Source organism: Triticum urartu, chromosome 5A (genome assembly GCF_056163025.1).
Source record: "Triticum urartu cultivar PI428250 chromosome 5A, HENAU_Tu73, whole genome shotgun sequence".
In the NCBI taxonomy this organism is placed as follows: Eukaryota; Viridiplantae; Streptophyta; class Magnoliopsida; order Poales; family Poaceae; genus Triticum; species Triticum urartu.
The window spans coordinates 171,071,633-171,143,721 of NC_141877.1; positions in this window are offsets into that span (position 1 = coordinate 171,071,633).

Sequence of the window (72,089 nt, forward strand, 5' to 3'; positions counted from 1 at the left end):
GATGGGAACGTAAGGCTCTTTTTACTCCTTTACCTTATGCCTTCTGATCCGAGTCACCCTCATCTCTTCTACGGGGATTAAGAACTAGGCTTCTCTCCTATCTATTAGGATGATGTGTTACTAATCCATAGACTTATAGAATTGATAGTTTCAAGCCTCAGTTCTGTTCCTACTACTTCCGTATGTTGACAGTTGATCTCGGAACCTTGATATTGTGTTGTTGAGTGGTTATGCCACCATTTTGCAGGATGTCTCAAATCTTTTGAGCATTTACAGCTGTTATGCTGTCCGAGTCATCCCAGGTCTCTAACTAGTCTGATGCATTTGTAAATCCCTTCTTCCCGTTTCCGATGTCCTTTTGGGCCAGATTATGCACACTAACGGTCTGTTGAGGTACTCTACTACCTCGACATATATGTTGGAGCTATTATTATGACCCTAGGTGTTTTAGGGAGTCACCTAGTAACCTAGCCATGTTTTGTGTTCCCGGTGTGATGATTCTGGACACCATTCTCGAAAGCGTCTCATGATGTTATTAGTTAGTAGGTATTCTTTCCTGGGTTCTTGAACCCAAGATTCACTCTACTTAATTCGTGTAGATAGTGTTGCTCGTTCCTTTAGGATATTAGTAACCTTTGCGATAGTCCTCGAGGTCCATGGTACATCGATCTTGCAGAAGTTCCTCGTTGAACCGAAAGATCACAACTAGAGTGCTCTTGGCGAGTTCTCGATTCTGTGTTGTTAGTCTGCCAGTCCTTCCTTTTCTGCATGGGTTTTAACCGGAAGAAACATGTTAAACTTGGTTCGACATGCTAATCCATGAATCCACAACTCAAAAAAATCAGATGTTCTTTGAGTTGTCCCCTTTCAGTTATATTCCGACCTTCATCTATCAATTGATAGTTAGGAATAGTTGTGCATTCGTGTTCATCGATGCCTATTATTCTTGTGGTCCGTCGAGCCGTTCTATTTCAGAATGACTAGGAGAAACAAACTCCAGTACCTCATCCATATCTAGGATTGGGTCAAAGCAGTTGTATTCCGCAGATCAAAATGCCAATCCAGCTTTTGATTTTGTTCTACCCTGAAGTATTGCCCTCTTCATGTCAGGATTTTCATGAGAATTGCACCATCTCTCATGAATTCTTGATGAAGTGATACTTCTTGCCATCATGTTTCATTCCTCGGTGTCGTGTTGTCACAACCGAAATGCCGACAAGGGAATCATGGTGTGTGAAATCAATACTCCTAGCAACTGTATTGCTTGGTAGTTCATGGACATTAATATCATTCTTAGTGTGTTGGTTATCGAATCACTATACTAGGATTGGTCGTGTTACCTTGTCCTCATTTCTGGTACACTCTTCGATCAAGAGTTAGGATTGTATCAATCCCTTTCTTATTTAGCTATATCATCTTGCCCTCAAAAGCAAGATTGTTCTCGAGCTTAGAGACATGTCGATGGTTCGTGATGTTCCGAATATCCTCTCGGAAGTATTACCAGGTTGTTCCCTGACCGCTATGTTGAGTTCGTGATCATGTTGGCTTTTCGCTAAACCAGCCATCCAAGAATCTGTGTTGGATATCCCTGAGCTAGTTGGTTGAGCCAGACAACAACTTCGAGGGTTGGAAGATGAAAGCTTGTTCCGCTTAGTTCATCTCCAAAGGGATATCTTTGTGTTTGTGTGTGTTGAAGAAAGATGATATCTCCATCAACTGGTCCTCGTATCAGTTGTTGGATCTATTGTCTTGTCCAAACTTTGATTTGAGTATGGGCAATCATCAAATTAAATTAGAACCAACGATATTCGTAATGTTTTCTTACTCGCGGTTCATCCCTCGAGCATACACCATTACATCATTTGGTCTGACCAATGCTATCACCGTGTTCACATGACGGTGGAAGTCCAGTGATATGGAAATTCCGATGAGTTGCTGTTGAGCCCATCAGCAGCATCTTGTCTCCCCCATGGTCCGTGTTAAACATTAATCTAGTGTTGGAAACTTTGTAACAATGCCTTCATGTTTCGTTCATGAAGCATATGTTTGGATGGAAGTAGTGACTTCCTCTAATTCATGTGCATCTGATGCAAGTTGCCGCTGTGGATTCGAGAAAGTCGATGTTGCTTCTTTTGGAATCATCCCAAATCGGTCATGCATACATGCAAGTATTCTGTGGTTCGGAGACTTGCAACCTTCGTTCTATATGTGTCCCTAGCACACCAAGCCACTGATTGATTTGTTCAAGGAAAAGGAGTTGTTGTGAAAATCCTAGGTCATGCACAAGACTTCGTTACCGTAGTTGATGGTTCCCCACCTGAACTCGGTAGTGTTTTATCATAAGACTACCATGTGGTCATGCTTGTCTGGGAGAGCGTGTTCACATGTGTTTAGCAGAACCGACTCATGTTTTGGAGCTTGCTATCTTAGTTCATTCCTCGAGAATCTCGCAACGCCATCTCGTCGAATTGTGTTGCAAATTTTCTTCTAGACTCGCTGAATCTGGAATATCCTGTTACCAACCAGATCTGAATCTCAAGCAGATATGATGGTTGGAATGTCTTCCAAGAGCTATAATATTGGTCCCTCTGTAACCCGGTAAAGTGGATGTCGTGACTGACACACCCAGCCGGAAGACCTATTATTGTAGTATCTTGATTGAAGAAGTTGGCCACCTCCCCATAAGGATTTCGTAGGGTTTACTCCAATAGTTGTTCCTTATGGATTTTTGTGCTCCCAAAGTCCGACCTTTTACTTGATGTCCTAGGTACCAAACCATTTTAATAAATGAGTTGCGCTAGCACATCAAGGAGAACATTAGAAGCGGAGTGCTAAATGTCTCTCGGTCGATTATCCAGATTTTGTCCCCTTGGCCTCGCTAAGGTGAAATATGAGAAAGTGTTATCTTCCTTTGCATCCGCATCCTCCACCATGGTGGTATGTTGTGTTGCCAGGATCCTTGTCATGGATATTGGTAAAACCTTGATGAATATGGAAATGCTCAAGTTCTTGAGAGCACGTGCAAGCACTAGGATTTATCGTCGACACTAATTGGGATCCGCTCTTAGTTTCTTCGGTTATGCCATAACTTTTCTAACGATGGAATCACTCTCTTTTGTTGAGTTTCTCCCAGTTACTAGAATCATTCCCATCATTAGCATTTTGTTCATAGCTTGCACCGCCATTGTGCCATTCAACCATGGACTACCCTCCTCGGTAATTTCTGGTCAGATCATCTTCAGAAGTGGTCCTACCATGGGTTCCATCCATTTCCAATGATAAGCAAAAGGTTCATCCATTGGGTTGTCTTCAACAAGGTAGTCCACATCATCCATCCTAGTTTGAGTATGCCATTCTTCCGAACTCCCTCAAACGATCGATTGTGATTTTCCTTAGGCTGGTATAAAGAGTTTCAATGATATAGATATCAAAAGTAATTCCTTTTGCCACTTAAGGGAATAATCCTACGAGTGACCTCCCCCGAGGTGTCCTGTAATGGGATCATGGCAGTTTCTCCTTGCTACTTTGAAACCCTCGTCAATTGTTTCTTCCATCCTTTTTAAGGTTTGTTTTGTGTCTCAGCTCAAGAGATGTTCAACGTCTCATTCCGTGAGTTGCTCGGTCTTTAAGAAGATCGATTCCTATAGAGTTACCTTGCTCTTTTGTCCTCGTGTTGGGTGAAGATCTCGCAAGAAAAGATGCCAAGATCAATATGACGCAAGGAGTCAACATCTTTAAGAAGGGCAGTTGGATCAAGAAGATCATGTTAGCTTGTGTCCCTCTGTCTTCTTACCTCACAACTTGAATCTCGGGACGAGATTCTTGTTTAGTAGGGGTGAGTTGTCACAGCCCTAGAATACCTGAGTGGAATAGTAGCATCTGCACTCATGCATCATGGCCAAAATTTCTGAAAGTTGAATTGAGGTTTGTTGAAACCCTCAGAAAACAGTTCAAAAATAATCAACATTTAACTCTCATCAAATGAGTCCAAGGAAATGTTCCTGTTAATCTGAGAAAATATTGGTAGGAGGTAAAATTCAAACCAATATTTTTGGAGTCACAGAAATATTTATTTTGGGCATTTGAATTAAATCATAATGTATTTGAATTCGCTTTATTTCTGTTATAAAAGAAATACATGCCCAATAATTTAGGAAATTATTGTGGGGCTCTAGAATTATATCTCTAGTCCATACAATATTTTACAGAAGCAAATAAATTGGTTTAGTACCCCTACTAAATCAAAACAAACAGATAGAAAATAGAAAACAGAAATAAAAGGGGGGGAGAGGCTTACCTGGGCCACTTACCAGCCGGCCCAGCAGTTCGGCCCAGCTGACTGTCCACGCCAGTCGTCCCTCTCCTCTCGCCAGGAGGACAAGGGCGCGTGCCCGCGGAGCGCATGCACACGCACCGCCACCTCCTGCCTGCCTGCTGCCTCCCCGACGCCGCTACGAGCGCCACGACACCCCCAGAGACCCCCTGACCTCTCTCTCTCACCCGCAACCTCTCCCCTTCCCTGGCTCTCTGTCTCACCACCCGAACGCACCCACCGCCTCACCCTCGCTTCCCTGACTGGCTCAAGAGCTCAACCATCGTCCGCCTCATCTTCACGACCGAACCACGCGAGCCCGGACGCCCAGCATCGCCGGCAACATCACCATCTTCCTCCTCCGCTGCCTTGGATCGCCGACGTTGATTAGTCACTGGCCGGCCTCCCCCGAGCTCACTGACGTCTCCAAACTACACGGGGTGAGCCCCTCTTCGTTCCGCCCCTATCCCCGTCGCCCCGCACGTCCTCTAGCGCTAGCGCCGCCGTGCCCAAAGCTCGCCGCCGCCCTACCATGTCGTTGTCCTGGCCACAGCCGCCTCCGCCCCTTTTGAGCTTGCAGCCGTGCTAGTTGAGCTCGCAGGAGTCCGTAGCACTGCTCAGTGGTGAAAATGGTGCACCGTAGACTCATCCCGCACAAAGCCGTGGCTCTGTCGCCATTGAACCTCGTCGCCGGTGACATTTTGGCCGCCCCGTGACCTCCCGTCTGGTCCATCAGATGCGCGAGAGCAAGAGCTCATGCCCGGTGCCTCTCGAGCGACAAACCGCAACCCCTAGCATGTTTCCGGCAAGCTTCCGCCGCAGTTGAGGTCATCATCGGCCTTTCTTCGGCGGGCTGACGTGGTCGCTTAGTTAGGCGCTAATCACCACTAATCCCTCCCTAACAGACACTGACAGGCCGGCCCTGCAGCGGGTCAAATCCCAGTCAACACGGGATTAACTCCCAGTTAACAGTGAGCCAATGACATGTGGGACCCGGTCGTCAGGTTTGACCTGGTCAGCATCAGTTGACTTGCTGACGTCATGCTTGCACAACCCTGACGCAGTTAAACATTTTCAGGATTTAAAATAATTCAGAAAATTCTAGAAAATGTTCAAAACTTCAAAAATTAATAGAAATTCAACCGTAGCTCAAAATGAAATAAATTATATATGAAAAATGATCAAAAAAATCCAAAGAATATGTTTATGGCATCTGCATGCATGTTAGAGCAACTTATATTCTCTATTTACGACAATTCAATTAAATGGCATTTAAGAAAGCACATATGGGGTTTGAATTTGATCCTAGGGTTCAAACCAACTTCATTTAATATGGTTGCTAGTTGCATTAGTTCAATCAACAGCATATTGCCATGTCATGAGCATGCATCATATTGTTGCATTGCATTGATTGTGTTTCCTGCTTTATTGCCGGAAGTTGTCCCCTCTCGATAGACGTGGTTTCGACGATGAGTTCGATGACACCGATGAAGAGCTATACTATCTTCAGAAGTGCCAGGCAAGCAAAACCCCCTTGTTCATTCTGATACAATCCCACTCTCTCGCTCCTGCTCTCTTTTACTGCATTAGGACAACAACGATTCAACTGTTACATGTTGCGGTAGTTGAACCCCTTGCCTCTGCATGACCTGTCGTTGCCACAGTAAATAGATGAAACCCACTAGCATGAGTAGGAGTTGTTTGAGCCCTGATGTGCCTACTCATTCATGTTTGCTTGTCATGCCTGCTATTGCTTAGAGTTGTGTCAGGTCTGATTCGTCGGGGATGAATTGGAAAGTTGTGAACATGTCCTTCTATGTGTGAGCTAAGTGTGTTGAACACGATTTGGTGAAGGTATCGATGAGAGGCCATGTAGGAGTACATGATGGGTTGTTTCATTGAGGCCGTCCTTAAGAACTGAGATCTGTATGTGTGATTCAAGAATCTATTACTACCATACATTGGGCCCAAAACCAATGGACCCTCTCGGCTTCTTAATCACCCTAGTACTCTGTCCAGGAGTTGCAACTAGTTTCTGGTGTTTGTAGGTTATGTGTTGGCGGTCGTGCGTAGCGCTGACCCTAGGGGTGGGCTATGATGCGGTAGATACACCGTGGCATGGTGTACCGAGTGACCCATTTGGTGTCTTGGGAACCCTGTTCACATTGTTCGGGGCCATATGTGGAAACCTCAGCCGGACTCCCTACGGATGGAACCTGGATAGGCGATAAACCTGGACTAGAGACTTGAGTGTTTAGGTAGGCCGTGGCCGACACCCTCGTTGGGCTTCCGCTTGAAGGTTGCCGAGTACATGTCGTGTAAACGACGGTAAGTGGTGACAGCGTGTGTGAAGAAGTACACCCTTGCAGGGTTAACATCATCTATTCGAATAGCCGTGTCCGCGGTAAAGGGCTGCTTGGTTGCCTATACAGTTCATAGACAAGTGAAAGTGGATACTCTAAAATGCGCAAAATGGATGGCGTTCTCGTAGGGAGACGGGAGCGGATCCATAGTGGTGTATTGATATGGTGAATATGTGGACTCGTGTGCGCCACCTCAAAGAGTTGCTTGCAGTCGTAGTTCAGGTTAGCCACTGAGTCAAAGCTGGCTTGCTGCAGTTAAACTCCACTACCCCTTTGTTGATACCGATGCATATGTAGTTAGTTTTGATGTAAGTCTTGATGGGTACATTTGTACTCACGTTTGCTAAATTTATGTTTTGCAGAAAGACTTCAGTCTCGCTAGTAGTTCCATGTGGACTTAGAATTTTAGCTTGATACCTCAGCTACGATCTTGTGCCCTCGGCAGGATCTGGTAGATAGTCAGGCTTCTTAGCCTTTTTCATTTGTAGATGTCTGTACTAAGACATGTTAAGCTTCCGCATGTGCTTTGATTTGTATGCTATGATTGTTGGGTCATGAGACCCATGATTGTAATATCCCGCTCCTTGGAGCCTAATGAATAAATACTTTGAGTCGTAGAGTCTTGTTGTGATGCCATGTTGTAGTTACACATATCGAGCATATTGTGTGTATGATTGAAATGCTTGCTTTGTGTGGGATCCGACAACCTAGTTGTTTATCCTTGGTAGCCTCTCTTATGGGGAAATGTAGTCTTGTTCTTCCATGAGCCATAGTAGTCCGCTACAGCCCGGTTCACCGGAGTCCTGCTAGCCCAGCACTACTGCTCCGGAACACTTGACTGGCCGGCATGTGATTCACTTCGTTCCTGTGTCTGTCCCTTCGGGGAAATGTCATGCGGTGACATCCAGAGTCCTGCCTAGCCTGCTACAGCCCGGGTTCCCGGAGTCCTGTTAGCCCAGTGCTACAGTCCAGATTCACAGGCTGCTGACCGACATGCTCGATGTTGATTCATGTATGCATGTCCCCGTAAGTTAGTGCCATTTTGGGTTCACGACTAGTCATGTCGGCCCGGGTTCTCTGTCATATGGATGCTAGCGACACTATCATATACGTGAGCCAAAAGGCGCAAACGGTCCCGGGCCATGGTAAGGCGACACCCGTGGGAATACCGTGCGTGAGGCCGCAAAGTGATATGAGGTGTTACCGGCTAGATCGATGTGACTTGGAATCGGGGTCCTGACATGTGTGGTTTTTGCAGCTCAGGTCTAAATACTTGTCGTAATGTAGGGGGCGGGGCACTATACTTTGTGTGATAAACACGGTGTATATATGGAACATGGTTTAGATTATGAATATATAGTTAGTACATCAAATGTACTATTATTTGGAATCGACATCAAGTGTATTCAAAAAATTGAATTCGAGTTCATATAGTAAACATATTTCATATCTATCTCTATAGTAATCATGTGGTGTGTTGCTAAGGTAATACACGAATGATGGTTGAAGTTGGCAACAATCAGGATTGTAGATTCTTATTGAAATAGAGAAACGAATTCAAATTCAATTCGAATTGCAGCGGTAGTATAAACATTTGGAATGCACGAAAATGTTCGTATGAGTAGGTTACATGCATTATACAGCCAGCGAAAATATTTAATTGGACATAACACGGATTCATACTCCCTCCTTCCATCTATATTGGGCCTAACGCGTTTTTAAGACCGCCTTTGACTATCGACGAGATTAATAGTACATGACATGCACAATGTGAAAATTATATCATTGAAAGCTCATTTCACACACAAATTTAACCGTGTGCTTTGTGTAAGTTGCATGTCATATATTATTGCTCTAATATTTGGTCAAAGTTAGCCTCGAAAAATGCATTAGGCCCTATATAGATGGAAGGAGGGAGTAGCTTTGAATAGCATTTGTATAGTAAAACGGGACAAGACTCTCTCTTTATGTGGTGTGAATAGTTTTTTCGTTGAGGGAAGTGCGAATTGATTTGGTATGTACAAGTACAATATTACACGTTAAGCTTGTCCCTAAAATTCAACCCGTGCCTTGTTATATCCCAAAAATTCAGATATCATGCCCCCGAAACTGGCACCTTCACAGCCCGCGCCTTGTTATCCCGAAATTACAACGCACGCGAAAACTCCCTCCAGCTGCCAAATCCCGACACGCGAATTCCACTTTCTAACCCTGAGCCGAAAGGGCCGCTAGTTCAAAATGGTGGGGGTACTTTTGTATAACACCCTACACTTTGGAGAAGCGCGTCCCTAAGTTATGGTTCCCCCTCCCATCGCCTAATTTTCGCCATTCGAAATCCTAGGCCGCCATAACCTCTCCGCTCCAGCCGCGAAGCCCCACCCACCTCCGTCCGCCACCTCACCGCTGCCCAGCCCGAGCCTCTACCCCGACAACGTCGTCCACCGCAACAGCTCGACGTCCCTCATCCACCTCCCCGGATGAGGATCCGTCGTCCGTCTCGTCATCCCGCCAATTCAACCGCCCCATCCTCCACCTCCAAGGAGCTGCTCCGACGACCGCCTCATCTATTGCGGCTACTCCATCCCCACAGCGTCGCCTTAACCTGCTCCACCGGAACCGCGGCATCCTCACCGACTACTCAGACGAAGTCGAGGCCTACTCGGCGCCACCAAAGAGGTTGTACACTCATCGCATCGCACCTTCTCCTTAACTCGACCTCCCGTCGTCGACGGTGCTCCATCCCGCACCCCCATGGAGCGGCTACCTCAAAGCCGGTGCTGCAAGCGACATCTCCACAGCGTCTCTCCCCCAGTGTGAGGCCCCTTCGGCGGCCGCGTCCATACCAGCCAGATCTGCTTTTGCTGCTCTGGCTCTCGCTTGCTCGCTCGTGCTGCTGCTGCTGCTTCGGCTCTCGCTCGCTCGCTCGGCCGCCTAGCTACTGTTGGTCCGGCTCTCGCTCGCTTGCTCGGTCACCCAGCTACTATTGCTCTGGCTCTCGCTCGCTCACACTGCTGCTGTTGCTCTCCCCCTCGCTCATGTTGCTTCTCTGTTCCGATTTAGCTACACTTCAGTCGACTGAATCGACTTTTGGGTCAGTCGATTTTCAGGGGGTGGGGGGCTCGCCGGAGTTGAGGAAGAACCACCCGCAGCAGGGATGGGGGCTCGCCGGAGAGGTACCCCAATATCAATCTTACGGTTCAGGGTGGGGGCGGTGGTCGCCGACGGTGGGGGGGGCGGTAGTGGGGCTGTGCCTTGGAGATCGCCAGAGAAAAAGCTCGGCGCGGGGGGGGGGGGGGGCTAGAGGGCTAGCCGGGGCGGCGGCGGACCGGCAGTGGGGAGTTGTTTTGGGGCGGCGGGGCAGCGGCGGACCGGCGGTGGGGAGTTGTTTCGGGGCGGCGAGGCGGCGCGGGGGCCGGCTGTTCGGCCGGTGGTAGCTGGCGGCTTAGGGGGGTGCAGGTTGAAGATGAACTGCAGGCCCTCCCTAAACTACATGTCAAGTGCCTCTCTACTACCATTGCGTTCAGTTTCGAATGTAACATTCAGGTTCCACAATATATTTTAGTTTCGACAGATAAGTTTAGAGTCAACAGTTTTTACCTCGTCTGTTGTGGTCAGGTGGTTTTTGGTGATGTAAATTTTACATCTATTTTACAGCATCTATTGGAGATGCTATTAGAATCCCACTTGAGATTAACGATGTCTGTCTTGTGCTGCTTCAGCCTTGACGTCTTACGGCTCACCGGAGCTACTCAAACGACAGAACGATCCATCACAACAGAGCAGTGCCCTGGACGATGTCTACAGATTCCTCAGATCTTCCTCCACACCTCCGATAGCCACCTCTCCCTCAACTTCTTCAGCGACCAACCCAATGATGCTGAGGTCGACACGGCTACGGCAAAGAGGTTGTACACTTGTTGCATCACTTATTACTCTACATTCATGTCGATCCATTAGGGCTATTTTGGTTCAACGGAAAAACATAGCAATAGGAAATTTTTCTATGGCACTCTACTATTCAATTATTCATGCATTTTGTTGAAAGGAATGGAGCAAAACATCCACCTGGACCTACTTTTCAAAATCCTATGCATGAAAACAAGACCAAGTGCATTAGTGGCAAAATAACATTCTAACTATACATGCTTTCATATGGTTTCACTTTGTTTTAGCCATGTTTCTTTGCATTCCTCTGCTCTTCCAATTCTTGTGAACCAAACACCCAAGTTGATAGAAATCCTGTGTTTACAAATGCTCTGTTTACCATGTGCATTCCTATCCTATTCTGGTGTTTTTCCTATCCCTGCATTTTTAGAATCATGCAAGCCAAATGAGCCCTTACAGAATTACTTCAGTTACATGTAGGTGTCAAAGGAAACTTTGTGTGATTTGTCCTGCTCCTGCCGCGACGTCGTCCACCTCACCTAAGCTGCTCCATCAACAGAAGCATCCACCAAACCAGACATCACGACTCCTTGCGGTCTTTTGCCGCCTCAGATCTCCTTCCCTGCCACCAGCACCCACCGCAATAGCATCACCATCATCGACTCAACAAATGAACCTGAGGAGTACACGGGTCCACAAGAGTGGTCGCACTCTTTTGTTTCTGCTTATGTTATGCATTGCTTAAAATTACTTGCTACTTTATCGTCTCGTTCACCTCTTAGACTCCAAGTCAGGTCCAAATTAATGTTCAAACATGAGTTCTAAATTAGTTGTGGGGCACATATCGAGGCAACAATGAATAGTATCTCTGTCCAATATCCGCTTCACCTAGGGTATGCCTATGTTGTTTATCTTTGGTGGGAAACAAATAGTAAAGAAATCATCATCTGTCTTTTTATTAAATTAAAGCAATCATCAGCCTGCTATCATTATTTTTGGATCCATCCACTGGTTGTTACCATCACTCTAGATTTCTGCATGCTCTCCTTACATAATCTCACCATATTTTTTTCGTATGCATGTCAGATATTGTACATAGTCATGCTGAACATGTAGAGAAAAAGAGAAGAGTTTTGCACGGCAATACAATGTCATGCAAACATTGCTCCATGGTGGGTTCAATGGCAAACCCTCGCCCCCTCTCCAGATTGTAATCCAGAGGAAGATATCCGTTCTGAGGTGGATTCAGATGCATCTAACCACTCCGATTTACCCCGAAGGTGTTTGCTCTACCTTGGCATGATGATGTTAGTCATATCGTGCATATGTTGCCTTGCAGTGCCTAATTTTGACATCATATATGTCATCTGGTTAGTTTAGACATGTTCTGTAATGCCACCGGTTTGGTTTCTATATACTATATGGGAATCATGTAGTGTCATGTCTTTTAGCCGGCCATAATATATGTGAAATGTGCAATGCCATCCTGTTTAACCAGGCATCATATATTTGATTGATATCTTGCCCATCCTTTTCTTCATTGCATTTCCATTTGTCGACAATGTTTGTACATTAAACTACTCTTCCCGTGAATCAACCATTTGGGTAGGAGATGGAAAAATCTGGAGTGAAAACAAGGCCTTCAGAGCAGACAGTGCTACCTGCCGATGCAGATCTCTTGTTGGGTCCCGATAGCTCCTCAGAGATGGATTCAGAGACAGATGTCCAGTCCTATTCCCCCACTGAGGTGTATGCTCTAACTTGGCATGGTTATATTTCTCATATCATGCATATGGTGTCTTACATTGCATAGTTTAGACATCATATACACAATATTCAACACCATGTTCTTAGTTTAGACATCATATCGAATGCCCTATGTTTAGCATATAAATCACATATGTGAATTAAATCATGCGATCCTGATTACTTAGATAACATGTATGTGAATTATGTCATGCGATCCTGTTTAGTTATTCATCATATCTATGAATTATGTTATGCTATGCTATCTAGTTTAGATAGATATCATATATGTGAAATTATGTCTTGCTATCCATTTTAGTTAAACAATATACATGTCAACTATTTCATGCCCTCTTTTTCCACACTATCTATTGCATCTGTCTCTCATACAATGTATGTACATTCAACTATGTTTCCTGTTTATCAGCCATTTGAATTGGAGCGGGTGATGCCAGTATCTAGCGGAGTAAAAACATGGTCTTCAAATAAAACAGTAGTACCTCTTGGTGGAGATAGCACCCCGGTTGTACATGCACGAGAACCAGCCCTACCACACATAACCCAGACTCTCGCAGATTGTACCCGTACTGTGATGGTCAGAGAACTAGCTTCACGGAATCTAACCCCAACCCCAGCATATAGTAACCCAGTTCCTATTGACACAGCACCATCTCCACCACAGAGCTCCCAAACAAGAGCAGTTAGTAAGGCAGCTCAAGTGCCCAAAGGGCCAGTACTACCACGGTGAACCCCAACTCCACCAGTTAGTACGCCTATTCCTGTGGAGGAAGCACAACCAGCCAATCGTAGTTTAGCATCTATCGCATTTGATGTTGTTAAATCCTGTGTGCGTATCTTCCCATCTTGGAAATATTATACTGAAGATGAAGGAAAATGCCAGTTGGAGGTGTTTGTCTAGGAGTTATGTGTAAGTAATGTTATTCATGGCAATTACTTTGCTTTGTCCCATACATTCTACCTCCATGATGGTTATAATACAACAAATTTTCCCATTTTTCTCTATAGAGAAGGGCCGATTTGGAAACTCGGGATGACATAACCTATGCTAATACCTCTGCTATCTTCAAGAATGCTTGGTGGCAGTATCAGAATTACCTGAAGAAAACATACTTCACTGGAAAAAAAACTCATCAAATTCCTGTACGTTCTCCTGAGACACATTTACTAGACGATGACTGGGAACGCCTTGTTCTGTACTGGTCCCGAACCAAGAATGTGGTAAGGTCTATGAGCTCATTTTTTTAAGTATTGTATTCTTGTGTCTTACTATACTCTATTCATGTAGAACAAGAGCTTAAACTTGAAGAACAACTGTTCTAATTTAAGATTCCACTGCTATCGTGCATACTGCTTTGCTCTTGTATCACTGTATTTACTCATACAAACTTATTTTTAAATTAAAGGATCCAATCAAAACTCCAATGGCATAGTAAGTATGTTCACGCATGTTTTTAACAGGTTTGCTCTTATCAATAGCCATGTTGATTTCAATTTCAATTGTGTATACAGTTGAATTCTCATATCATGTGCATTACTAGCATCACAACAGAGCCACTAGTGTTGTTGTACATGTAGACCCGTCGTACCCATCTGAAATCTTATGGTGTCATGTAGTTTCCCATGCTTTGTATTCTTTCACTGCTGCTTTGTCTTGAACTGATATGATCTGAACCGTGTCTCTATTTTGATTTGGCAAGACAATGAAGTGACCATAGGACATACATATATGTTTGTTTGATGCTTTTATTATGTACTAGTACTTGGCAATAGAAGATTTGGTAGTTTAATCATGTCCACCTTACTAATGAACTGGTTCACCGAGATGAGTTTCATATACTAGTACATGCTAAACCTGTTATGTGTCTGCTTGTTTCTTCTTTTAGAATGCTGATAGAATATTGGGGAAGAGTGCCTTATTAAGCAATGGTAAAGGAAGTAATGCAGATAAGGTTCAGGATAGTGAGATATCCTTGTTGGTCTCCAACAAAGCTGATAAAATAGCTAAGGAAGACTATCTTGAAGACAGTGAGGCAACCCAAAAGTCCTGTCTTGGTTTAGTGTTCGAGTTACTGGCCACTACCGCTTGCACAAGCTATTCAAACTCATTGTCTAAATCAGTTTGGTTTCTTGAGTCTAAACAACAAGCTAAAAGACATCGATCAGCTGTGCTGCGACAAGAAGCGGAAGGACTGCGGAAGTCCCAGGAGAATTCAGATGCATACTTTCTGCTGCAACAGCAAGCGTTGGAGGATTTTAGCGCCAAACATGACAAAGCTAATAAGCTTCCTAAACTTATTTCCAGCATTGTGGATACCCAGGATAACATTTCTTGAGCTCTTCTGAAGTTGTTTCAGTTATGCTCTTGTTTTGCTGTCGCGTTTATTTGCACTGGTGGCCAATTTTGACGGCCAGTGTATGTAATATGCTACTTTGTTCCCTATATTTCCACTGGTGGCGAACTTTGGTGCCCAATGGATGTAATATGTGTAATAGCTGTAATAGTCTAGCGTTAGTTGCTTGCTTATTTATTTCCTTATTGTCTTGTTTAGTTGTTTGTTTATAGTCACTGTAGTTCTTTTTCTGCGTTTTTCTAGTGTCCACAATAACCAATTTTTGGTAACTAGGCCACAATAATCATGGCAACACACGGACTATTGTAACCATGGGCCTCCTACGGGCCGTAGGATCCATGGGCCTTCTACGGGCCGTAGGATCCATGGACGTTCTACAGGCCTTATGATTCATGGGCCTTCTACAGGTCGTAGGGTCCATTGGTCTTCTACGGGCCGTAGGATCCATGGGCCTTCTACGGGGCGTATAATCATTACGCCAAACATGGGCGGTACTATTCATGGACCATAACGGGCCGTTAATAGGCCGTATTTGATAAAGCTATGAAAACAACCAAATGGGTTAACGGGCCAGAAACGGGTCGAATGTTACCACGGGCTGAATTTGGCCCACAAACGGAACAGGCCAATAACGGACCATAACTAACCGCATTCTAGAAATGATCCCAAGAATAAATGGGCCCTTAGAAGGCCTAAGTTAACACGGGCTGGAAACGGCCGACGAAATAATGGGTCGTTAATGGGTATAAAGCGATACACTGTTCATTATGGGCCAGTTTCATCTCGGGCCTTTATTGGGCCTAGAGTTACGATGGGCCTCATATGGGCCGAACGACATCATGGGCCATACATGGGCCAGAAGTAACAATGGGCTGGAATCATATTGGACGGCCTAGATGAAGCTACTGGGATTAATTCCGATAGGTCGTAACGGGCCAGGAGTTAGCAGCCGTAAATGGGCGATATACGAATAGGCTATTAACAGGCTTTCCTTGGGTTGGCCCGTTTCCTTTTGACCAAGTCAAACGAGCCGGCCTTTTCACCAGAATGGGCCTCTGTTGGGCCATGCCACATGTCGACGTATCATAGGCGCCTCCAATCCGATGAGTGGATGACATCTGTCCCAACGGTGAGCCAACACGTGTTTCCTCTAGACAATGAGAATTTTACATGTGGAAAATCCCCATTGGTCCGGGCTGTTAACGGGTTATCGGATCAAAAACCGGACCCGATAGCTTAACGACGACCTGTTACGGTGGATGCCACGTGTCGGTCACCCTTGACGAAAACACTTCTATGACGTGTGATTTATCGTCATGGATGTGGATACTTCCGTGAAGATAATTTTGGTAATGTCATGGGACACTTCTACGACAGCACAGGTATGACTATCTTGATTCTGTCATAAAATCGTCATGGATGTCATGCATGACAGAAAATGTGACTTACTGTGACAAACATGTATCATCACGGAAGTGTATTTTTTTGTAGTGATTGGGCCTACAGAAAAGTTCAAACTTTAGTGGGCCCATTAAGTTAATGGGCCGTTACTAGGCTGAAAGTTAATTGTCGGCCCTGTTACTGATGACCCACAAGTATAGGGGATCTATCGTAGTCCTTTCGACAAGTAAGAGTGTCGAACCCAACGAGGAGCAGAAGGGAATGATAAGCGGTTTCCAGCAAGGTATTCTCTGCAAGTACTGAAATAAGTGGTAACAGATAGTTTTGAGATAAGATAATTTGTAATGAGCAACAAGTAACAAAATTAAATAAGGTCCAACAATGTGGCCCAATCATTTTTGTAGAAGGACAAGCCTGGACAAACTCTTATATGATGTAAAGCGCTCCCGAGGACACATGGGAATATCGTCAAGCTAGTTTTCATCACGTTCATATGATTCGTGTTCAGTACTTTGATAATTTGGTATGTGGGTGGACCAGTGCTTGGGTGCTTCCCTTACTTGGACAAGCATCCCACTTATGATTAACCTCTACTGCAAGTATCCGCAACTACAACAAAAGTATTAAGGTAAACCTAACCATAGCATGAAACATATGGATCCAAATCAGCCCCTTACGAAGCAACGCATAACTAGGGTTTAAGCTTCTGTCACTCTAGGAACCCATCATCTACTTATTACTTCCCAATGCCTTCCTCTAGGACCAAACAATGGTGAAGTGTCATGTAGTCGACGTTCACATAACACCACTAGAGGATAGACAACATACATCTCATCAAAATATCGAACGAATACCAAATTCACATGACTACTAATAGCAAGACTTCTCCCATGTCCTCAGGAACAAAAGTAACTACTCACAAAGCATAAACATGTTCATAATCAGAGGGGTATTAATATGCATATAGGATCTGAACATATGATCTTCTACCAATTAAACCAACTAGCATCAACTACAAGGAGTGACTAACACTACTAGCAACCTACTAGCACCAATCCCGGACTTGGAGACAAGAATTGGATACAAGAGATGAACTAGGGTTTTGAGATGAGATGGTCCGGATGAAGATGTTGATGGAGATTTCCCTCTCCTGATGAGAGGAGTGTTGGTGATGACGATGGCGATGGTTTCCCCCTCAAGGAGGGAAGTTTCCCCGGTAGAATAGCTCCGCCAGAGCCCTAGATTGGTTCCGCCAAGGTTTCGCCTCGTGGCGGCGGAGTTTCGTCCGAGAAGATGGCTTATGATTTTTCCCCATCGAAAGACTCCATATAGCAGAAGATGGATACCGGAGGGCCACCAGGGGGCCCACGAGGTAGGGGGCGTGCCCAGGGGGGTAGGGCGCGCCCCCCACCCTCGTGGGCAGGGCGTGGCCCCCCTGGTGAAGTTCTTGCTCTCAGTATTTTTTATATATTTGGAAAACATCTTCTGTGAAGTTTCAAGACTTTTGGAGCTGTGCAGAATAGGTCTCTAATATTTGCTCCTTTTCCAGCCCAGAATCCCAGCTGTCGGCATTCTCCCTCTTTATGTAAACCTTGTAAAAAAGGAGAGAATAGGCATAAGTATTGTGACATAATGTGTAATAACAGCCCATAATGCAATAAATATCGATATAAAAGCATGATGCAAAATGGACGTATCAACTCCCCGAAGCTTAGACCTCGCTTTTCCTCAAGCGAAAAGCCGAAATCGAAAAATATGTCCACATGTTTAGAGATAGAGGTGTCGATAAAAATAAAATACGGACATGAAGGCATCATGATCATTCCTAGAACAGCAACTCATATAATTCTTTGTCATATAATCTCTAATGCTAGAGTAATAATTTAATCACAATATCAAGTATGAATCGTAAACTTCATTAAAAACTAACAAACTACAATCTCAGTCATTGAAGCAATTGCAATTTATCATAACATAGGAAAGAGTCAATGTATAAGAGCTTTTCAGCAAGTCCACATACTCAACTATCATATAGTCTTTCACAATTACTGACACTCACGCAATACTTATGGGTATGGAGTTTTAATCGGACACGGAGAAAGATAGGGCTCATAGTTTTGCCTCCCAACGCTTTACGTCAAGGGTAATGTCAACAGTAATAGTTGATGAAAACTCACATCCAATTAGCCATATTTACCAGGATCTTTCCAACACAATGTGCTTGCCAAAGGATAAAGTGTAAAAAGGAAGGGTGAAAATCACCATGACTCTTATGCAATGTAGGAGATAAAAGTAAAAGATAGACCCTTCGTAGAGGGAAGCAGAGGTTGTCATGCGCTTTTATGGTTGGATGCACAAAATCTTAATGCGAAAGAACGTCACTTTATATTGCCATTTGTGATATGGACCTTTATTATGCAGTCCATATCACACGATCGTATAAAGCTTATTTCCTCCACACCAATCAATCATACATATTTAGAGAGCAATTTTTATTGCTTGCACCGATGACAACTTACTTGATGGATCTTACTCAATCCATAGGTAGATATGGTGTACTCTTATGGCAAGCCTGGTTTAAGGGTATTTGGAAGCACAAGTAGTATCTCTACTTGGTGCAATGAATTTGGCTAGCATGAGGGGAAAAGCAAGCTCATCATGTTGGAAGATCCAAGATAATATAATTTATTTCAGATGTAAAAAAACATAACCCGTTACGTTGTCTTCCTTGTCCAATGTCAGCTCTTTAGCATGTCATATTTTAATGAGTGCTCACAATCATAAAAGATGTCCAAGATAGTATATTTATATGTGAAGACCTCTCTTTCTTTATTACTTACTATTAATTGCAATGATGACCAAAACTGTGTTTGTCAACCCTCAACAACTTTTATTCATCATACTCTTTCTATGTGAGCTCATTACTCTCCATAAGATTCACATGATCTCTTTGTTTCTTTTTATTACTTTCTCTTTTCTTTTATTCACTTAGGATCATGGCAAAATAATCAAGCCCTTGACTCAACACTAATCTTTATTATATAGCTCATGGACTCGATTACATAGAAGGATAATAAAGCAAAATTCACGACTAGATCATACTAAGAACTTCTATTCTACTAGATCAATATATTACCAAAAGGATCGAACTAAGAAAAACGGTAAAGATAAAGTGATGGTGATACGATACCGGGGCACTCCCCCAAGCTTGGCAGTTGCCAATTGGTGTGCCCATACCAGATACTCAATTCTTCTTTGTTGATGGAGACGGTGGTGATTTTGTTGATGGTGTAGGCTTGTCGTCCTTCTTCCAAGGCATAGTCTCACCATCATAGAAAGATGACCGAGTCTCCGACATCGTCAAATCTGTAGCCAAACTCATCCTTTTGAATCTATATTCATACTCACAGTTTTGGTTTTGTAGGTCATAAATTTGAGCTTGAAGGTGCTCAATTTTCTCGTGAAGCTTGAAGATGGTCTCCCCGATGTTGTCGGCATCCTGCTTGTGTTTGTTGGTGAATTCTGCGATCATCATGTGGTTGGAGTTGAGTCTAGGCTCCACCATCCCCTGACACTTGAAAACTTGTTGCTCCATTGCTTTGAGCGTCGTCTCCACGCTTCCGGTCCCCTTTGGTCCCTCAGCATCACAGATGTGCAGCAACCCATCACGCATCTCAATGGTTTGAGGGTGTCGCTGCACCTCCGCGAGGTAAGGGTTGATTACCTTCTCAAAGAACTTGTCCTTGGGATCACTTGGAGACGCCATGACAATCTAGATCTGTCAAAAAAACAGCTCGAAACAAAGACAGGAGATTTTTGCGTGATATGGGAGTCAAAACCCCTGGGAGATTATGTAATGAATTTTTACTGACCAAAATACGTATTGTGTAAGAAAACGGAGTCCGAAGAGCACACGAGGTGCCCACGAGGTAGGGGGCGCGCCCAGTAGGGTAGGGCGCGCCCTCCACCCTCGTGGAGCCCTCGTGTCCTTCCCGGACTACTGCTTATTTTTCTATTTTTCTAAATATTCCAACATAGAGAAATATTGCCTTAAAAATTGTTTTGGAGTCGATTTACTTACCATACCACATACCTATTCCTTTTCGGAGTCGGAAACGTTCCGGAAAGTGTCCCTTATGTATTCCTCCGGGGTTACGGTTTCAATAACATTGGTTTCAACATTTATGGGATTACCTGAGATATATTGTTTGATTCTTTGACCGTTCACCACCTTCGCATTTGTGCCTTCGAAGTTGTTGATTTTTATGGCACCGGAACGGTAGACCTCCTCGATAACGTAAGGACATTCGCATTTAGAGAGAAGTTTTCCTGCAAAAAATCTTAAACGAGAGTTCTATAGCAATACATAATCACCTACATTAAACTCACGCTTTTGTATCCTTTTGTCATGCCATCTTTTAACTTTTTCTTTAAACAACTTGGCATTTTCGTAGGCTTGGGTTCTCCATTCATCAAGTGAGCTAATATCAAATAACCTCTTCTCACCGGCAAGTTTAAAATCAAACTTAAGTTCTTTAATAGCCCAATAAGCCTTGTGTTCTAATTCGAGAGGTAAGTGACATGCTTTTCCATAGACCATTTTATATGGAGACATACCCATAAGATTTTTATATGCAGTTCTATAGGCCCATAATGCATCATCAAGTTTCTTGGACCAATTCTTTCTAGACCTATTAACAATCTTTCGCAAAATTAATTTGAGTTCTCTATTACTCAATTCTACTTGCCCACTAGACTGAGGGTCATAAGGAGATGCAATTCTATGATTAACATCGTATTTAGCAAGCATTTTACGGAAAGCACCATGAATAAAATGTGAACCACCATCGGTCGTTAAATATCTAGGGACTCCAAATCTTGGAAAAATAACTTCTTTAAGCATTTTAATAGAAGTGTTATGATCAGCACTACTAGTTGGAATAGCTTCTACCCACTTAGTAACATAATCAACAACAACTAAAATATGTGTATACCATTAGAGGAAGGAAAAGGTCCCATATAGTCAAAGCCCCAAACATCAAATGGCTCAATAACAAGTGAATAGTTCATAGGAATTTCTTGATGTCTACTAATATTACCAATTCTTTGACATTCATCACAAGATAAGACAAACTTACGGGCATCCTTGAAGAGAGTAGGCCAATAAAAACCAGATTGCAGTACCTTATGTGCAGTTCTGTCTCCATCATGGTGTCCTCCATAAGCTTCAGAGTGACACTTGCGTAGGATCTGTTCCTGTTCATGCTCAGGTACACAACGTCTAATAACACCATCTACTCCTTCTTTATAAAGATGTGGGTCATCCCAAAAGTAATGCCTCAAATCATAGAAGAACTTTTTCTTTTGCTGGTATGTGAAACTAGTTGGTATAAACTTAGCAGCAATGTAATTAGCATAATCAGCATACCATGGAGCAGTATGAGAAGCATTTATGACATTTAATTGCTCCTCAGGAAAGCTATCATCAATAGGTAGTGGGTCATCAAGCACATTTTCTAACCTAGACAAGTTGTCCGCAACGGGGTTCTCAGCTCCTTTTCTATCAACAATATGCAAATCAAATTCTTGTAGCAAGAGAACCCATCTAATAAGTCTAGGTTTAGCATCTTTCTTTTCCATGAGATATTTAATAGCAGCATGATTAGTGTGAATAGTTACTTTAGAATCATCAATATAAGGTCTAAACTTATCACAAGCAAATACAACTACTAAGAATTCTTTTTCAGTAGTAGCATAATTTCTTTGAGCATTATCTAGAGTTTTACTAGCATATTGAATAACATTTAGTTTGTTATCAACTCTTTGTCCTAGAACAACACCTACAGCATAATCACTAGCATCACACATAATTTCAAAGGGTAAATTCCAATCAGGTGGCTGAACAATAGGTGCAGAGATCAATGCTTTCTTAAGTATTTCAAATGCTTCTACACAATCATCATCAAAGACAAATGGTATATCTTTTTGTAATAAATTAGTCAGAGGCCGAGAAATTTTTGAGAAGTCCTTAATGAACCTCCTATAAAAACCGACATGACCCAGGAAACTTCTTATACCTTTGATGTCCTTGGGACATGGCATCTTTTCAATAGCATCAACGTTGGCTTTATCAACTTCAATACCTCTTTCAGAAACTTTATGCCCCAAGACAATACCTTCATTAACCATAAAGTGGCACTTTTACCAATTCAAGACAAGATTAGTTTCTTCACATCTCTGCAAAACTTGATCAAGGTTGCTCAAGCAATCATCAAAAGAAGATCCATAGACGGAAAAGTCATCCATGAAAACCTCACAAATCTTTTCACAGAAGTTAGAGAATATAGCCATCATGCATCTTTGAAAGGTAGCAGGTGCATTACATAAACCAAAAGGCATATGTCTATAAGCAACAGTACCAAAAGGGCATGTAAAAGTAGTCTTTGATTGATCTTTGGCTGACACATGTATTTGAGAGAAACCAGAATAACCATCTAGAAAGCAAAAATGTGTATGTTTGGACAATCTTTCTAGCATTTGATCGATAAAAGGTAAGGGGTAACGATCTTTTTTAGTAGCCTTATTTAATTTGTGGAAATCAATTACCATCCTATAACCTGTAATAATTCTTTGAGAAATCAATTCATCTTTATCATTAGGAACAACAATAATACCTCCCTTCTTAGGGACACAATGGATAGGGCTTACCCACTGACTATCAGCAACGGGATAAATTATACCTACCTCAAGGAGCTTATGTATCTCCTTTCTTACCACTTCTTTCATTTTAGGATTCAGCCGGCGTTGATGATCATGAACTGGTTTAGCATCTTCTTCCAAATTAATTTTATGTTGACATAGAGTGGGACTAATGCCCTTAAGATCATCAAGAGTATACCCAATAGTAGCGCGGTGCTTCTTCAGAGTTTTCAATAATTTCTCTTCCTCATGCTCTGAAAGGTTAGCACTAATAATAATAGGATATATCTTTTTCTCATCAAGATAAGCATGTTTAAGAGTATCAGGTAACAATTTAAGCTCAAACACGGGATCACCCTTGGGTGGAGGAGGATCCCCTAGTATTTCTACAGGTAAATTGTTTTTCAGAATAGGTTCCTGTTTAAAGAATACTTTATCTAATTCCCTTCTTTAATTCATAAACATATCATTTTCATGGTCTAGCAAGCATTGTTCTAAAGGATCACTAGGAAGTACGGCAATAGAAGCAAGACCAATAATTTCATCCTTACTAGGTAATTCTTCTTCACGGTGTTGTCTACTAAATTTAGAAAAATTAAATTCGTGAGCCATATCATCTAAACCGATAGTAACAACATCTCTTTTGCAATCTATGGTAGCATTAACAGTATTTAAGAAGGGTCTACCAAATATAATGGGACAAAAGCTATCTTGTGGGGAACCAAGAACAAGAAAATCAGCAGGATATTTAGTTTTCCCACACAAGACTTCAACATCTCTAACAATTCGCATTGCTGAAATAGTATCTCTATTGGCAAGTTTAATTGTGACATCAATATCTTCCATCTCAGCAGGTGCAATATCATGCATAACTTCTTTGTATAAAGAATAAGGTATTGCACTAGCACTAGCACCCATATCACATAAGCCATGATAACAATGATCTCCTATTTTAACAGAAATAACAGGCATGCCTACCACAGGTCTAGGTTTATCTTTACCACAGGGTTTAGCAATTCTAGCAGTTTCATCACAGAAATAAATAACATGCCCATCAATATTATCAGACAAGAGATCTTTAACAATAGCAATATTAGGTTCAACTTTAACTTGCTCAGGAGGTGTATATGTTTTAATATTGCTTTTCCGAACTATAGTTGAAGCTTTAGCATGATCCTTTATCCTAACAGGGAAAGGTGGTTTCTCAACATAAGAAGTAGGAACAATAGGATCATTATAAGTGATAGTCTTTTCTTCAACTTTAATAGGTGTAGCTACTTTTACTTCCATGGGAGGATGATATTTAAACCACTTCTCCTTGGGAGATCAACATAGGCAGCAAAAGTTTCACAGAAAGAAGCTACTATCTCAGAGTCAAGTCCATATTTAGTGCTAAATTTACAAAAAATATCGGTATCCATAAAAGATTTAACACGATCAAAACTAGGTTTCATACCTGACTCCTTACCATTGTTGAGGTCCCAATCTTCAGAGTTTCATTTAATTCTTTCCAATAAACCCCATTTGAATTCAATAGTCTTCATCATAAAAGAGCCAGCACAAGAAGTATCAAGCATGGTGCGATTGTTACCAGAAAGCCGAGCATAAAAATTTTGAATAATCATTTCTCTTGAGAGCTCATGATTGGGGCATGAATATAACATTGATTTAAGCCTCCCCAAGCTTGAGCGATGCTTTCTCCATCACGAGGCCAAAAGTTATATATATAATTGCGATCACGATGAACAAGATGCATAGGATAAAACTTCTGATGAAATTCCAATTTCAATCGTTTGTAATTCCAAGACCTCATATCATCACATAGCCTATACCATGTCGATGCATCTCCCCTCAAAGATAAAGGGAAGACCTTCTTCTTAATAACATCTCCGGGTACACCTGCAAGCTTAAATAATCCACAAACTTCATCCACATATATCAGATGTTCATCAGGATGTTTTGTTCCATCTCCTAAAAAAAGGATTAGCTAGCAGTTTTTCTATCATACCCGCAGGAACTTCAAAGCAAGCATTTTCATTTTCATTTTTAGTAGGTTCAGTAGGTTGAGGAGCAACTCTTTGCTCTACTGGTCGGGGTGAAAATACCCCTAACAAGCCCCTCGGAGGATTACTTTCCATAGTAACAAGTGACAGTAAATTTCAGCACACTATATAAATTTTTCCTTACCAAATTCCACCTACCAAAGGAGCTTCACTCCCCGGAAACGGCGCCAGAAAAGAGTCTTGATGACCCACAGGTATAGGGGATCTATTGTAGTCCTTTCGATAAATAAGAGTGTCGAACCCAACGAGGAGCAGAAGGGAATGATCAGCGGTTTCCAGCAAGGTATTCTCTGCAAGTACAGAAATAAGTGGTAACAGATAGTTTTGTGATAATATAATTTGTAACGAGCAACGAGTAACAAAAGTAAATAAGGTGCAGCAATGTGGCCCAATCCTTTTTGTAGCAAAGGACAATCCTGGACAAACTCTTATATGATGTAAAGCGCTCCCGAGGACACATGGGAATATCGTCAAGCTAGTTTTCATCACGTTCATATGATTCGCGTTCGGTACTTTGATAATTTGGTATGTGGGTGGACCAGTGCTTGGGTGTTGCCCTTACTTGGACAAGCATCCCACTTATGATTAACCTCTACTGCAAGCGTCCGCAACTACAACAAAAGTATTAAGGTAAACCTAACCATAGCATGAAACATATGGATCCAAATCAGCCCCTTACGAAGCAACACATAAACTAGGGTTTAAGCTTCTGTCACTCTAGCAACCCATCATCTACTTATTACTTACCAATGCCTTCCTCTAGGCCCAAACAATGGTGAAGTGTCATGTAGTCCATGTTCACATAACACCACTAGAGGAGAGACAACATACATCTCATCAAAATATCGAACGAATACCAAATTCACATGACTACTAATAGCAAGACTTCTCCCATGTCCTCAGGAATAAAAGTAACTACTCACAAAGCATAAACATGTTCATAATCAGAGGGGGTATTAATATGCATATAGGATCTGAACATATGATCTTCCACCAATTAAACCAACTAGCATCAACTACAAGGAGTGATTAACACTACTAGCAACCTACTAGCACCAATCCTGGACTTGGAGACAAGAATTGGATACAAGAGATGAACTAGGGTTTTGAGATGAGATGGTGCTGATGAAGATGTTGATGGAGATTGCCCTCTCCCGATGAGAGGAGCGTTGGTGATGACGGTGGCGATGGTTTCCCCCTCTGGGAGGGATGTTTCCCCAGCAGAACAGCTCCGCCAGAGCCCTAGATTGGTTCCGCCAAGGTTCCGCCTCGTGGCGGCGGAGTTTCATCCGAGAAGATGGCTTATGATTCGTTCCCATCGAAAGACTCAATATAGCAGAAGATGGCTACCAGAGGGCCACCAGGGGGCCCACGAGGTAGGGGGCGCGCCCAGCGGGGTAGGGCATGCCCCCGCCCACGTGGGCAGGGTGTGGCCCCTGTTGAAGTTCTTGCTCTTAGTATTTTTTATATATTTGGAAAACATCTTCCGTGAAGTTTCAGGACTTTTGGAGCTGTGCAGAATACGTCTCTAATATTTGCTCCTTTTCCAGCCCAGAATCCCAGCTGCCGGCATTCTCCCTTTTTATGTAAACCTTGTAAAATAGGAGAGAATAGGCATAATTATTGTGACATAATGTGTAATAACAACCCATAATGCAATAAATATCGATATAAAAGCATGATGCAAAATGGACGTATCAGTTACCTCCCGGGTTGTTAACAGGCCGACATCGAAGCGAGCAATAGGTGGGCCCATTTGATTTCACAGGCCATTAACAGACCGATACTAAGGTCGAGCTACATATGGCCCAACTATACTGTGGGCCTTTAGCAGGACGAAAGAGACATCGGGCTAGTACTGGACCATGAAGAGCATGGGCCGCTAAGAGGCCAAAAGTCAGGTCGTACTCTATATGGCCCAACTGTGATGTGGGCCTTTAGTAGGCCGAAAGAGAAACCAGGCTGGTATTAGACCATGAAAAGCATGGGCCGTTAAAAGGCCAAAACTCAGGTACGACTATGAATGGCCCAACTCATTTATGGGTCGTCAATTGGCTGAAAGACACACCGGGCCAGAAATTGGCCCAACACATAAATGGGTCGCTAAAAGGCCGAAAGATGTACATCCTGAAAATTGGCCCATCCCTTGAATGGGTCGTTAACAGGCCGAAACCACATTGGACCAATATTGAGCCCAAATATATAGCGGGCTATTAACGGGCTTGAACTGACGATGGGCTGCAATGGTGTCAAATCGGTAATGGGCCATTGACGGGCCGAACTGGCATATCTTGTATGGGTCGTGGGCTTAAATGGACCTGACACAAGTAGCCCTTATATGGGTCGGCCTGCTAATTTTTACTAGGCTGGCCTTTTTCACCGGGATGGGCCACTGTTGGGCCGTGACACGTGTCGACCTATCATTGGCGCCTCATTTCCAATGAGTGGATGACATCTGTCCCAACGGTGAGCCAACACGTGTTTCCTCCGGCCAATGAGAATTTTACATGTGGAAAATCCCCATTGGTCTAGGCTGTTAACGGGTTATCTGATCCAAAACCGGACCCGATAGCTTAACGGCAACCAGTTACGGTGGATGCCATGTGTCGGTTACCCTTGACAAAAACACTTCCATGATGCGCCATTTATCATCATGGAAGTGGACACTTATGTGATGATAATTTTGGTAATGTCATGGAATACTTCTACGATAGCACAGGTATGACTATCTTGATTCTGTCATCAAATCATCATGGATGTACATGCATGACAGAAAACGTGACCTACCGTGACAAACACGTATCATCATGGAAGTGTATTTTTTTGTAGTGAGGCACGGACGTAGCATGTCATGCAGTCCCGTCTATATATACGGGCGGGGTTTCGAACGTGTATGCGCGCATACTTATGACCAGGGCTCGTGTACATGGAGAGGCAACGGACGGCGATGACGTCGTCCTGTTCATTGACAACTAACTGATTGGGTCGGAATGGAGGAAACAGCATCGTGTTCACTGGGAGCCAAGTGACTGGGGTCGGAACGCGTCCTGTTCATCGAGAGCGGAGCCACTGGGTTAGAACATGTCCTATTCATCGGGAGCCAACCGGCTTGGACATAACAGCCAGAACGGGGTTTGGCATACCGCAAAAAGGAGGAAAAATGACTTTCTATTAGATTGCGTACGGTCGAAACAGGGTCCTATTCATCGGGAAGGGTCTGGCGCACCATAGAACGGAGGAAACGGCCTTTTGTTTGAGTGCCTACGGTCGAAACGGTGTGTTGTTGATCGGGAGGGGTGTGGCGTACGGCAAAACGGAGGAAACAGACTTATTTTGGAGCGCCTATGGTCGAATCGGGGTCCTGTTTGTCGGGAGGGGTGTGGCGTACCATAAAACGGGACTCCACGGCCTACTGTTCATCCACCATATACTGCCTCGCCCCATCCTCGACGGGTTACTATTCATCCACCATCGACTTCTTATAGCCTCCACCTGCCACTGTTCATCCACCGTCTACTTTCCTCCTGCCTCTACAAGCTACCGTTCATCCATGGGGTCATGTTCATCTAGCCTCCACCGGCTACTGTTCAACCAGCCCTCCACGGGGTCATGTTCATCCAGCCTCCATCGGCTACTATTCAACCAGCCCTCCACGGGATCCTGTTCATCCACTCCCAACCGGCTCGATCGGGTGGTGTGTGGCGGCCTCATCTCGATCGGGATCCTGTTCATCCCACGGCAACAACCTCTACTACCACGGGGGCCTGTTCATCCAACCACCATGGGGAACTGTTCATCCAACCCCAACAATGGTCATTGTTCATCAAGAGGCAGCGGCAGGTTTGATTGGCTTCAGTTAGCAGTAGTAGCGAAGGAATCTCTCGGGTTCAGTTAACATCCAAGGGATTGATAACTTGGGTTCAGTAACGTAGCTAGAGCAATCGCTTGGCTTCAGTAAGAGAACGCCTTGCTCGGGTTCAGTTAAAGCCCAATGCCTTGCACACACGCGTGTACATGTACGAGAGAAACGCGCGAAGCTCCGTGCATCGCTCGACCCCGACCACCCACCGTAATCGGGAACTCCCCGATACTTTCCTCGCCCTTGCTTCTACCATGATTTTTCCATCATGGACGACCCAATGAATGTCATGCAGGTGCGTCCCCGGTCCGCCCAGGACGGAAAGCCCATTTTCTGTCATGATTTTTTGTCATAGAAGTACGATCCCACAACATCTATGATGATACGTGCTTTTGTCACAATTATCGTCATAGAAGTGTCATAATTAGCATGACAGAAAAAAATCGTTCGGGCCAAAATGTCACGGATGTGTATTTTTTTTGTAGTGAGATGAATGAAGTGGTAAGAACTGAAATACTAAAACTTATGGAAGTAGGTATAATCTATCCCATAGCTAATAGTAGATGGGTAAGTCCATTGTGTCCCTCGGAAAGGAGGTATCACTGTTGTTCCTAATGATAAAAATGAACTCATTCCACAAAGAGTAGTGACTAGCTATAGAATGGTAATTGATTTCAGAAAATTAAATAAATCTACTAGAAAAGATCATTACCCTCTACCTTACATTGATCAAATGTTAGAAAGATTGTCAAAGCACACACACTTTTGTTTTCTTTATGGATATTCTGGTTTTTCTCAAATACCTGCATCACAACCTGGTCAAGAGAAAATCACTTTTACTTGTCCTTTTGGAACTTATGCTTAGAGACATATGCCCTTTGGTTTATGTAATGCACCCGCTACCTTTCAAATATGTATGACTCCTATATTCTCAGATTTATGTGAAAAGATTGTTGAGGTTTTCATGGATGATTTTTTCGTTTGCGGAACTTGTTTTGATAATTGCTTAAGGAACCTTGATCGAGTTTTGCGGAGATGTGAACAAACTGATCTTTTCTTGAATTGGAAGAAGTGACACTTTCTGGTAAATGAAGGTATTGTCTTGGGGCATAAAATTATGAACGAGGTATTGAGGTGGATAAAGCTAAAGTTAATGCAATTGAGAAAATGCCATGTCGTAATGACATTAAAGGTATTTGTAGTTTCCTCGGCCATGCTGGTTTCTATAGAGGTTCATTAAAGACTTCTCTAAAATTTCTAGGCCTCTTACTAATCTTTTACAAAAGGATGTTCCATTTGTTTTTTATGACGATTGTGTGAAAGCATTTGAAACACTTAAGAAAGCCTTAATTTCTACACCTATTGTTCAACCACCTGATTGGAACTTGCCTTTTGAAATTATGTGTGATGCTAGTGATTATGTTGTTGGTGTTGTTCTAGGACAAAGAGTTGATAAGAAATTAAATGTTATCCATTATTCTAGTAAAACTCTAGACAGTGCCCAAAGAAATTATGCTACTATTGAGAAAGAATTTTCAGCAGTTGTGCTTACTTGTGATAAATTCAGATCTTACATTGTTGATTCCAAATTAATTTTTCACACCGATCATGCTGCTATAAAATATATTATGGAAAAGAAAGATGCTAAACCTAGACTCATTAGGTGGTCTGTCTTGCTACAAGAATTTGACTTACATATCACTGATAGGAAAGGAGCTGAGAACCCCGTAGATGGTAACCTGTCTAGGTTAGAAAATATTCTTGATGACCCACTACCTATTGATGATATCTTCCCTAATGAACAAAAAGTTGTCAGAAATGCTTTTCATAGTACTCCTTTGTATGCTGACTATGCGAATTACATTGTTGCTAAATTTATACCACCTAGTTTCACATACCAACAAAAGAAAAAAATCTTCTATGACTTAAGACATTATTATTGGGATGACCCACATCTTTATAAAGGAGTAGATGGTATTATTAGATGTTGTATACCTGAGCATGAGCATGAACATGAACAAATCCTATGGAAATGTCACTCTGAAGCCTACAGAGGACATCATGTGGGAGATAGAACCGCACACAAGGTATTACAATCTGGTTTTTATTGGCCTACTCTTTTCAAAGATGCCCATAAATTTGTCTTATCTTGTGATGAATGTCAAAGAATTGGTAATATTAGTAAGCGGCAGGAAATGCCTATCAATTATTCACTTGCTATTGAGCCATTTGATGTTTGGGGCTTTGATTATATGGGACCTTTTCCTTCCTCTAATGGGTATACACATATTTTGGTTGCTGTTGATTATGTCACTGCTACCTCTTGAGCATTGCGTTGGATTTCACCGAAGAGGAAGGGATGATGCAGCAAAGTGGCGTAAGTATTTCCCTCAGTTTTTGAGAACCAAGGTATCAATCCAGTAGGAGGCTACGCTCGAGTCCCTCGTACCTACACAAAAACAATAGCTCAATGCAACCAACGCGCTTAGGGGTTGTCAATCCCTTCACGGTCACTTAGGAAAGTGAGATCTGATAGAGATGATAAATAATATTTTTGGTATTTTTGGTATAGAGATGCAAAGTAAATAAAGTAAAAGCAAAGTAAAAGCAAAGAAATAGTAAAGTGATGGAGATTGATATGATGAGAAAGAGACCATGGGGCCATAGGTTTCACTAGTGGCTTCTCTCAAGAGCATAAGTATTCTACGGTGGGTGAACAAATTGCTGTTGAGCAATTGACAGAATTGAGCATAGTTATGAGAATATCTAGATATGATCATGTATATAGGCATCACGTCCGAGACAAGTAGACCGAAACGATTCTTCATCTACTACTATTACTCCACTCATCGACCGCTACCCAGAATGCATCTAGAGTATTAAGTTAAAAACAGAGTAACGCCTTAAGCAAGATGACATGATGTAGAGGGATAATTTCATGCAATATGATAAAAACCCCATCTTGTTATCCTCGATGGCAACAATACAATACGTGCCTTGCTGCCCCTTCTGTCACTGGGAAAAGGACACCGCAAGATTGAACCCAAAGCCAAGCACTTCTCCCATGGCAAGAACAACCAATCTAGTAGGCCAAACCAAACTGATAATTTGAAGAGACTTGCAAAGATAACCAATCATACATAAAAGAATTCAGAGAAGATTGAAATATTATTCATAGATAGACTGTATCATAAACCCACAATTCATCGGTCTCAACAAACACACCGCAAAAAGAAGATTACATCGAATAGATCTCCACAAGAGAGGGGGAGAACATTGTATTGAGATCCAAAAAGAGAGAAGAAGCCACCTAGCTACTAGCTATGGACCCGTAGGTCTGAAGTAAACTACTCACACTTCATCGGAGGGGATTGGATGATGATGTAGAAGCCCTCGGTGATCGATGCCCCCTCCGGCGGAGCTCCGGAACAGGACCCAAGATGGGATCTCATGGATACAGAAAGTTGCGGCGGTGGAATTAGGTTTTTGGCTCCGTCCCGATCGTTTGGGGTACGTGGATATATATAGGAGGAGGAAGTACGTCGGTGGAGCTTCGAGAGGCCCATGAGGCAGGGGGCACACCCTAGGGGGGGCGGGAACCCCCTACCCTCGTGACCACCTCGTGGCTTTCTTGACGGAGGGTCCAGGTCTCCTGGATCTTATCTGATGAGAAAATCATGTTTCCGAAGGTTTCATTCCGTTTGGACTCCGTTTGATATTCCTTTTCTTCGAAACACTAAAACAGGCAAAAACAACAATTCTGGGCTGGGCCTCCGGTTAATAGGTCAGTCCCAAAAATAATATAGAAGTGGAAAATAAAGCCCAATAATGTCTAAAACAGTAGATAATATAGCATGGAGCAATCAAAAATTATAGATACGTTGGAGACGTATCAAGCATCCCCAAGCTTAATTCCTGCTCGTCCTCGAGTAGGTAAATGATAAAAACTGAATTTTTGATGCGGAGTGCTACTTGGCATATTTTTAATGTAATTCTTCTTAATTGTGGTATGAATATTCAGATCCGAAAGATTCAAGACAAAAGTTCATATTGACATAAAAATGATAATACTTCAAGCATACTAACTAAGCAATTATGTCTTCTCAAAATAACATGGCCAAAGAAAGTTTATCCCTACAAAATCATATAGTTTAGTCATGTTTCATTTTCGTCACACAAGAATGCTATCATCATGCACAACCCCGATGACAAGGCAAGCAAATGTTTCATACTTTAGTACTCTCAAACCTATAAACTTTCACGCAATATATGAGCATGAGCCATGGACATAGCACTATGGGTGGAATAGAATATAATGAGGGGGGTTATGTGGAGAAGACAAAAAAGGAGAAAGTCTCACATCAACGAGGCTAATCAATGGGCTATGGAGATGCCCACCGATTGATGTTGATGCAAGCAGTAGGGATTACCATGCAACGGATGCACTAGAGCTATAAATGTATGAACGCTCAACAAAAGAAACTAGTGGGTGTGCATCCAACTTGCTTGCTCACGAAGACCTAGGGCACTTGAGGAGGCCCATTGTTGGAATATACAAGCCAAGTTCTATAATGAAAATTTTCCCACTAGTATATGAAGGTGATAACATGAGAGACTCTCTACTATGAAGATCATGGTGCTATTTTGAAGCACAAGTGTGGTAAAAGGATAGTAACATTGTCCCTTCTGTCTTTTTCTCTCATTTTTTTGGGCCTTCTCTTTTTATGGCCTTTCTCTCTTTTTTTGGGCCTTCTCTTTTTTTATGGCCGTTCTTTTTTTATACCTCACTTGGGAAAATGCTCTAATAATGATGATCATTACACTTCTATTTATTTACAACTCAATGATTACAACTCAATACTAGAACAAAGATGACTCTATGTGAATGCCTCCGGCGGTGTACCGGGATATGCAATGAACCAAGAGTGACATGTATGAAACAATTATGAATGGTGGCTTTGCCACAAATACTATGTCTACTACATGATCATGCTAAGCAATATGACAATGATGAATGTGTCATGATGAACGGAATGATGGAAAGTTGCATGGCAATATATCTCGGAATGGCTATGGAAATGCCATAATAGGTAGGTATGGTGGCTGTTTTGAGGAAGATATAAGGAGGTTTATGTGTGAAAGAGTGTATCATATCACGGGGTTTGGATGCACCGGCGAAGTTTGCACCAACTCTCAATGTGAGAAAGGGCAATGCACGGTACCGAAGAGGCTAGCAAGGATGGAAGGGTGAGAGTGCGTATAATCCATGGACTCAACATTAGTCATAAAGAACTCACATACTTATTGGAAAAATCTACAAGTCATCAAAAACCTTGGCACTACGCGCATGCTCCTAGGGGGATAGATTAGTAGGAAAAGACCATCGCTCATCCCCGACCGTCACTCATAAGGAAGACAATCAAATAACACCTCATGTTTCAAATTTGTTGCATAATGCTTACCATACGTGCATGCTACGGGACTTTCAAACCTCAACACAAGTATTTCTCAATTTCACAACTACTCAACTAGCACGACTTTGATATTATTACCTCCATATCTCAAAACAATCATCAAGCATCAAACTTTTCTTAGTATTCAACACACTCATAAGAAAGTTTTATTATTAATCTTGCATACCAAGCATATTAGGATCTTAAGCAAATTACCATGCTATTAAGACTCTCAAAATAATCTAAGTGAAGCATGAGAGATCAATAGTTTGTATAAAACAAATCCACCACCGTGCTCTAAAATATATAAGTGAAGTACTAGAGCAAAATTATAAAACTCAAAAGATATAAGTGAAGCACATAGAGTAAAACTATAGAGCTCAAAAGATATAAGTGAAGCACATAGAGTATTCTATCAAATTCCAAATCATGTATGGATGTATGGCTCTCTCAAAAGGTGTGTACAGCAAGGATTATTGTGGTATACTAACAAGAAAAGACTCAAATCATAAAAGACGCTCCAAGCAGAACACATATCATGTGGTGAATAAAAATATAGCTCCAAGTAAAGTTACCGATAGAAGTAGATGAAAGAGGGGATGCCTTCCGCGGCATCCCCAAACGTTGGCTTGTAGGTGTCCGTAGATTATCTTGGGGGTGCCGTGGGCATCCCCAAGCTTAGGTTCTTGCCACTTCTTGTTCCATAATCCATCAAATCTTTACCCAAAACTTGAAAACTTCACAACACAAAACTTAAAGTACAAAACTCGTGAGCTCCGTTAGCAAAAGAAAACAAAAGACCACTTCAAGGTACTGTAATGAACTCATTCTTTATTTATATGGGTGTTATACCTACAGTATTCCAACTTCTCTATGGATTATAAACTATTTTACTAGCCATAGATTCATCAAAATAAGCAAACAACACATGAAAAACAGAATCTGTCAAAAACAGAACAGTCTGTAGTAATATGTAGCTAGCGAAAGATCTGTAACCCGAAAAATTATAAACTAAATTGCTGGACGTGATGAATTTATATATTAATCATCTGAAAAAATAATTAACTAAATATCACTTTCCAAATAAAAATGACACCAGTTCTCGTGAGCGCTAATGTTTCTGTTTTTTACAGCAAGTTCAACAAGACTTTCCCCAAGTCTTCCCAACGGTTCTACTTGGCACAAACACTAATTAAACACAAAAAACACAACCAAAACAGAGGCTAAATAATTTATTTATTACTAAACAGGAGAAAAAATCAAGGAATAAAAAATAAATTTGGGTTGCCTCCCAACAAGCGCTATCGTTTAACGCCCCTAGCTAGGCATAACAAGCAAGAATAGATCTAGGTATTGCCATAATAGTAAGATAGATTGTTAAAACTCATTTCATATTCTCTACGTTCAGCAGCAAGTTTTCTTTGAGGCAAGCAAAAGTAATCAAAAGGGCTAAATTTGTTGGGACAAAAGTCTCCAAGATCAACCTTGGTAGGTATAGGTTCCTCCTTTGGTCCTTCATATTGCACAACCAATTCATCATTATAAGCATTCTTTTGACAGAACTTTGTGAGCCTATATTCAAGAGAATATCCCAATTCATTATCTCGAATAGCTAAATCATCATTAAGTTCAGAAATTCTATCAACTAAAACATTGGTAGGAACCCTTTTTCTAAGATCTTCATTGAAAGCAACATAGTCTAGAGATTGGAAACGCATTATTTCTTCTTGATAAAAGAGGATAGTATCTATGGGAGGACGGCAAACATCCACCCTATAATGCGTAAAGATTTCTTTGGCCTCTTTAATTATAAATCGAAACTCATGAACCAAAAAGATAGTAACAACACGCTTAACAGAAGAATGCTCAATATTAGAAAATTCTAGGAAAATCCTTTGTATAAAAGGATGCAAGTGCATGAATTGCCTCTCAAGTTCAACTACAAGCATGGCAATAGCGTCCGCAAGACTACTAGTTCTGTGAAGAATAGAACTACCCATAGAAGGTAAAGCACCGGCACAAGTAAAGAAATCTTGAATAACTCCTTCTCCAATAATATTGCCGCTACCAACACGAAATCTTATTATATGTGAGATAGTGGGTTCTTTAGTAGGAGAATCAAAATTATTATCGACAACAGTATCCCCAATTTCAGACATAGAGGCAGAAGGTAAAGAACTAGCCATAACGACAAGCATGCAAACTAACACACGAGCAAACAAAGAGCAAACGGAGAAAGAGAGGGAGGATAGAGAGAGAGAGGGCGAATAAAACGACAAGGGTGAAGTGGGGGAGAGGAAAACGAGAGGCAAATGGCAAATAATGTAATGTGGGCGATAGGGATTGTGATGGGTACTTGGTATGTTGACTTTTGCGTAGACTCCCCGGCAACCGCGCCAGAAATTCTTCTTGCTACCTCTTGAGCACTGCGTTGGATTTCCCCAAAGAGGAAGGGATGATGCAGCAAAGTAGCGTAAGTATTTCCCTTAGTTTTTGAGAACCAAGGTATCAATCCAGTAGGAGGCTACGCTCGAGTCCCTCATACCTACGCAGAAACAATAGCTCAATGCAACCAATGCGCTTAGGGGTTGTCAATCCCTTCACGGTCACTTACGAAAGTGAGATCTAATAGAGATGATAAATACTATTTTTGGTATTTTTGGTATAGAGATGCAAAGTAAATAAAGTAAAAGAAAAGTAAAAGCAAAGCAATAGTAAAGTGATGGAGATTTATATGATGAGAAAGAGACCTGGGGGCCATAGGTTTCACTAGTGGCTTCTCTCAAGAGCATAAGTATTCTACGGTGGGTGAACAAATTGCTGTTGAGCAATTGACAGAATTGAGCATAGTTATGAGAATATCTAGGTATGATCATGTATATAGGCATCACATCCGAGACAAGTAGACCGAAACGATTCTGCATCTACTACTATTACTCCACTCATCGACCGCTATCCAGCATGCATCTAGAGTAGTAAGTTAAAAACAGAGTAACGCCTTAAGCAAGATGACATGATGTAGAGGGATAATTTCATGCAATATGATAAAAACCCCATCTTGTTATCCTCGATGGCAACAATACAATACGTGCCTTGCTGCCCCTTCTGTCACTGGGAAAAGGACACCTCAAGATTGAACCCAAAGCTAAGCACTTCTCCCATGGCAAGAACAACCAATCTAGTAGGCCAAACCAAACTGATAATTCGAAGAGACTTGCAAGATAACCAATCATACATAAAAGAATTTAGAGAAGATTCAAATATTATTCATAGATAGACTGGATCATAAACCCACAATTCATCAGTCTCAACAAACACACTGCAAAAACAAGATTACATCGAATAGATCTCCACAAGAGAGGGGGAGAACATTGTATTGAGATCCAAAATGAGAGAAGAAGCCATCTAGCTACTAGTTATGGACCCGTAGGTCTGAAGTAAACTACTCACACTTCATCGGAGGGGCTTGGACGATGATGTAGAAGCCCTCCGTGATCGATGCCCCCTCCGGCGGAGCTCCGGAACAGGCCCCAAGATGGGATCTCGTGGATACAGAAAGTTGTGGTGGTGGAATTAGGTTTTTGGCTCCGTCCCCAATCGTTTGGGGGTACGTGGATATATATAGGGGGAAGAAGTATGTCGGTGGAGCTTCGAGGGGCCCACGAGACAGGGGGAGCGCCCTAGGGGGGCGCCCCTACCCTTGTGACCACGTCGTGGCTTTCTTGACGAAGGGTCCAAGTCTCCTGGATCTTATTTGATGAGAAAATCACGTTTCCGAAGGTTTCATTCCGTTTGGACTCCATTTGATATTCCTTTTCTTCGAAACCCTAAAATAGGCAAAAAACAACAATTCTGAGCTGGGCCTCCGGTTAATAGGTTAGTCCCAAAATAATATAAAAGTGGAAAATAAAGCCCAATAATGTCTAAAACGGTAGATAATATAGCATGGAGCAATCAAAAATTATAGATACGTTAGAGACGTATCAGTCACTAAGTGGCTAGAAGCTATTCTAGCTACTAGTGTTGACCATAACACTTCCATTAAAATTCTTAAATAAATTATCTTCTCAAGGTTTGGAGTCCCTAGATATTTAATGACTGATAGTGGTTCATACTGTATTCATAGTGCTTTCCGTAAATTGCTTGCTAAATATGATGTTAACCATATAATTGCATCACCCTATCATCCTCAATCTAGTGGTCAAGTTGACCTTAGCAATAGAGAAATACAATTAATATTACAAAAAAATGTCAATAGGTCCCAAAAGAATTGGTCTAAGAAACTTGATGACACACTTTGGGCCTATAGAACAGCTTATAAAAATCCTATGGTATGTCTCCATATCTAATGGTTTATGGAAAAGCTTGTCATTTGCCTCTTGAGCTCGAACATAAAGCACATTGGGCAATCAAAGAACTCAACTTTGATTTAAAACTTGCTGCTGAAAAGAGGTTTTTTGATATTAGCTCACTAGATGAATGGAGAACTCAAGCCTAAGAAAATGCCAAACTATTTAAAGAAAAAGTTAAAAGATGGCATGACAAAAGAATCCAAAAGCGAGAATTCAAAGTTGGTGAATATGTTATATTTTACAATTCTTGATTTAGATTTTTTGTAGGAAAACTTCTTTCCAAATGGGAAGGACCATATATCACCGAAGAAGTCTATCACTCTGGAGTTGTCAAGATTAATAATGCTGAAGGTACCAATCCGAAGGTGGTCAATGGACAAAGAACTAAACACTATATTTTAGGTATGCCTATTAATGTTGAAAATAACATTATCTAAACCATGACACTGAAGGAACACATAAAGGAAACCTTCCATAACACTCCAGAACCTGAAAAGGAAGAGGTATGTGATACGGTAAGTAAACAGACTCCGAAAAATCCAGAAAAATATTTTTTGTCAGTTGTGGAATATTAGAAAAAATAGAAAAATAAGAAACAACCGGGAAGGCAACCCAGGTGCCCACAAGGTACCAGGGCATGCTTGCCCCACCTGGCGCGCCCTGGTAGGTAGTGGGCCCCTTAGGCACTTCCCCGACTCCGTTTTCCTTTCATATACTTGTTTCCCAAGATAAAAAAATCTTTATATATTCCCTCAGATGATTTGACCACTGTATCATGGAGAAACCCTTCGTTCTTGTTTCGTGCTATTTTCTATCAGATCTATTGAGCCATGCATCATGTCTTCTCCCTCCTCCAACACCGTAGAAGAAGATGCTTGGCTGCTGAAGATGGAGCCAAGGAGAGGGGATCCAAAATAAGCCACCAAGGAGGACAAGGCCAAGGAAGTTACAGGAGACCAAGCTCAAGAATAAGGGCAAGCCATGCTCACGTGGGAAGTTGAGAAAGAAGATATCCTGCAGCCCTACTATGATCATCTCACCCCCACTGAAATAGAGCCTTTTAGGGCCTTTGAAACAGTACGTGTTCAGAATACATATCTCACTCGTGAAGTTATTTTGTTGGAAGAGCAAAATATTACCCTTCGGAGCATCAACCGTAGATTGGATTACCTACTGAAGCTGAAGTGCGAAGCTGCAACCACCCCATCCTCTTCACCGACCCCACCTCCATCTTCATCACCCAAGAAGGAGACTTGAGTACATGGGTATAGGCATTCCCCTTGTCTTGTGCCAAGCTTGGGGGAGATGCCCCGGTATCATATCACCATCACTTTTATTACCTTTACCTATCTTAGTTCGATACTTAGCTATTTCATGATTTACTTGAATAAAAGTTTAGTATGATATATTCTCGAGTGCTAGTTTCGTGATCTCACTACTGCAGGATATTGCTAACGCGACACTACGATCAGAGACCCTTTGCCAAAACTGTGTGCGATGCAAAAATCACAAACAGTGGTGTAAAAAACCATCAAGAAAGGTGCAAAACATTTGTGATGGCGGATCCATCAAACACAGTTCAGATTTTAGTTGCGTGTGCGATGTAGGGCACACGGTTAATCCATTCAAATTGTTTGTCATGAGGCAGAACAAAAGAAACATGCAGCATATCAATGTGTGTGTGATGCAGGACATACGGTTAATCCATTCGAACTGTTTGCGATGAGTTAGAACAACAGAAACGGGCAGCCATATCAATGTGTGTGCGATATATAGCATACGGTTCACTCGGACGGACTGTTTTTAATTAGAGAAAACAACAGAAACGGTTCAACTTAACAAGATGTGTGTGATATGCGGCATACAGTTCACATGGATGAACTATTTGCGATGAGCCAAAAGAACATGAACGGGTCGTGTAAACAAGATGTGTGTGATACGTGGCAAACAGCTGACTTAGATGAACTGTTTGCGATGAGAAATTACAATACAGACAGTCAATATAGTTACTTCGTGTGCGATTCTGTGTGTACAAAAAACTTTGAAAAATGTAAACTAGTTGCTTGTGGTGCATAGGAGTATCGCACACGATGCGTCTGCGAGTACTAGTGTGTGATGATTAGTATGTTACACATACGTTTCCTTATGTTAATATGTGTGTGAATTTGCCATATGGACAGTTAATATGCAAATGCCTTCTGGACATCGGGCACACGCTTAAACTCAATGAACTGTGTACGATACTAATACTTTCCATGAAAATTTATGAACTTGGGTAACATCATTTGAGGAACATATATATAGTGGTCAGACTATTCGGTAAAAGGAGGATCATCGTAACACGGTTTTGACAACCATATGGTCCATATCTACATACTTAACATAGTAACAACTATCACATTTTAAGAGGCTAAGGGCCAACAACCATATGGTCCATATCTACATACTTAACATATATAGTAACAGCTAGCACATTTTAAGAGGCTGAGGGCCACCAACCACAACTATCCACTGGAAGCAACTTGATCACGGCGACTCGACATCTCGTCAATGAAAAGGAAGAGCCCTCCTGTGCCTTGGTAGAGCATGAGTAGAATAGTGTCTCCAATTTTTCCAATATGGATGCATTGCCACGAGAAGCGAGAACTTGTTAATTTGAATGGTTCCATTTTTGTGGGAAATGCAGTACCTTGCAATCACTTTGGCGTTATTAGCAGGCACAAGTGTAATTCGACCACGCTGAGAAATCGATCCAGGAACTACTACACGGGCAATTTGTGTTGACATGTAGAATAAAAACAATTGTAACATATCGTTGAAGATATATATAGTTTATGAGCATCAACATTAAAATAAGACTTTTTACGAGTGTTTTGTGTGCACAATTGGTCTAGTTCAGTGTGTGCACCATAGGTCTAATTAATCCCATCCAAAATCCAGCGTTCATACGCTATGCTATCTCTGTCAGATTATCAACAAAGTTTATGACATGCTTCAAGTCCTTCCAGTGAAATTTGGCATGCTTAGTAACAAACAAATCATTCACTATGCATCCAACATATCCTGCTTAAAATGTGGAAAGATATTATTTATTCAGAACATGGCAGAAGAATATATAGTGTGCATAAATTGGCAAATAGAATTTGTTACTTCCTAGGAAGGGAGTCGGAATATGATATCACAATTGGTTGCTTAAATAGGGATCAATTGGTTGCTTAAATAGTAATATGACAACATGGAGAAAGTTGAAAGGACACTAACCTCGATTAGACTTTGATCGGCTGATGATGTTGGGGAAGTAAACATCCATGTAATTAGACCAGGCTGTCGTGCATGCACTAGAATTTTATTGCCAGCTTTCAGTTCATAATACTTAGACATTTTTCTCCAAAGGTCCGCATTAAAATAGGAGTGACCATCTTTATCAAGTTTTATGCTAACCGTCATTGTAAATCCATGCCGCGTTGTCAATATGACATCCTAGGAGTCATCAGCAAAGTAAAGCCCAAGATTTCCTTCTACACCTGTTCTTGCAAAGCAAAGGGATCTACTACTTGAAATGAAAATTAAGATCGTAAATTAGATGTATTGAAATAACAGAGCAAGATGCAAATATGGGAGTAACTGATAGAATAGATCAATATATAGATGAAAGCAAAGTACAAAAATATAGAATTAAAAATAGATAACGTAACAAAGATTTGATGCAAATATATAGATAATGTAGCAACACACGGTATATGTGCACAAATTTAGGCCATGCCATCCGTGGTAGGTTGAGATTGAACATACCAAGCACTCCATGAAGTCATCCGGAATGGTGAGATAGAACTTTATTTCTGACTGGCCACGACCACAGTTGCCCGATTTGTGCTCGCACTATGGACACATGAATAAACACCCACGAATCAACTAGAACAAAAATGATTCCACAATGATTTCCATTGGTTGATTAACAATGACGAATGGACTACGATAAGAGATGAGTGAATATTTCGCTAATTAAGTTGATTACCTTCTCCATGAGAAAAATCGCCGGCCCAATCCCGCAGAAAATCCTAGTCGACCAGAGTCTAGAATGTCGGTGCAGATAGGCGACGGAAAGAGGTAGGGGCGAAATCCGGTGCCGTTTGGAGCGCGACCTACGCCCGTGTAAGGACCCGAGACCGATGCTCCAGACGCCTTCCTTGTTTTTCATTGTTGCCGCGTGTTTAATTTGTTTGTTGCATTCATCATGTCATCATTTGCATTGCATCAGCACTTCGTTGCCGACATTTTACAAAACCCGCATCCGTCGTCGTTGTCATTTCTCCCTTTGCCTTCATCACCTTCTCTCGGACCACTCTCTTCTCTCTCTTCTCCGAGCCCATCAAACCCCCCTTGCCTCTCTGGCCTTTTGTCAGACCCCCCCTCTCCGCACAATTCTCAGACCCCCTCGCGCAATGTCCGAAAACCTCTCCCTCTCTCGACCCGCATGGTCATAACCGATGGGTCCGGATCATCCCCAAACATCCATAAAATATCTTTGGTTCTTTGTTCGGACGCCCTAGCATATTTATTTGGGACCATCCGATTAAAATCAGAGGAACCAAATGCCCCTATCAAAAATCCACTTGCTGTATATTACACCACCACCTACCAAAACAGATCAACCCCTAACCCTAGGCTGTCCCATCCATTCCTCCCCAATCCCGAAGCCGTCGCCACCCGCTCTTCCTTGTTGTTCGGGAGATTATCCCATTGCCGCCAGATCCCTTCTTCCTCGGGATCTTCTCTCGATCCACCCAACCCGTAGCCCTACACCTCTCGATATCTCCCCACCAAACAACGCCTCGCCCGATCCCCTCGTCCACCTCCTGCAGCCGCGAGTGCCCGAGGCCCCAACAACCCAAGTACCGACCGGCACCGAAGCTCCATCACAGGCGACCAGGACCGGCCTCGTCCTGCTCCTCTCCTCGCTTGTATCTCCCTTCCTCCCCGTGCTTCTCTCTCTCTCTCTATCTCTCACACATCTCCCTCTTGTTTCTCTGGTAGGAAACCCCATGGCAGCCGACCCCTGTCTTGCCTTAGGTCTCTCTGGTTGCCGTCTAGATGTTGGACCCGCACCCCTCGTTGCTTCTCCTTCTCCCATTCCCTCCGTTTCCATCTCTCACTTCCTCTCTGTCCTCTATAGGAAACTGTAGCAGGCAAGCACCACGCCATGGCCTCCCCTGCTCGACGACCGCGTCGCTGTCGTCGTGTTCCCGCCCATCCCCGCCTGATTCTGCAGCGCCGCTGCCCGTCTTCGTTCACGGCGAGCACTATTGCTGTCCTGCTCGCGCATGTCAAGTTCCTCTTCATCAAGCTGCCAAGTCCCTATCGCCTTGCCGTTGTACCGCGTCCTCGACCTCATTCAACAGCCCTCGCCTGAGCACCAAGAGTTGATCCCGCCGTCTTGCCAAGACCAGTTTCTGCCGCATGTTCCTCTGCTCGAGCGAGGTGGGTTCGTCCGTATCGACCCGATCCGATCCAATGCCCGCGAGCGTTGACTGCGCCCCGCTGCATCATCACCCGTGCCGGCCCTCCTCTGTTTCGCCTTCGCCGTGGGCCGCGAGATCTGCATCTCCGGCCATCCCCGTTGTTCCCCGCGTCGAAGCCATGTCGTCGCCTCTGCTGTGACGTCTCCCTAGCGCCAGGAGGAGATGAACGTGTCAAGTTCCTCTACATCGCTCGCGTAGTCGCGTTGACCGTGACCTCCCTGCCTCGCCCACTCGTGGGCCTCTGCTTGCCCCAGCCTGCCACTGCTTCTCCTCTTCTGGCCCGATGGCCCGATGTGAGCACCGACCCAAACCCTCGCTCATGAGTGATGTTCAGTTATGCTCCGCTCACTATTTCGGCCCGTAGTGTTTTTTTCATGCACTGTGAATTTTTCTATTATCCAGAGAACGCCAGAATTGCAGAAACCCCTCATAGTTCATGCATATAATAAATTCACAACCATGCATTCTAATTGAACAAACTAAATATGTAAAATGCTTAGAATTTCATCTAGTTTCATAATATATTGCTCTCATCCATGTTTAAAATGTTTAACTTGCTGTTTGATTAAATTTGCATAAATAACATGTTAAAATGGTTTATTTCATAATTAAATAATCGTAGCTTCAAATTTAATATTCTTTATATGTATATGGGGTAAAAATGCATAGTTTAACATGGTGGCGTCACTTTGCATGTTTAATAACTCTAAAATTGTGTTTAGGGAAGAACAGTACCAAATCCAGAATATGCACATGGGGATTTTCCAGATTTGTTGTTTGTTATTTCTGGCCTCATTTAAACTTGCCCAAATAATTAGTTTACTTATGCTTCACCTCTTTCCATGTTAACCAACATTTAACATTGATGCGTACCTAAACGAGAGTGAACTAAATAATCGAATGTGGTGTTGCGTCAATATGCAACTCATTGCATATTGAGCTCCACTTAATTTGTAGTATTGTTTGTTGCACTTTGCCAAGGCATGCCTTATTAAACCGGACATGCATCATACTTGGTTGTGCATCAAGCCATGTTTATGCTTATATGTTTACCATGTTGTTTACTATGATGTTTGCTTCTTTCCGGTTGCGCTTCTCCTTGATAGTTCCGATTATGTTGCGTTTGTGAGGATCCGTTCGACTACCTTGGTTCGTGTACTTCATGGATTCAGTCTTCTTCCTAGCGGTATTTCAGGAAAGATGACCGTTACCTTGGATCTCGCTACTATCTTTGCTATGCTAGTTGTCTCGATGCTATTGCTATGTCGCGCTACCTACCACTTGTTTATCAAGCCTCCCAAATTGCCTTGATAGCCTCTAACCTTTTTACCCTTCCTAGCAAACTGTTGTCTGGCTATGTTACTGCTTTGCTCAGACCCTCTTATAGCATTGCTAGTTGAAGGTCCAGTTGCAGGTTGCTCCATGTTGGGACATGGATATCATGGGACATCACAATATCTCTTATTTAATTAATGCACACATATACTTGGTAAAGGGTGGAAGGCTCGGCCTTATGACTGGTATTTTGTTCCACTCTTGCCGCCCTAGTTTTTCATCATACCGGTGTTATGTTCCTTGGTTTTTGCGTCCCTAACATGGTGAGGGCTATGGGGCCCTCTTGACAGTTCGCTTTGAATAAAACTCTTCCATCAAGGCCCAACATTGGTTTTACCATTTGCCTAATAACAACTAAAAACTTGGATATGGACTGGCTAGCACCCGAGGATAATTAATCAACCCCTCGGGCCAGTGCTCCTCTGAGTGTTGGTCCAAACCGAGTAGATTGCGGGGCCACCACGGGGAAACTCGAGGTCTGGTTTTACTCGTAGGATGTCCCATCTGGTGTGCCCTGAGAACGAGATACGCATGGCTCCTATCGGGATTTGTCGGCACATTCGGGTGGTCTAGCTGATTTTGTTTTACCATTGTCGAAATGTCTTGTGCACCGGGATTCTGAGTCTGATCGGAGGGTCCCGCGATGGAGGATTGTCTCCGCAGATCATGAGCTTGTCATGGGCTAAGTTGGGACACCCCTGCATGGTTTAAACTTTCGAGAGTCATGCCCGCGGTTATGTGGCAGATGGGAATTTGTTAATATCCGGTTGTAGTGGACTTGAACTAAACTCAATTAAAATAAACCAACCGCATGCGTAACCATGACTGTCTCTTTTTGGGTGCGTTCGAGAAGAGAACACGGTTGGGTTATGTTTGAACATAAGTAGTTTAGGATCACTTATTGATCATTACTAGTTTGCGACCGTTGCATAGTTTCTCATCTTATTCTTGTACTCGTATGTTAACCACCATACATGCTTAGTGTTGCTGCAACCTCACCACTTATACATTCCATGCCCATTAAGCTTTGCTAGTCTTGATACCCATGGTAATGGGATTGTTGTGTCCTCATGGCTCACAAATTACTACAACAACAGTTGAAGGTGCAGGTAAAGTGAATCTTTGACATGAGAGCGATGCTTGCTTGTTTGGAGTTCTTCTGCTTCTTCTACTTCGATCAAGGGAAAGGTTATGGGTTAGGGAGCCTGGCTAGTAGGGTGGTTGTCGTTCTTCTTTTTTGTTTGATTCCATCCGTAGTCGGATCCTGCTCTTATGTATGATGATTGCTATGTATTGATGTATTCATGTTGTAGCTTGTGGTGAGTGTAAGTCTTTATCTTGTATTCTCATCTATTCAGTACATGGTATGTTGTAATGATATCGACCTTGCTATGTGCTCGAAATGCGATTGTGCCTCAATCATGAATTCATCACATGATTGGGATAGAATCGCATCTTGGCTGCTACAAGTTGGTATCAGAGCCTTACCGACCTTAGGAGCCCCCTTTCTTGATCGAATCGATGCCGTTGTTGAGTCTGGAAGAAAACTATTTTGAGTCTAGTTATATCGGAGAGTTGGAATTCTTTTTACTCCTTATCCCTTCGACGCTCTGGTGAGGACACCTGACGTAGATGTTTTGACTTTACTCTCCTCTTTTTCACTCAAATGTTTTTAGGATCACGCGAGTATTGTTGGATCGTTGTGATATCATTGTGACGGGAATTTTGTCTTGGTGCCTCCTGTCATTTAGGGGTTGTGGCAGTGTCCCGGGGAGTTGAGCTCCAAGGTGTTTTTGTCACAGTTCTTATCGTTTCAGTTCTGGAATACCAGAGTTTGCCAACATCGAAAACGCTTCTATACTCTTCGTGGTGAGAGTAGTTTGACGACACCCAGTACTAGGGAGAGCTATCAGATGTATTGCCACATCTAGTATATCGGATGTTTTTGAAGGTCTAAGGTACACGATTTCTGAGGTTTTCTTGGTTATGTGTTGAAGGATGGATATAGTTGGAGCGTAGGGCTTGTTAGTTGTGTGATATATTTGTGCCTACCTGTATCCCCAACACTAGATTGCATACCAAGAAAGTTTTGGGAGTTTTTAGGTGGGAATTCAAGTATCACGTAGGAATTCTTTCCAACAGATACATGATATGATATGGGGTCTATCATTTTTTTTTGTTCTGGCTTATTCCGCAAGTCAAATCATTTGTTTTGTTTTTGAGTAGTGGCATTGGAGTTGCTTCGGAGTCAAGTGTTGATTCCATACCTTTTCCTAAGCGGTGTTCTCATATTTCTATGGGAGTATTAATCCTTTTGATCATGTGGAATGGTCATGCCAATTCTTTTCCAACCGACGTGCTTCTCTTCAAGCTAATTCAATCTTCTTCACCATGTTCAAGATCAATTCTCATCTTTAACAATGGAGTTCATTCCATCCATCCTAAGTTGCCTTTGTTTTTCCCACCCTCCCGCCCTTTTTCCTTACAGAGTCAGATATCTTAATCAAGTATCCATTTTATTCATGTGAAGTCTCTTCATTCTTTTGTTTCAATGTTCTTATCTGGTGATTCTTAGGAAGATGCTCAGGAGCTTCAATTTTATAGTTTTTCATTCCCTTTTCTTCTCCGGTGGACTTAAGTCAAGCTTCTGTCTTAATCATATCCCTTCCTTTTGTTTCACATGTTTTATCATGTTGCAATATCTTAACCAAGTCTCTCTTTTTATTCACCTCTCTCTATTCCTATCCAGAGTGCTATAGATATCTCAGAAGATTCATGTTTCCATTCTTAATCTGTTCAAGCTATTTGGAGATTATTATCTCATTCAAGCCATTTAATTCAACCGGTGCAATCTCCCTTTCAACTTATCAATTCAACGGTGTTTATTTTGAGTGGGCCCTAACCCACAGGTATTTCCTAGGATCTTACCTGACTCTTCTAAAAAAATTCGGAACTATTCTCAAATTCATTTTAAAGTTTGATGTAAGAATGAATTTTCATCAATCATATGCCTTCTCAAATATTGCTTTCAAATTCTATTCATTTTTGGCTCGACGTCTCTGTCGGTGTCAAAACCGGCGGATCTCGGGTAGGGGGTCCCCGACTATGCGTCTAAGGCGGATGGTAACAGGAGGCAGGGGACACGATGTTTTACCTAGGTTCGGGCCCTCTTGATGGAGGTAAAACCCTATGTCCTGCTTGATTAATATTGATGATATGGGTAGTACAAGAGTAGATCTACCATGAGATCAGAAAGGCTAAACCCTAGAAGCTAGCCTATGGTATGATTGTCCGTCGTCCTACGGACTAAAACCCTCTGGTTTATATAGACACCGGAGAGGTTAGGGTTACACAATGTCGGTTACAAAGGAGGAGATACACATATCCGTATTGCCTAGCTTGCCTTCCACGCCAAGTAGAGTCCCATCCGGACACGAGACGAAGTCTTCAATCTTGTATCTTCATAGTCTAACAGTCCGGCCAATGGATATAGTCCGGCTGTCCAGAGACCCCCTAATCCAGGACTCCCTCAGTAGCCCCTGAACCAGGCTTTCAATGACGATGAGTTCGGCACGCAGTATTGTCATTGGCATTGCAAGGCGGGTTCCTCCTCCGAATACATCACGGAAGAATCTGAATTCAAGGATAGTGTCCGACCCTGCAAAATAAGTTCCAGATACCACCGTAGAGAGAATAGTATTTCCACAAATCTAATTTTCGGACTTGTTTTGGCAACACGACATAATGTCACGGCCAGTGATTATTCGAACCATTTCCTTTAACTAGCCCCGCACATAACATGAGGCAGTTTTTTGACACGTCTTGTCAAAGTAGAGATCGTGTCCCCTTATCATGGGATTCTCATCAATACGGGTGTGGGTAACCCAACCGCGCCATCGATTATAGTGCTTGGGGGACGAGCGAGTTTTACCAGGCTAGTGGGGACGCATAGTTTTGTCCGCCCATATAAAGGGATAAGGACTTACCATTTCATCCACGCCTTCTTCCTCCTTTGCTCATCCACCTTCGCATACTCGAGCCCCAGCGCCCAAGTTCGCATTCCCCACCTTGATCTTCTCCAACCATGTCCGGAGTGGGAGGCAGGTGGATGGTCTCCTCCATCATGGAGGGACACGTCAAGAAGCTGAGGAGAGCCGGATACTTGCCCGACGACATTGCGCACCAGCTCCCAGAGGAGGGGCAGCTCATCCCCACCCCCAGGCCCCATGAGAGGGTGGTGTTCCTTACCCATTCCCTCCGTGGACTGGGATTTCCTCTCCACCCATTTGTCCGAGGGCTCATGTTCTACTACGGCCTGGATTTCCACGATCTGGCACCGAACTTCATCCTCAACATCTTGGCGTTTATCGTTGTGTGCGAGGCCTTCCTCCGCCTCAAGCCCCACTTCGGCTTATGGCTGAAGACTTTCAATGTCAAGCCGAAGGTAGTGAGCGGCCGCCAGGCGGAGTGCGGAGTGCGGAGGCTCCTTCATGGATACAATAAAGGCGTGGCAGTCGGGGTGGTTCTACATCACCGAGCCGCGTGACCCTACGTGGGTAGCAGCCCCCGAATTTCGATCTGGCTTCCTCACACGGCTCACCTCCTAGCAAGAGAAGGTCCTGTCCTGGGGTAGTTCGGGAGAGCTGACCAGACTCCAAACATGTATTCAAAACATGGTAAACAAGAAGCTCAAACTCGTCAACGTAGTCCAGGTCATGCTCATCCGCCGGATCCTACCGTGCCAACAACGGGCCTTCAACTTATGGGAGTTTGACCCGGCGCAGCACTGAACTCTGAACAGGCTCTTCGACACAACTCACGAAGATGCCTGGAGGGTGCTGTTCAAGAGCGCCGAGGTCCCCCCTCCTACTACTGAGGATCGCGGATTCAGCGCGAAGCGCCAAGCCAGGGCGGTAAGCTGCTTTACCTCTTACAGGATACTTGTTTTTCATAGCTTGACTCCATGTGGGATCTAAACTTCCGTACCTTTGACAGGACTGGCAGGAGACGGACGGACAGATTGACTGTCCGGCTCCTTTGCCCGAAGGCCCAGAAAACGCTCTTCTGACGAAGATGCCGACCTCGGCTCCTTATACGGTGCCGGAGAAGACCAAGAAGGCCAAGGGAACCCGAAAGAGTTCCCGGCGCCAGGCGTCATCGGACTCACTGTCCGAGGACTCTACGGCGCAATCCTCCCCCGAAGACGAGGAGGCAGAAGAAGATGCTCCCCCTCCAGACGGGGGAGACAAGAAAAGGAAGGCCGCCCCAACTGGGGAGGCTGAAGGGTCCAAGAAGGGGAGAACCCTCCTTCCGGACAGCTCTACCACCGCCGCCGATGGCGAAGACGAGTGGCTTCCCAAGGCCAAGCCCCTGGGGAAGTCGTAAGTGTTCGGATACCAGAGTAACTCATAGCATTCCTTTGTCGCACTACTTCACCTAACGCCGAAATATGATTATGCAGGCCGCCCCGAGCCCGTATCGATGTATCATCGGATGGCTCCCTGGGCTCGTCGGATATGGATAGCGATCCAGTTCCGACCGCCACCTCCCCTCATCCTGCGGACGACGCCAAGGTGTTGTCTCATGAGGCGCCAGGTCGAGGGGAGACGGTCTCGGAGGCGCCTCAAAGCAGCCTCCCAGACTCCGGGAGAAGAGGGGACAAGGCCCCTGAGGGCTCCGAGTTCGACCCTCAGTCGAACACCGCGCCGGAACCTCCAGTGGTTCCGGACTCGGGCAGGAGACCTCCTTCTAAGAGGGGCAAGACGCCTACACCGGTGACCTCTGTCCATCCAGAGGCGCCGGACAATTTGCTGGAAGCGCTTCGCAGCGCTTCCATCAACGAGGAGCACCACACTATTATGAGTGCGGTGATCCAGAAGGTTCAGTCCGCTAAGAGCGGATTGACTGAAGCCTGTGCCAGCCTTCTAACAGGCTTTGAGGTAAGTGTCTAACATATAGGAAAAATATTACCGCATAGACAATAGCCCCTGATGCTTTGTTCGGTGTTCACAAAGAAAAGCCGAATAGAGGATCAAACAATATCGCAGGAGTCTAATATGAGTATGTCAATATGCATATGCAGGCTTCGCTGCTGGCGTCCGCCGCACTAATTGCGGAGGTCGCCGTACTGAAGCAGGACCTTAAAGGGTCCCAGGACGAGCTCGGCCTTGCCAAGAGGCAGCTCGACGAGAACAAAGGTAAGTAGTACCTAGTCTATGGATATGTATAAATAGAATGCGATTGCAAAATGACAGGATCATCATGAATTTGCCAGGGGCCACGACCAAAGTGGCGACCCTAAAGCAAGCGCTGTCCGAGGCCGAAGATAAAGCGGCCAAGGAGCGCACTGAGCGAGAAAAGCAAGAGGCTCGGGTGGGCGAGGTGCAGCAAGAGCTCCAGGCTCTCGTGACGAAGCACGAGGCGTTGGAGCTTGACTTGAAGATGCAGGAGTCTGAGCTTGCCGAGGCCCTCGAGAGTGCAAAGAGTGCCAAGGCCAAAGCCCAAAAGGCCCTCCAGGAGATCGACACAATGAAGAAGATAGCGGCAGGTAAGGCATTCTATATGCAAATCAAGCATGTAAAAGTAAATTACCGATTACTTACCCGAATCCGGAGCTCTCCAGGAGCATTCGCAGATTTGCCCCGCAGCGTGTCCGATGCCGCACAATTTTACCAGGCCGAGGATGGAAGCTCAACGGAGAAGTTGTTCTGGTCTCAGTATACTAAGGCCGAACACCCGGTGCCAATGAGCGACCAGCTGAAGCAGATGGTCGAGTTACATAAGGCGACCGAATAGGCCATGAAGGGCTTTATAGTCCGGCTGTGGCCTGGCAACGCCCTTTCGAACAGCTTCTTCGGTCTAGTGAGGCGGCTTGTGGATGCCTGCCCGCGGCTAGAGGTCGTCAAGCGATCCGTCTGCATTGAAGGTGCACGCCGGGCTTTCGCCCGTGTGAAATTGCAATGGGTCAAGCTAGACGCCTTGAAGCTGATCAAGGAAGGGCCGCCGAAGGGCAAGGAGCATCGCCACCCCGAGATGTACTACGAGGGTGTTCTGCCGGGTGCCCGTCTCATAGTGGACGAGTGCACAAAAGATGTAATATTTGAGTAAAACTTGCTCGTGTGATCCTGTATTTATGAAAACTTGTTTCATATGCGCTATGCAACGCTTGTTGGAATTTAAAATATTACCTTCTGTTTGGTTGTTTATCCAATCTGAGAAATGGATAGTCCTTGGCTTCTGCCCCCATGCCGCGAGTGCTGGGGTGTTCAGGATAAACCTGAGCACTCTTGTTCCCATTTTTGGGTCCTTCTAGGGAGGTGCTCAGCACAACGAACAAGGCAACCGGACTAATAATGCTTTATCACTCTCACTTAGCCATAGAATTCTATACTTTTAAATTTCGGTGAAGCCCCTGGTATTCGGAAGGCCGAATTCGGGGCGCGATACACGCCTTTAAGCCAGACAGGGCCGGCCCTTCGCTCTAAGCGGCATAAATCTTTAGGGACTCGAAACCTCGCCGAATAGCGACCAGTCTCTCGCCTTATCATGACAGTCAGTTTTAGCTTTCTCTACTGAGGTGCTTAACCCAGCAGAACCGGGGCACAATCGCAGTAGTTCTCCTAGTGCTACCTTAGCCGATAGAGCGGAACATAAGGTACCAAAACATAGGAGCCGGGCAAACCCAACATTTGACCAAAGACATGATTCAGAGCTGATGCATATAATGCTATAAGTTCGGGGTGCCGCACTTGTGAAAGTGTTCGGGCTTTTCACACCATATTGTGGGGTACATAATCCCCTGGTGTATTGGCCGTACCAAAGTGTACGGTTGCAAGGCATCATTAATGAACACATATATATAAACCATGAATGTAATAATAGTCATAATGTTATGCATTGTTTATAAAAAAGGTGCGTTAAAGTAGAATGATACAGATAGTGTGATAAGCAAAGTGCAGGACTATGTTCCTTCCCAGGGCGAGCTGAGGAATAGTATTAAATCAAATATTTCGCTCGTTATTGTAATCCACCTGGGAATTCCGTGGTGTGACGTAGCTTTCTGCCTCCTTGGTTGCTGCATCATGTGTTCGGCAATAGTGCTGCTGGACAGGGTTTCCAGAGATTGATGTCTTGAAAAAGAGAAAAACAACCAAGCGGGAAGCCCCCAGTGCGGTTTAAGCCGCGTCTTGGGGCGTGCCGCAGTTGTGCCCCCCTCCCCGCGTGTGCCCATGGTATTTTTAATGTGTAATTATGTACGCGTGGCACGAGTTTTGCCGCTTGGCTAGGACTGGGGTGGGGGCCGCATTGCTACGCGAGCTCAGATCGCGCTAGGCGGTCTAGTTGCCGATTCCTTCAAGCGCGCTTGAAGGTGCCCGGGTTTTGAAACGCCGAACTGGTGGATTGCCTTGAGAGGCTGATTTGCGCTTCTGCTGCGAGGGCCGCAGTGTGCTCCTCTGTTCGGAGAGAGCGCTCTGTGTTTCCATTGACTGTAATAACCCCACGAGGTCCTGGCATCTTGAGCTTGAGGTATGCATAATGCGGTACCGCATTGAATCTCGCAAATGCGGTTCGCCCGAGCAGTGCGTGATAACCACTGCGGAATGGGACTATACCGTAGATCAACTCTTTGCTTTAGAAGTTATTCGTGGATCCGAAGACCACTTCTAGTGTAATTGAGCCTATGCAATGGGCCTCTACGCCTGGAATAATGCCTTTAAAGGTCTTTTTTGTGGGTTTGATCCTTGAGGGGTCGATACCCATTTTGCGCACCATGTCCTAATAAAGCAGGTTCAGGCTGTTGTCACCATCCATGAGGACTCGAGTGAGGTGAAATCCGTCAATGATTGGGTCTAGAACCAGTGCGGCGAATCCTCCATGACGGATACTAGTGGGGTGGTCCCTGCGATCGAAAGTGATCGAATAGGAGGACCATGGGTTGAACTTTGGGGCGACTGGCTCCAACGCGTATACGTCCCTGAGCGCACACTTCCGCTCCCTCTTGGGGATGTGGGTTGCGTATATCATGCTCACCGTCCGCACTTGTGGGGGAAACCTTTTCTGTCCTCCAGTGTGTGGCTGCCGGGGCTCCTCCTCGTCATCGCTATGTGACCCCTTATCCTTGTTTTCGGCAATTAACTTGCCGACCTGCTTGAACACCCAACAATCCCTGTTGGTGTGATTGGCTGGCTTGTCTGGGGTGCCGTGTATTTGACACGAGCGATCGAGTATGCGGTCCAAACTGGACGGGCCCGGCGTACTTTGTTTAAATGCCTTTTTCCGCTGACCGGGTTTAGAGCCTTTGAATCCGGCATTGACTGCCGTATCCTCAGTATTATCGATGTTAATGCGGCTCTTATGTTTGTTGCGACGGGACCTGCTATTGCCGTCCTTGGTATCCGAGGTACCATGGTTCTTTGACATATTGTTACTGCGAGCCAGCCAGCTGTCTTCTCCTGCACAAAAGCGGGTCATGAGTGTCGTGAGGGCTGCCATAGATTTCGGCTTTCCCTGACCAAGGTGCCGGGCTAGCCACTCGTCATGGATGTTATGTTTGAAAGCCGCTAGGGCCTCTGCATCCGGACAATCGACGATTTGATTTGTCTTTCTTAGGAACCGAGTCCAGAATTGCCTGGCTGATTCTTCTAGCTGCTGAATTATGTGGCTCAAGTCATCAGCATCTGGTGGTCGCACATAAGTGCCCTGAAAGTTGTCGAGGAATGCAGCCTCCAGATCTTCCCAACAGCTAATGGACTCTGCTGGCAAGCTGTTAAGCCAATGCCACGCTGGTCCTTTGAGCTTTAGTGGGAGGTATTTGATGGCGTGTAAGTCATCACCGCGGGCCATGTGGATGTGGAGGAGGAAATCCTCGATCCGTACCGCAGGATCTGTTGTGCCGTCGTATGATTCAATATTTACAGGTTTGAAACCTTTTGGGATTTGATGATCCATTACTTCGTCTGTGAAGCATAAGGGGTGTGCGGCGCCTCTGTATTGGGCTATATCCCGACGCAGCTCAAATGGGTCTTGCCCGCTGTGTTTGGCCCGGACGGATTTACTTTTACTGTATCCGGCGTGACATTTATCGTCTCGCATAGTGGTGCGCCCTCATGATCCGTAGATCGATCTTGCATGTTTTGCTTTGTCCTCCAATACGTCTCGCAGGTCTGGCGTGTTTCCCCATGCTTTTTTATTTGAATGGCGTCAGGGTGCGGGCTGAGATTTTGGCAGGAATGCCTCTCTATCACGGCCATGAGGTGGCCTATCAGCCGCATCATACGCTTCTTCCTCCAGTCGAGGTAGCGGCCTACATTTTGGGTAACTCTTGGAGGGGCGCTCGAGTTTATATTCCTCCGCCGCGAGGACTTCAGTCCATCTGTCAGCTAGCAGATCTTGATCAGCTTGAAGCTGCTGCTGCTTTTTCTTAAGGCTATTTGCCGTGGCCATAAGCCGGCGCTTGAAGCGCTCTTGTTCAACGGGATCCTCTGGCATGGCGAATTCGTCATCGCCGAGGCTTGCCTCGTCCTCGGAGGGGGCATGTAATTATCATCCTCTGCCTCTCCGTCTGCCGCTCTCTCAGGAGGGCTAGCTCCTCCGTCCTCCTGCTCTAAATCTTGCTGGAGGGGGCTGTTGTTGTCTTCGACACTATCCGGAGTGTTATTACCTCCTGTGCCGGTATCACCAATTTTGCTTTGGTAGGACTTAGAGCGGCCCCGCTGACGTCGGCGCTTGGGTTGCTTCTTGGAGGGGTCATTCTCCGCTATCTCGTTGCCATTGCCTTCTTTGGGTGTATCCACCATGTATATATCGTATGATGAGGTGGCTATCCAGTGCCCTGTGGGCAGTGGTTCCTCTTCGTCTCCCGCATCGTCATCCATACCGTCGATGTCTTCGGAGTCAAAGTCGAGCATGTCGGTTAAGTCATCGACAGTGGCTACTAAGTGGGTGGTGGGCGGGCCGCCAATTTCTTCGTCGTCCGCATCCCAGTCCTGCCGGACATAGTTCGGCCAGGATCCTCCTGACAAGGAGAGAGACCTTAATGAGTTCAGTATGTCGCCAAAGGGCGAGTGCTGAAAAATATCCGCAGAGGTAAACTCCATGATCGGCGCCCAATCGGATTCGATAGGAACGGGTGCAGGCGGTTCGGAGTCCGTGGCCGGAGAAGGATCTGGCAGTTTAACAACACGGCTCTCGTGCAAGGTAACATCGATGTTTGGCTCGATCGCCGCTGAGGGTAAGGCCTCCGTGGCAGGGTCCATCCACCCATCCATGAACGGCGCAACTGGCTCCGAATTGAGGGTCAGAGCGGCTGCTTGTGCGATCTCCCGAACAATGTCCGATGGTAGAGCTAAATCGTGCTCATCGTGACCGCATGACGCACAAGGCAGAGGCTCGAATCCGTCGAAGATCAAGTCTCCACGGATGTCGGTCGTGTAGTTTAAGCTTCCAAACCTGACCTGGTGGCCAGGGGCGTAACTTTCAATCTGCTCCAGATGGCTAAGAGAATTGGCCCGCAGTGCAAAGCCGCCGAACACGAAGATCTATCCAGGGAGAAAAGTCTCATCCTGGACTGCATTGCCATCGATGATAGTAGGATCCATCAAGCCTAACGGCGACGACACAGAGGAACTCTCAATGAACGCACCAATGTCGGTGTCAAAACCGGCGGATCTCGGGTAGGGGGTCCCGAGCTGTGCGTCTAAGGAGGATGGTAACAGGAGGCAGGGGACACGATGTTTTACCCAGGTTCGGGCCCTCTTGATGGAGGTAAAACCCTACGTCCTGCTTGATTAATATTGATGATATGGGTAGTACAAGAGTAGTTCTACCACAAGATTAGAAAGGCTAAACCCTAGAAGCTAGCCTATGGTATGATTTTCTCTCGTCCTACGGACTAAAACCCTCCGGTTTATATAGACACTGGAGAGGTCAGGATTACACAAGGTCGGTTACAAAGGAGGAGATACACATATCCGTATTGCCTAGATTTCCTTCCACGCCAAGTAGAGTCCCATCCGGACACGAGACGAAGTCTTCAATCTTGTATCTTCATAGTCTAACAGTTCGGCCAATGGATATAGTCCGGCTGTCCGGAGACCCCCTAATCCAGGACTCCCTCACTCTCTATTCTTCATTGTTCCGGAGTCTCTCAACAATTGGGTGGTGTTCCTCATCGACATTCTCAATGTTGAAGACCGAAGAAGAGTGTCCTCCAAATTATATCCGTTCTCTTGAAGATTCGTGGTTCAAGCTTATTACCATCCTCTCAAATCATTTTCGATAGTGACAATTATTATCATACCCATCCGAAGCATTTCATGAGTTGTTTTCATTTCATGATCATCCAAAGGCCATCATTTCAGAAGATTTATTCATTCTCAACATTCACTCTCATTCCACAATTCTACCGGCCGGTGCATCGTTCAAATATCCTCTAATCAGTTCATGTTCTCTACGTTCTCTCGTATTTTAATTCCCTCAAGTATCTTCATTTGTTTGTTAATTTTTTCCCGGTGTCTCGTTCTATTTTATTTGTTCGTTTTCAAATTCTTACGGTGGTCCATTCAAGATTCCTCTTCTCTTCGAATCATATCAATTCATTTGTACTTTCCTAAAGCCTACCAGTGGATCGTTGAAGACCTTCCTCAAGTTTGCGCTATATCTCTCTTAATCCTTTCAATGAGAATAAGTAGTATGCAAAATCCATTGTTTGCCATCAATTTAAGTTGATGAAGGATAAGCATAATATAATTCTTATTCTTCTTTCACCCAAGTGATTAATCCCTTCCTTCGGAGTTTATCCATGATGAGGAAATTCTCAGTTTCAAGTTGTTCATCTTTCTCTTCAGGAGTTCCAAGTTTTCTCGGTTATCTAGTCACGAAGCTCCATCTAAATCATTGCAAGGCTTCACATTGTGTTTTCAACTTCTATTCCTTTCTATCATCCTCTTATTACCGGAGTTCTTCATGGAGGCTCTACATGGTGGTTCATTAAGGATTTAATTCATTCTCAAAGTGTTCTTCAAGATTCTTGTTGGAGGAGTTCAAACATTCTTGATCGTGCATCCCGAAGTGCAATTGTTTCTACCTTATCCTTTGAGGTGGTGTTATGTCATTCTTGACAATTTCCATTCGTGCTTCAAGGTTCACAAGTTGTTAAGAATGAGATATTTAAACCCATCATTTTCTTTTCGTTCAGGAGATCCTTTGCAACCCATCAATCTCTTCATTGGAGTTATCTTGGTATAGATTTCACTTAAAGCCTTCCCTAAGGAATGTTGCTAATTGTGGTGTCTATCAATGATCCAAGTTTTCTCCTATCCTCTCGGCGAAAGAAGTTTTACAACTTTTCGTGATCTCAACCAATAAATTGTTTTCCTTTAGTGGCTGGTTGTCACCTCATAATTTCGAGATGTTTTCCATAAGCCCACACAAGATTATTCTTTTGTTGTTGATTTTTTTTCAACAACTCCTTTCAATCCTTATTTTTAAGGATGCTCTCTTAAATTCATTTCAGGTAGAACATGTTGTTTTCTTCTCCGTTCTTTTGGTTCCATTCTTTTATTTGTTCCGGAGGCATTGTGATGTTACTCTCTTCGACCCATCATCCCATTTTGTAAATATCATGTTCTTTTTCTTGCTTATCCATTTAACCGGAGTGTTGTATCTTCTGCTCAAGTTCTTTTCATCTTATCAAGTCCTGCATCTCTTTTCAACCGGAGTGATGTTCGAATTTGTTCTTCCTTGTTCCCTATTTATTTTGTTTCAACCAGAGTGGTTTCAATTCCTTCTTGTCCATTATGCTCGTCATTCATAGCTTTGCAACCTCCAAGGTTCACATGGTGTTCCTTGTTTCTCTTTTCTACCGGAGTGCTCTCAATTTCGTTCAACTCTGTTGTGTTCTTCCTTCAAGTTTTCAACCTCTCAAGGTTCATTGGTTTCACTCGTTTGTCAAAGAAGAAACTTTGTTTTACCTCTTCCTCTTCCGTTTCTCTCTGGTGCCATCCTTAGATCTCGGGGCGAGATCTCTTGTAAGTGGAGGAGAGTTGTAACGACCGAGACCGATGCTCTAGATGCCTTCCTTGTTTTTCATTGCTGTCGCATGTTTCATTTGTTTTTTGCATTCATCATGTCATCATTTGCATTGCATCGGCACTTCGTTGCTGACATTTTACAAAAACTGCATCCGTCGTCCTTGTTGTTTCTCTCTTTGCCTTCATCACCTTCTCTCGGACCGCTCTCTTCTATCTCTTCTCTGAGTCCATCAGACACCCCTTGCCTCTGTGGCCTTTTGTCAGACCCCCCTCTCTGCACAATTCTCAGACCCCATCGTGCAATGTCCGAAAACCTCTCCCTCTCCCAAGCCGCACGGTCATAACCGATGGTCCGAATCATCCCCAAACATTCATAAAATATCTTCGGCTCTTTGTTTGGACGCCCTAGCCCATTTATCCGGGACCGTCCAATTAAAATCGGAGGGACCAAATGCCCCTATCAAAAATACACTTGCTATATATAAGACCACCACCTACCAAAACAGATCAACCCCTAACCCTAGGCTATCCCATCCATTCCTCCCCAATCCCGAAGCCGCTGCCACCCGCTCTTCCTTGTTGTTGGGAGATTGTCCCATCGCCGCCAAATCCCTTCTTCCTCGGGATCTTCTCGCGGTCTACCCAACCCGTAGCTCTCCACCTCTCGATCTCTCCCCACCAACCAACGCCTCCCCTGATCCCCTCGTCCACCTCCTGCAGCTGCGAGCGCCCGAGGCCCCAACAGCCTGAGCACCGGCCGGCCACCGATGCTCCATCACCGGCGACTAGGACCGGCCTCGTCCCGCTCCTCTCCTCCCCTGTATCACCCATCCTCCCCGTGCTTCTCTCTCTCACACATCTCCCTCTCGTTTCTGTGGCAAGAAACCCCATGGCCACCGACCCCTGCCTCGCCTTGGGTCTCGCTGGGTTGTCGTCTCGCTGCTGGACCTGCACCCCTTGTTGCTTGTCCTTCTCCCGTTCCTTCTGTTTCCCTCTCTCACTTGCTCTCTGTCCTCTCCAGGAAACTGCAGGAGGCAAGCACCATGCCATGGCCTCCCCTGCTCGACGACCGCGTCGCTATTGTCATCTTCACGCCCATCCCGACCGATTCTGCAGAGACGCCGCCCGTCTTCTTCGTTCACATCAAGCACTGCTGCTGTCCTGCTTGTGCGCGTCAAGTTCGTGTTCATCGAGCTGCCAAGTCCCTGTCGCCTCGTCGCTGTACCCCGTCCTCCACCTCATTCATCAGCCCTCGCCCGAGCACCCGGAGTTGATCCCGCCGTCTCGCCAAGACCGGCTTATGCCGCCTGTTCCTCTGCATCGAGCGAGGCAGGTTCGTCCGTGTCGACCTGCTCCAATCCAGCGCCCGTGAGCGTTGACCGTGCCCTGCTGCATCATCGCACGTGCCGGCCCTCCTCTATTTCGCCTTCACGGTGGGCCGCCAGATCTGTGTCTCCAGCCATCCCCGTTGTTCCCCGCGTCCAAGCTGTGCCATCACCGCTGCTACGACTTCTCCCACGTGCCAGGAGGAGATGAACGCGTCAAGTTTCTCTGCATCACTCGCGTATTCGCATTGACCGCGACCTCCCTGCCTCGCCCACTGGTGGGCCTCTGCTTGCCCCGGCCTGCCTCTACTTCTCCTCTTCTGGCCCGATGGCCCAATGTGAGCATAGACTCAAACCCTCGCTCATGAGCGTTGTTCAGTTATCATGCGCTCACTGTTTCGACCCATAATGTTTTTTTCCTGGGATGCGAATTTGTCTATTTTCAAGAGAATGCCAGAATTCCAGAAAACCTCTCATACTTCATGCATATAATAACTTCACAACCGTGCATCCTAATTGAACAAACTAAATATCTAAAATGCTTAGAATTTCATCTAGTTTCATAATATGCGGCTCTCATCCATGTTTAACATGTTTAACTTGCTGTTTGATTAAGTTTGCATAAATCACATGTTAAAATGGTTTATTTCAGAACTAAATAACCGTAGATCTTAATTTAATAATCTTTATATGTATATGGGGTAGAAAGATGCAAAGTTTAACAAGGTGGCATTACTTTGCATATTTAATAACTCTAAAATTCTGTTTAGGGAAGAACAATACCATATCCAAAATATGCACATGGGGATTTTCCGGATTTGTTGTTTGTTATTTTCGGCCTCATTTAAACTGGCCTAAATAGTTAGTTTACTTATGTTTCACCTCTTTCTTTTTTAACCAACATTTAATATTGATGAGTACCTAAACGAGAGTGAAATAAATAATTGAATGTGGTGTTGCATCAATATGCAACTCGTTGTATATTGAGCTCCACTTAATTTGTAGTATTTTTTGTTGCACTTTGCCATGCCATGCCTTATTAAAGCGGACATGCATCACACTTGGTTGTGCATCATGCCATGTTTATGCTTGTTTGTTTACCATGTTGTTTAATATGATGTTTGCTTCTTTTTGGTTGCGCTTCTCCTTGATAATTCTGGTTACGTTGCGTTTGTGAGGATCCGTTCAACTACGTTGGTCCGTCTACTTCATGGGCTCGGTCTTCTTCCTAGCGAGATTTCAGGCAAGATGACTATTACCCTGGATCTCACTATTATCTTTGCTATGCTAGTTGTCTCGATGCTATCGCTGTGTCGCGCTACCTACCACTTGTTTATCAAGCCTCCCAAATTGCCTTGATAGCCTCTAACCTTTTTACCCTACCTAGCAAAGCGTTGTTTGGCGATGTTACCGCTTCGCTCAACGCCTCTTATGGCATTGCTACACTACAAAAAAATACACTTCCGTGATGATACGTGTTTGTCACAGTAGGTCGCATTTTTTCATGCATGTACATCCATGAGAAAATTATGACAGAATCAAGATAGTCATACCTGTGCTATCGTAGAAGTGTTCCATGACATTACCAAAATTATCATCACGGAAGTGTCTACTTCCATGACGATAAATCGTGCGTCACAGAAGTGCTTTCGTCAAGGGTGACCGACACGTGGCATCCACCGTAACGGAACGCTGTTAAGCTATCGGGTCGGGTTTTGGATCTGATAACCCGTTAACAGCCCCGACCAATGGGTATTTTCCACGTGTAAAATCATCATTGGCTGGAGGAAACATGTGTCGGCTCATCATCGAGACAGATGTCATCCACTCATTGGATAGAAGTCGCCTATGATACGTTGACACGTGGCACGACCCAACGGAGGCCCATTCCTGTGAAAAGGCCGGCCCGTTTGACTTGGTCAAAAGGTGGCGGCCCGGCCCAAGGAAAGCCTGTTAACGGCCTGTTCGCATATAGCCCATTTACATCTCGCTAACCCAAGGCCCGTTACGCCCTATCCGATTAAGGACCAGTAGTGTCATCTGGGCCATCCAATATGATTCCAGCCCGTTTTCACTTCTGGTCCATGTATGGTCGATGACGTCTTTCGGCCCATATGAGGCCCTATGTAACTCTTGGCCTATTAACGACCCGTGGTGAAACTGGCCCGTAATGAACAGTGTATCACTTTACACCCATTAACGGCCCGTGGTAAAACTGGCTCGTAATGAACAGTGTATCACTTTATACCCATTAACGGCCCGTTATTCCGTTGGGTCGTCTCCAGCCCATGTTATCTTTCGGCCTTCTCAGAGCCCATTTATTCTTGGGCTCATTTCCAGCATTCATTTACTTACGGACCGTTACTGTCATTTTCTGCTTGTGGGCCAAATTCAGCCCGTGGTTACAGTCGGCCCGTTTGTGGTCCATTAATACGTTGGGCCATTTTCATAGCGTCATCAAATACGGCCTATTAATGATGGCCCGTTATCGTCGGCCCATGAACGGACGATTCCAACTCTAGCCCGTGTACGGCCAGAATGCGGTCTGTTTGGCCCATGTTTGGCCAATCGATCATACGGCCCGTATAAGGCCCATTGATGATACGGCCCGTAGAAGGCCCATTGTTTCTACGGCCCGTAGAAGGCCCACTGTTTATACGGGCCGTAGAAGGCCCACTGTTTCTACGGCCCGTAGGAGGCCCAATGTCACTACAGTAAATATTAGCCCATGATTATTGTGGCCTAGTTTTAAAAAATAGGTTATTGCAGCCACTAGCGAACCGCAGAAAAAGAACTGCACTGACTACAAGCAAACAAATAAACAAGACAACAAGGAAGTAAATAAGCAAGGAACTTACAATAGGCTATCACGGCTATTACACATATTAAATCCACTGGGCATCAAAGTTCACCACCAGTGCAAATATAGGGAACACAGCAGCATATAAACGCCGCAGCAAAACAAGTCCAGAACTGAAACCACTTCAGAAGAGCTCAAGAAATAATATCCTAGGTACCCATAATGCTGGCAAGATGCTTAGCAAGCTTATTAACTTTCTCTTGTTTGGCGCTTAAGTCCTCCAGTGCTTGCTGTTGCACCAAAAAGTATGCATCTGAATTCCGCAGGGACTTCCTTAGTCCTTCGGCTTCCTGTCGCATAACATATGATCGATATCTTTCAACTTGAAGTTGAGACTCAAGAAGCCGAACTGATTCAGGCAATGAGTTCGAAGAGCTGGTGCCAGCAGTGGTAGCTAGTAACTCGAACACTACATCAAGACAGGACTTTGGGGTTGTCTCAGTGTCTTCAATAGAGTTTTTGTCAGCTTTCTTGGAGACCAACAGGGATGTCTCACTATCTTGAACCTTATCTGCATTACTTCCTTTACCATTGCATAATAGGGTACTCTTCTCCAATATTATATCCATGTTCTAAAAGAGAAATAAACAAACACATCTCAGGTTTAAAATGTAGTATATGAAACACATTTTAGTAAACCCGTTCAGTAGTAAGGTGGACAGGATAACAACATGAAACAAACATATATCTATGTAGTATGGTCACTGTATGGTCTATATCATTCTAGTTTATGTTGCCAAATCAAGATAGATACAGTTCGAATCATATCTATTTAAGACAAAGCAGCATAGACAGAATATAAGTGTGGGAAAGTACACAACAATAACAACACTTGTAATGTGCATGGCATGAGAACATAGCTTTTTATTCAATTGAAACTGAAATCAACATAGAGCAAGTTACAACATAAAACAGCCAAGCACGTTGAAGAAACAGGTTTAAAACATACCTGTTGCGCCATTGGAGTTTCAATTGCATCCTTCAAATTTGAAATTAGTTGGTATCAGTAAATACAGTGATGCAAGAGCAAAGTAGTATGAACCATAGCTACGGAACCTGACCTGAGAACAATTCTTCTTCTGCTTTAAGAGTTGACTTTGGGTTCAGAGTGGTGGTCCTCGTGATTTGGGCACTACAATTGCCTTACTAACTGCTTGTGTTTGGGTGCTCTATGGTGGAGACGGTGTTGTGTCAACGGGAACTGGGTGTCTATCTGCTGGGGTTGGGGTTAGAAGGGGTGTAGCTGGTTCTCTGTCCAACTGGGTAGGGGTACAATCTGCATGAGTGTGGGTTATGTGTGGTGGGGCTGGTTCTTGGGCAAGTATAACCGTGGTTCTATCTGCATCGACAGGTATCACGATCTTTTCTGAAGACCGTGTTTTACTTCCACAGATACTGCCATCACTCCCTCCAATTTAAATGGTTGATAAACAAGAAAAGTAATTGAATGTACAGACATTGTAAGATAGACAGGTGCAATGGATAGTAGGGAAGAAAACATGGCATGAAATAATTCACATTTATGTTGTCTAAGCAAACAGAATAGCAGGACATAATTTCACATATATGATGGCTAATTAAACAGGATAGCATGACACAATTTCACAGGTATGATGGCTAACTAAACAGGATAGAATGACATACTTCAAAACATGATGACTATGTAAACAGGATGACATGATATAACTATACAATGTGTCTATTAAAGTGGTTGGCATGCCATAAATCAGAAACATACCGTCGATGGAAACATGATGGCATGATATAATTCACGGATAGAATGACATAATTTAAATATGATGACTATGTAAACAGGATGAGATGATATAATTATATTATGTCTTTAGAAAATGGGTTGGCATGCCATAATTTAGATACATGTTGTCTATGTAAACATCATGGCATGACGTAATTCAAATATATGATTTGTATACTAAGGAAGTGAGCAGAGGGCAATCGCATATATGATGTGTCAACTAAGGAGATGGCATTCAATATTGTGTATATGATGTAAAAACTAAGCATTGCAATACAACATATGCATTATATGAGTAATATAACCCTGCCAAGTTTGAGCATACACCTCAGGGGGATAATACGACTGGTCATCTGCCTCTGAATCCTCCTCTGAAGAGCTATCTGTAACCAGCAAGATATCTGCTTCGGCAGGTAGCATTGTCTACTCTAAAGACCTTGTTTTCACTCCAGATTTCTCCATCACCAATTCAAATGGCTGATGCACAGGAAGAGCAATTGAATATACAAACATTGTCGACAAAAGCAATGAGAAATACAAAAAAAGGATGGCATGATATAATTCACATATATGACGCTTGCCTAAATAGCATGGCATTGCATAATTCACATACATAATGCCTTGCAACAAGATAACATTGCATAATTCACATATATAATGTCTTGCAACAAGATGGCATTGCATAATTGACATATATGGTAATTAGACACTAAACAGGTGGCATTCACACAAAGCATGTCTAAACTAAGCAAATGACATAGCAATGCAAGATACCATACGCACGATATGACAAGATAACCCTGCCAAGTTAGGGCATGCACCTCGGGGGGGATATGACTGGTCATCTGTCTATGAATCCTCCTTTGAGGAGCTATCGTTAACCAGCAAGACATGCGCTTCGTCAGATAGCATTGTCTGCTCTGAAGACCTTGTTTCCACTCTAGATTTTTCCATGACCGTGCCAAATGGCTAATGCACAGGAAGAATAATTGAATGTACTAAAATTGTTGACAACTTTAACATGTAATAAAAAATGATGGCATGATATAATTCACATATAAGATGTCTGGCTAACCAGGGTGGCATTGCAAAATTCACATATATGATGCCTGGCTAGAAAAGATGGCATTGCATGATTCACATATACGATAAAGAAACTAAACAGATGGCATTGACACAAAGCATGTCTAAACTAAGCAGATGACATCTTTAATGTATACAGTAAGCAATGCAAGGCACCATATGCATGATATTACCAACATCAGCATGCCAAGTTAGAGCGAAGACCTCATGGGGTAAATAGGAGTGGTCTTCTCCTTCTGAATCCCCCTCATAACAATTATCTTCCTCTTGATTACGATCCGAAATGGGTGGAGGGGGTTGCCTTTGCGCCCACCATGGAACGACGTTTGCATGAAATTTTATTGCCACGCAAGGCTCGTCTCTTTTGCTCTACATGATCAGTTCCATTATGTACAGTAACTGGCATGCATAGGAATAAAACATAGTGAGATTATGTAAGGAGTGCATGCACAAATCCAGAGTGATGGTAGCAAACTGTGGATAGACCCAAAACCAATGATAGCAGGCAGATAATAGCCTTAGTTAAAAAATATAGATAATGGCTCCTTTAATTTTTGTTTGCACCCAACATGAAACTCATAGTAGACACCGGAGATTAACCAGATAATAGACAGATAGTACTGATTGGTGCCCCAATATGTACCCCACAACCATTTAAAAACTCAAGTTTCAGCATTAGTTTGGACCTGACTCGGAGTCTAATAGGTGAACACGACGATAATGTAGCATGTCATCATATTAAGCGACGCATAACGTAAGCAGACACGGAAGAGTGCGACCTCTCTTGCGGACCCGTGTAGTCCTCAAGGTCATCTGCTCAGTTGATGATGGTAATGTAGTTGCCGTGGCTGCCGGCGGCGGGGAAGAAGATCTGAGGCGGCGAAAGACAGTCTGGAGAGCGGATCCCTACTATGGTGAACCCTTCCGTCATTGGAGCAGCTGAGCTGGGGTGGAACATAGCGCCGCAGGAGCAGCACAAACCACACAAGGTTTTCTTTGACACATATCTGTAACAGAAGTAATTGAGTAAGGGCTTGTTTGAATTTGAGGATTCTAACAATGCATGGTTAGTAAATAGATAGGAATAGGATAGGAATGCACATGCAAAACAGAGAATTTAAAAACACAGGGTTTCTGCCAATCTGGGTGTTTGATTCACAACAATTGGAAGATCACAAGATGCAAAAAAGCATAGTGAGATTAAGTCAAACCACAAGAAAATGTACGGTTATAATGCTATTATGCTACTATCTCTTAGTCTTGTGCTTGATGAATAGGAATATGAAAAGGAGGAGAAGTGGAAATTAGAATTCCTATGGTTTTTCTTTCAAGGAGACACTAAAGGAACAAATCCTACAGTTTTCCTTTGCTCCATTCGTTTGCACCAAATTCATGAAAAGTAGTGAAAGTGCGTTATATCGACTAGAGGGGGGGGGGGTGAATAGGCGATTTTTATGGAAGTCTTCAAAACTTGGGAGTTACGAAGACAAACAGTGAAGATTATGCCTATTACTATGCAGCGGAAGTTAGATTACACTAGGCCAACCATGGTCATGTATTCAATAGAGTGAAAGCACAGTGACAAATAACTTTAGTGTAATAAGGATCAAGTAGGAAGAAGTTATGAAGCCAAACAGATCATGCATTCACGTTGTGAAGACAAATGATAAAGCAAGCACGCAATGACTTCACAATGAGTAACAGCAAGAGAAGGAAGTGAAGATGAAACCAGTGACTCGTTGAAGACAATGATATGTTGGACCAGTTCCAGTTGCTGTGACAACTGTACGTCTGGTTGGAGCGGCTAGGTATTTAAACCTTAGGACACACAGTCCCGGACACCCAGTCCTGAACACACAGTTCAGGACACCAAGTCCTCACCGTAATCTCCTTGAGCTAAGGTCACTTAGTCCTCGCCCAATCACTCAGGTAAGTCTTCAAGGTAGACTCCCAAACCTTCACAGACTTCGTTCACTGGCAATCCACAATGTCTCTTGGATTCTCTGAACGCGACGCCTAACCGTCTGGAGGATTCACAGTCCTCAAGTGTAATAAGTCTTCAGATCACACAGACAAGAAGACTTAAGTGATGCCCAATTTACTCTGGCTCTGGGTGGTTAGGGCTTTTCTCCTCACTAGGAATTTTCTCTCAAAGGCTTCGAGGTGGGTTGCTCTCAAACGACAAAAGCCGTGCACTGAAATCTGAGCAGCCAATTGTTTATGGTTGTGGGGGTGGGCTATTTATAGCCACTTGGCAACCCGACCTGATTTGTCCGAAATGACCCTGGGTCACTAAGGAACTGACACGTGTCTCAACAGTCAGATTTCGAACTCTCATGGCAACTTTACTTGGGCTACAAGCAAAGCTGACTTGTCTAGCTCTGGACAAGATTTGCTCTCATTGTCTTCACTCGAAGACATAGGTTTTTGATTTAGGCATCACTTAAGTCATTCTGACTTGTTCTCCTGGACCCCACTTAACAGTACGGTGGTTCCTATGACTCAACAAAAATAAAAAGAACTACGAAAGATCTAAGTCTTCGAGTTCCATAGGCTTCATAACGTGTCTTCTGTTGTCATAGTCTTCAATGTGAATATCTTCATATACCACCTTTGACTTCAATGTCTTCATTCATTTTTAGGGGTCATCTCTGGTAGTAAACCGAATCAATGAGGGACTTCTACCTGTGTTTTCCTGCAATTCTCACAAACACATTAGTCCCTCAACTAGGTTTGTCGTCAATACTCCAAAACCAACTAGGGGTGGCACTAGATGCACTTACAATCTCCCCTTTTTTGGTGATTGATGACAAACTAGTTGAAGTTTTCAACGGGGAATATAAAGTGTGAAGTCTGTAAAGGAATTGTCATCATAAGTTGCAAGTGCTCCCCCTGAAGATGTGCATATAAGTTAATTTGCTTTTGGAATGCAAATGCACATGGCAGGTTGTACTTGTGGAGATCAGCTTCAGCTTATGATGACAATCTACTATGCATGTGAAAGTATATGAAGATAATAACATGCATAATGGAAAATGGACGTCTGCAGAATGAGATGAGTGCGGAATTTATCGTCGCACATGCGGAATTTATCTTCGCAAAAGGAGTGGTAAAACAAGTAGCAGATGACCATCGAGTTTTAGTGTTCACAACTCAAAAGAACCAAATGAAGCAAAACAAGAGTTGCAAACACGAAGCAAGTATAACAAAACAAGGTACCCGCCCATATTGACCCGCTTGAAGACTATAAACATCATATGCTTCTCCCCCTTTTGTTAGGAATGACCAAAAAGGTTTGAAGACATAGAGTTTTCTACGCGTTCCCAGGCGCAGCAGGGTCGGTGGAGTTGTTTGGCGGTGCTGAGCTTTGAGGTGCTGAAGCGGGTGGTGGTGAAGTAGCATCATCATCTTCATCAATGATCCTCGCAGTGACGGTGGCAGCAGATGAGGAATACTCAGAGTCTTCAAGTGACGGTGTGTTGCGCATCACAGCCCTCCTAGGAGGTGTGGTGTCAAATTTGAAGCGCTCTGTGAAGCCATCCTCTTCAAGTTCAGCTTCAGTGCAGATCATTGAGAGCCCTTTCCACATACGACGGCAAGTCTCATGCGTAACGAAGGCATTCTTGGTGGCCAGGTTTCGAAGACGGTTGACATCCACCAAGAGGCTCTTCATCTGACGTTTCAGCCAGTCATGATGCCTATCTTGCTTTTGGTGAAGGGCCACAAGAAGCTCTCGGTCAGTGAGGACACGAGCATGCTTCGTGGGTCTTGGAGCGTTTGTGCTATCTGTGGCTTCAGTTGATGCTGGTGCACGTGTAGTGCCAGCCATAGGATAGACCCTGGACATGGCTTCAACACCTTCAACATTCTGCGTGAAGCTCTGGTGTTCGGCATTCTGAAGACTTATTGGTTGCTTGGCAGGCTCAGGGTATATTGCTTATGCAGAGATATCCACATCTGGCAGGAAGATGCGATGGTTTCGGGCTGAGGCCTGATACGAAATTGTAGAGTGTAGTTTGATCAGCCTCATCACCCAAGGGGCATAGATTTTTAGACCAAATGAGTCCGAGCCTGACGCAGCAAGTTGTCGTATGAAAAGATCCTGTGCATTGATGCATTTGCCATGCATGATATAGAATATGAGAGTCTTCATTGCACCCTCAATCTTGGCATGTGGAGAGTGTCCCTTAATGGGCCAGAGAGTCCGCCGGATAATATGATATATGGTCCTGGGCAGGTACTCTAGGTCTTCAACGAAGAACTCAGTTGGATAGGGTGCATCTTGAGGCAATGGCTTCATCATTGAGAGCATCTGACTCATATTGGGTTCAGGTCTCTGAAATATGCTCTCAATAGCTTCAGAATGAAGTTGACACCCTTCCTCGAAGAATTCGCCTGGAGTGGGCAGGCCAGTGAGCTCAATGATATTGAATGCATTGGCTTCATGATGGACATTTCCGGTCATCCACTCCAGGATCCAAGTCTTAGGATCTCTGTTGTAGCCTTTGATGTGGAGAGTGGCATAAAACTGAAGCAGAAGCTCTTTGTTCCAGTGCTCTTCATCAGTCACGAACGGCAGCAGACCCACTTGCCTGAAGCAGTCCAAAGCTTCCTCAAGACATGGCAGACCAGCAATAGCTTCAACCTCAAGGCGCTTGTGTGGGAAGATGCGACCTTGGTTGTATAAGATGCAAGAATAATAGCTGCGCTGTGAATAGCTCCAGAACCTGTCTAATACAATCCTTTCCCTTGAATAGGGGTTCTTGGAGCTATCGAAAAATGTGTTGTCTGCCTTGAAGCTGTTTACATCAAAGGAGCCAGGTGCTGATGCAGGACCTAGGAACCTTGGAAGCCATGGGACTGGCTTCTGGACATGAGGCCTGTGCTCTATGTGGTAGTCAAATTGTGGACCTGCAGCAGACTTAGGAACTGAAGTGTCTGGCTCAGTGGCTTCGATGTTCGCTGAAGCATTTGGTGGGCGGGCTCCACATTGGCTTCAGTGTTAGTAGTTTGAGGGACATCTTCAGGCACGTTCTCTTGGGGAACTGCATCTTGATGGAGTGGGGGAGTGAGTTCTGGAGGTGCTTCTTGATTGTCTGCGGCTGATGCAGCCGGAATTTCAGACTGGACTTGAGGCCATGGACCTTTGCGAAGCCTACGGAACGCAGACGACGCTTGTGGTGTCGGAGTGGGCTGGGCCTGAATGTCTTCTTCCTCCAGAGGGCGATCTGCCCATGACTCATCTTGTGCAATTGGCGTCAGAGGACGACCAATGCTGATGGGTTCGCTTGTTTCAAGCTGAGGAAGGGCTGCATCACCTTGCACATTGTCCTGATGACCAATGTCTTCAACAGCTAGTGGGTCGGCTGCTGGAATATCTTCAGCGTCAGGTGCCTCTGTGGGAGCAGGCTCATGAACTGTTAGTCTTCTTTATGCATTGGGGTGAATGACAGAAAGGGGTTCAACCATCAAGGGATCTGTGGGAGCAGCCCTAGACTTCTTAGTCTTGCGCTTCTTTTTACTGGGGGCAGAAGGAGAGGCTTCAGAGCTCTTCCTTTTTCTGGCTTCAGCTTCTGCAGCTCTTGTCTTCTTTAGCTCTGAAGCTATTGACCGGCTCTTTGGCTTCGAGCCAGTCGTGGCGGTTGGGAAGACAATGGAAGTGGCTGCTTGTCTTGA